The sequence below is a fragment of the Chenopodium album genome, chromosome 20 (genome assembly GCF_948465745.1).
Source record: "Chenopodium album chromosome 20, dcCheAlbu1.1, whole genome shotgun sequence".
Lineage (NCBI taxonomy): Eukaryota > Viridiplantae > Streptophyta > Magnoliopsida > Caryophyllales > Amaranthaceae > Chenopodium > Chenopodium album.
This window is the reverse complement of record NC_137853.1, coordinates 4,783,880-4,848,829: the sequence shown is the minus strand read 5'-3', so window position 1 is coordinate 4,848,829 and position 64,950 is coordinate 4,783,880. Positions and strand designations below refer to the sequence as shown.

Genomic DNA, 64,950 nt, shown 5'->3' with positions numbered 1-64,950 from the left:
GAGAACGAGTTTCGGCATCCAACCAATCCTTGAAGCAAATACACATTTCAAGTGTTTCGGGTTTTAGTCTTGTTCTTCTATCGTCTAAAACTCGTCCCGACGCACTAAAAGCTCTTTCGGAGGCAACGGAGGAGACTTGGATAGCAAAAATATCACGAGCCATTGCCGACAAAATTGGATGTTTCACGGCTTGTGATTTCCACCAATCGAGGATGTCGAGGCCAAACTTCTCTTCATCGTCCATGCCTTTCATGAAGTCGTAACTTAAGTACATTTGCAACTCCGAAACATCACTTTGTGTTCTCTTACTTGATGATGATTCCGTACCTGAAAACTTGGACATCATGTTAGCAGCTTGTGCAAATAAACCTTTGGCCCGTTTACTTACATTTTTGGATGTTTGAGAAGGGGCAAATCGAGACACGGTTCCATATTTACTTTCATAAACTCTATATAAAGAAAAAAACTCATCAGTCACCTTATTTTTAAAAGTTTCAACATCATCTTCAAAATTCATGTTACTATAATAAATATCAATTAATAAAAAGGTGCCATCATATTTTTGTCTAGGATCTAAAATAGAAGCAAAAATATAAATCATAGGAATATCGGTGTAATATTTACGCCATTTTTCCTCCATGGATGGAAGATATCCACGATAAACATGTTGTGATCGGTGTTCCGCAAAAAGTTGTGCAAGTAAACATGCATTGCTAAGAAAAGAATGAGAACAAGGATTATATACAGAAGAAAAACAATGTGTCATACCATATAGTAATTGTAAAAACTGCATATATTTTTCACAATTAACCCAATCATCTTCTAGTAAAGCACATTGTGAAAATTTCATATTATAAAAAAGTGTTAAATGAACCTTGTACTCGATTGCCCGACTCAACATTTCATAGGTGGAGTTCCACCTAGTTGGACAATCCGGTGCTATTTTTATGGTTTTTATCTGTTGTTGCCTGCAAAAACCTTTCCATTCTTGATATCTCATGTTAGAGCTATTAATAGACATAATAGCATTCCTTATTTTGTGATAAAATGGACCAATTGCTTGTGTTCCATCCTTCACACACAAGTTAAGAACATGACAAATGCATCTAACATGAAGTGCATCTCCATCTAATATAACATCGGTCAATTGGGATTTGACCAAATTCGCACTATATGTCATAGAAGTTGCATTATCGAAAGTCATAGACATGATTTTATCCCTAAGACTATATGCATCAATGGCTTCCATTAAATGATGTGAAATGTTAAGACCGGTATGAGGGTATTCAAGCATTTTGAAATGAATGATGCGTTTTTGTAACAACCACACATTATCTAACCAATGACAAGTAACACATAAATAGTGAAGTCCGTACCCACCATCCCATGCATCGGCGGTTAAAGAAACTCTACTAGGAAGATTAGCTAATTCATTTACTAATTTCAATTTGTACTCTAGATAAGTCTTCATGGCAGCAGATCGAACGGTTTTTCGGGAGATTTTTTTGTGTTTTGGTTGTAGTGCTCGGTTAATATAGTTGTTGAAGGCATCATTTTCGGCGAAAAGAAAAGGTTGTTCTGCATGTACAATCATTCTCCCAAGTTCATCCCTATCTCTCTCGTAATTGTAAATGAAGCCTTGTGGATGGAATTGAGAAATTTTGGGTTGGGTTGGATCACTAGATGGTCCACCACATTTTTTTGTATGTCTAGTAAGGTGTCCCGTCCCTCCCTTGGTATCGGCCGAGAAAATTTTACCACAAGTCCGACACTTGGCTTTTTGTCCATTTTTACTTAATTGATAATGTGCCCAAACTTCACTCTTTCTTTTGGTTTGAGCAAAATCCTCTTCGGTACACCACTCTAATATGTTAGGATTTTGGGTGTTGGGAAATTGGGTGGATGGTTCACTCGACCCGGAGGCTTGTGTTTGGCTACCTTGGGAAGGAGGAGGAAAAGGAAATTCATATTGTTGAAATTGGGTTTGTTGAAATTGGGTCCAAGGAGCCATATCATCCATTTGTTCTTGCCCCCCGTGTTTTGGGGATGAAAGAAAGGGGTGGAAGTGTTTGGAAAGGGCATGTTAGGGGAGGGAAAGGGCATATTAGGGGGGGCATAGACATTGAAGTGTTTGGGTTTGACGATTCCCTACGTTTTGACTTGGCTTTTCTAGAGGAGGAGGAAACGTTCGGGTTTGATGCCATGATTAATTAATAATAATAACAATAACAATAATAATAATAATACAACTAACAATAACAAAGTAACAATAACAATAATAATAACAATTAACAACAATAATAATAACAATAACAATAACAATAAGAATTAATTAGTAAGTAGTTTTTATATAAATTAAATTTTTAAAAATAATTATAATAATAGTAGATTACTTGGATCAATGAGATCCCAGGTAGGAGAGGTTAGGAGCGACGTTGTCCAGAGCCCAAATCCCGCCTTAGACAGATTTCAACAATCCAAATAACCCACAATTAAAATAGAAAGTAGTTTTTATATAATTAAGTAGTTCCAAGAATAATAATAATAATAATAATAATAATAATAATAATAATAATAATAATAATAATAATAATAATAACTAACAATAACAATAACAAATTAAAATAAAGTTGAGTTAGATCTTACAATGACACTTCAATGCTTTCCCAAATTTATAATTTCTCGAACTTATAATTTTCCGAATTTATAATTTCCCGAATGTAAATATAACAATTTTTTTTTTTTTAGTAGTAGACTAATAAAAGTAATAATAGTAAAAATGTAAAATTTATAAGAGAGTAGGAATTTTTTTTTTCTTTTCACAAAAGAGAGCAAGATTGTATGATTTGTAGGAATTTGAGAATTGAGAATTTAAGAGTAAGAAAATTAGAGAATAAGAGAGAAGAGATGAGTTGATGAATTGTGAAATTTTTGGAGGAAAATATGAGGTATTTATAGGGAATTTGGGTGGGAAATGGGGTGGAAAACTAGCCGTTTATAGCTGTTGGAAAACGGCCAAAAACGGCTAGTTTTCCAACGGTCATTTGGCACGGGCCGTGCCGGGCTCGTGCCGTGCTGTGCCGGGCCGTGCCTGGCCGTGCCACGTGCCGTGCCGGCGGGTCTTGCCAGCGTGCCGGCCCACGTGCCGGCCACCGTGCCGCCCGCCGTGCCACGTGTCGTGCCCGTGCCAAAATCCAGAAAATTGTTCACGGCATGGCCCACGGCCCACAGGTGGGCCGCCGTGCCGTGCCGTGCCGGAGTCGTGCCGGGCCCGTGCCGCCCGCGTGCCGGCACGGCCCGTGCCCATGTTTACTCCACACCCTATATAATTAAGGTTGTTCATTGGTTCAAGATCGGACTGGACTAGATCGGACCGAAGACCGAAAATTAAAATTTTAAGAACTGAAGACCAGACCAATTAAGTTTGGACTGAACCCGGACCGGACCGAAAGAATCGATCCAAAACCCAGACCAGACCGCTTTGGACCGATTTAAGTTTTTTTTTTTTAAGAATTCTAAATTTTAATTATTTTATGGAAAACTCAAAAAAAATAAAGAGAAAACTATATTTTATCGCCTTGATTTTGTATGTTTAGTACAAAAAAGCTCATAAAATTTGTTAAGCCCAGGAACAACCCACATGTGAGCATTCTCTTGTCCCACACTAAAACACTTAAGGGGAGTGTAGTGGTAATGGAATCCCACATTGAAAGAATTTAAGAGTTACCACCACAATATAAGGCTAAGGGGCTACTCTCTTCATTGCCATATGGTTTTGAGGTGGAACCTCCTTGGTCTTGTAAAATGGTGGACTTTCACGCATATTTTTAATCAAAAAATCGATCCGGTCCAAAACCCTACAAACCGAAGACTAGAAAATTGATTTCCAGACTCGAAGACCGGATTGAGGTGGTTCGGTCCATTTTTTCGGTCCGAATCGATTTATGAACACCCACCATCAATGAAGATTATTCAATGAAATATTCAATTATTCAAAGAGAACTATTTGGTTTTTTTTTTATTGAATAAGAGAATTAGGAAGAAGTATTGGACTTCGAACTCAAATTGAATTTGAAAATTAGATTATTTGAAGTATTCTTTTTTTTTTTTTTTTTTTTTTTTTTTTTTTGGTGAAAGAATTAGAAGTATTCTAAACTAACCATTGTACACATCACCCAAATTGAAACATTTGATCACATCTTTGAAATGAAGATAGACTCGATGAAATCAACTACACGAGGGTGTGAAGGCTTGACCATTTTTTTGAGCACTCATGAGCTATCCAAAAAAAAAACTTGGCTAAGAAAATTCAAGTAATTGTATTCCCTGTAAGGAGAAGAACGTTATTCTTGGTTTATATATGAAGTTTTGAGCTTAATACTCCCGCATATTCTTAGGTGCACACTCATGCACCTAGAAATAGGTGTACCAACAACACAATATGAACATTAACTTTTCAGAAAGTGAACATAGGTATAAAAAATATGAACATTAGCTTTTCAGAAAGTGAACATAGGCATAAAAATGTGTGATTGTCGATTTCTTATGTGGTGACTTTGTGATTAACTTCGATTGAATAGGTTATACTACCTCCGTTAACATTTAGTTGCAACTTTGGGGTATTATTTGAGAGACATAAATTATTCCAAAGTTGCAACTAAATGTTAACGGAGGTAGTATATGATTTTCTTAATTCTAACGAATTGAATTTTTTCTGATTTTCTGCATTTTTTTTTATTATTGAACATAAATCATGCAAAATATGAACATATATATAGGTTCCCTTAAATATGAACATTAGCTTTTTAGAAAGTGAACATAGGCATAAAAAATATGAACTTATGCATTTCAGAAAGTGAACATAACATTTTAAAATATGAACGTAAGCATTGGTTTTCTTAAAGTGAATATAAGCATTCAAAAGGTGAACATATACGCAAAAAAATATGAACACAAACATTTAAGAAAGACAACATATGCATAAACAAATTTAATTAATATTTCATGAACAACACTACATATTTACATTATGAACATTTGAAATTATATATGAACATATAAAATATTATTATGAATATAATGCATTTAATTATGAACATAAAAATTTAAAGATATAAAAAATAATATGATTATGAAATTTATGCATTATAAGTATTAAATGTTCATTTTTTTACGTGTTCATTTATTATTATTAAATGTTCATTTTTTTTTCATGTTCATATTTTTTTTACTAAATATTCATATTTGTTTCATAAATGTTCATTTTGTAGAGCGTAGTGTTGATTTTTTTTATGTTGTTGCACCTATCTAAGGTGCACAAGGGTGCACCTTAGACTAATTGTAATACTCCATATTTGAAGAACACTTTTGAGCTTTGGGCTAAAGGTGGGCATCCCCGTGCGCAATGTGCCACCATAATTTTGGTCAGCTTGGTTTGGAACATGTGAGCAACCATGACTCTGTGGTGTGCCTATCTTATACTGGGCCATTCCGAGATGAGAGTATGAGACCTAAAAACATCTCAACTCTCATGGTTCGTGACTATCAAATTGCCCAGTGACAAAAAAAAAGAATGAAATGTAGGGCTGTAGGCGATTTTGTTCTTGGTTGTTAACTTGAATGATGTACAAAGACAGTTCAAAGACTTGATAAGGCTGGCTCCCTACGAATCTTCTGAAGAAAGGTCATGCTCATTCATAATTGTATGGAAAAAAAGATCAAGAATTAGAACGTATCATAGATCTACCCGTAAGATACAAATTAGTTACGGTACTATATATGAAGCACAAAATATGTCAGCATTGTGACAACATTCATGGTCAAGTAATTCTACTATAGCTTGTGTACCATGAATTGGTCATCTCAATTGAATACTTAAGCCATATTAAGGCTTAAGCATGATATATTTCTAAACAGAACCGTTGGTCCAGATAAATCTGATTAACATCAAACATTTACAGTGCATTGCATGAACTGAAGTATGTCACCATTGGCTTAAATCAATATATGAAAACACAATATACAGCAATACAGCTTACAGCTAACAGCAAGCATAAAAGGAGTGAGTAGAAAACCAGGTCAAGGACAGCTTGTAAAAATTAGGTTAATGCACGCGACTTGAATCCATTGATTGACAATTCTCAATGGTGCTGATTGTAAGTAGAAAATGATCAAATTACATACACTTCTGACATATGAGGGCCAAAAGGAATAATCAGGAAGATAAATCAGAGCTGACCGAGTCATTACTTACTCTATCCAACCCCTCTACTAACCTTCTCTTAGAAGACTTTGTTCTGTAACACCATATCTCAAAAGCTTCAGTTAAGTCAGGATAGCCTAACTGCCCAGATTCCATCCAATCACCCAGTATATCGGCCTGGTCATTTGATGGCAATGCTACTATAACCGAAACGATAGCTCCTTGGATGCCCTGGCATAGGTCTTCATCCATCCTGTAAGGGAAGCCTGTTTCATCATTGCCCACAGAATCCAGAACAGGCTTCATTTTCTGAATATATGGAAGCCATGTCTTCAACAATTGCATCCTACATGCAGAAGGCAAAATCACAACGCCATAGCCCACTGCATCCAAAACCTTTGCAGTAATCTCGATGAGCTTAAACTTCAAACTCCACATGACAGATTCCAACTTTGGGTGTTCAGCCATGCTTAATATGCAGCTTGATAAATCAGCCCACTTTAAGACAAAATCTCCCATTAAGTTTATCTTTGGAAGCAAATTACATAACCATTCAAGACCACTTAGATTGTGCAATATATGATTTTCTATATTTTCAAAGGAAAGGTCAGAGTGTGAAAGGAGTGATGAAAATTCCTTTTGGAACAACATAAACATCTGAGAAAGACCCTTTCTTATCTCAGATCTTACTTCATCATCAGCCGTAACTAGTGGGGTATCTTCATCTTCCCCTAGCATATACTCTATCTGCTCTTGAGCAGAGATCCTAATTTCATCCCCAAATGGAGGGTAAGGGGGAGAGATGGACATGGCATATCGAACTGCAGCAAGAAATACATTTTTGGTAGAATTTGGATCTAGAGGCTTGAGCCGGGCCAAAATTGGCAAGGCTAAATCACCAAGTTTAGGCACAATTCTTAGTATCTCCTCCTCTTCCTTGTCTTCCCAAGGAACAGCTTCTAAGTAATCAACACAGGTCTTTGCAATTTCTTCACATTGTAGAGACACCGCTACCTGGAGAACACCAAGGGCTGAATTTACGCTTTTCCATGAGTCAACAAGTGAGCTGGCAGGAAGGTGAAGGTGGCTCAAGAGATGAACATAGTGATCATAGACAACAACTGAGCAATGAACTTCAATGCAAGAACCAAAGGTAGGGGACAAGAGCTGATCAGCAAAAAACTTGCTCTTTTCTTTCAGGATGGGAGGTTTAAAAAAGAATATTCTTTGGGTTCCTTGCTCGCTAGTTCTCAAGCAAACGGCTATGTCTTTAATATTATGATCATCTATGGGTTTACAGCTCTTTTCTACTGCAGCTTCATCCATATGTTGTGAGAAAAGTCAAAACGACTCATACTTGAGCAGCTGAAATGAAGTACGAGTGCCATTACATCAGAAAACCACATAAATAATGCAAATCAATGCCCAAAAGTAGCGTCAAATTTACAGCTATGATATTCAAGTCCAGTGCTATTTCGCTATACCAGAAATGGGTTCCAGGGTTTCATAAATGGAGATACATCAAAAGAAAAAAAGATATACTACGTGTTACGGAGTACATGTTTATCTTTCAAGTAATGTAAATTATGTAACCCAAAAATGTACTAGGGAGGAAATGCAAGCAATGCTCCATAAGTTATGAATCTTAAGATCATTATTAATCATTGGAACAATGAGAAACACAATTGACAATACAGATAACGCGATCAATCGATTATTAAACCTTTCAACAGCAATCATTACTTTAATCCCATATAAAAGTACACAATGGCAATAACATATCAGGTTTCTCCACCGTAATTGATTCATACTAACATAATAACTTTACCAATTAACATGAAATCAAGCACATACACAATATCAATCAATCAATTAACTATACAATTAATTCATAAGCATAGTAATCCAACAATTGAACTCATTACATCAACCTGATTGATTACTAAACAAGTTCAAAATTCAGAAAGTTTAATTAACAAAACAATCAAACAATCGAACGAATTGACAGGCAGAGTAAATAAATCGCGAATTCACCAAAATATGCACAAGTTTTTATTCAGCCAAACCCTAATTCCTAAACAACTCCAAAGTTCATTCCCAAATTTCACAAAAATTGCATTCATTTAACAAATTACAAAAGCTCTAAAAACAAATCTGGAAAAAAGGATGATAAAATGGAAGAGAGAGGAAAGTACTAACGTAGAAATGGCGCGGCGATTTTGCGGTTTAGCTGGTGGCTGTTGCGGTAGAGCGGTCTTTACTGTACTCGAGAGAGAAAGAGTATGTGTAAAGACGGGAGGGAGAGTTGTGACTGAGGCTTGACACTCCAGTTGAACTGAACTAAACAAAACTGAATTACGGAGTACTCGAATTAAATTTGTGTGACTGTATTTCCCATTTTATTATTTTTTTCGTAAGGAGAAGGGTGCTACTGGATTGGAAGTATTTGGAACCTCTCACAGGTCCTCTCGGCCTGAATTAGTGGGCTAGAGACTTTGGAAGTGGTGGGGAAGGGTAAGGGAATCCCCATCTCCAAATTGTCTCTAATGAGGGTGAGATGCAAACTTGATTAGTAGACCAAGCTATGCTTGGTTTACTATTTTTTACTAGCAATAGTAGTGTCTTATGCTATGCATAAGCGAATAATATTACTGATTGAACATATACATGTACAATTCGTAATAACTTTTACCTCTTTCAGTTGTTAGTAAAAAAAATATCAAGGAACACAGAACTCATTTTTGTAGCCAAATTATTATAGAGTTATTGCATATTTGTAGGGGATTTTTGTATTTTTCAATGAAGACTTTTGTTTTAATCAATTTATTGGCCGGTACAGGTTATTAGAGATTACTCCGTATAGTTCAATCCAGTGATCCACTTTTAGGTTGTTACAGTACTAGCCATTTAGCCAACATTTCCAGTTTACGAGTACCTGCTGGCTACAAAGCTAGTCAAGCATGATTGACTGATTGTTATCAAAGTTAACGAGGTCCAAACATTGTTGGTCTTCAAACATTTGATAAACATATTAGTATTCCCAAGTCTTCTTTAATCATTATCTAATGTTATAGCCTCATCAAATTAAATTATGATGTTTGATAGGCAATAAGAAATCTAGCTGATAAAAAAGATTTTCAAAATTAGTGTCCAATAGTAAAAAGCCTTCTTCTTTTTTCCAACCCACAACTAGCAACAGAAAGCATCTTCCTTCCGATAGGCTATTATTTCTTGATCCCATTTTTTAACCATCTTGAATTGAACATACGCTACTAATTAGATCGAACCATAATCTTGCAAAAAATTAATATAACAACTAATTTGAGACATAGTCTCAAGAATATAAGGATTGCGTAAACGTAGTACCAGTATCAAATTGTCATTATAATCCATACAATATTTATCGAGTGTGTGTTTTTGTTTTACCTTTTCCTTTTACTATTCCTATTTAGTGTTTTTACCCCCTATATCTCATATCTTTCTCAAGAATTAAAATATTCCCCCAATAAATTGGTTATTTGTACTAGTACAAAAAAATGGAAGATGGGTCAAAAATAAATGGACCGGGCTGTAATGTAAGTAAAGCTAGCTTAGACATTCTCTGGCATTGACAGGTCTGCTAAATGTGAAGGATGAAAAATTAAGTGTCGGGCTGTCTTTGGGCTTTGAGTGGGTGGGGTCCACCTCGTTTGGACCCATAACATTCCTTTGGAATTTGGGACACTACAGTGACCCCTTCTATCATTGGATCATTAGCGCCTCTTATTTTGTTGACCTAATTATACCAATCCATTATTAATCTCAATTAATTACTCCTTTTTTCTATGAGTTTTTTTTTTATGCAGTATAAAGAAAGCCGAAAGAAAAAGTGACGTAGATGAGATTTAATCTCAGATCTTCAATACCATCCCTTAAAAGTTTAACGGACTAAATTAGTTGATCATCCACTTTTTTTTAAATGTTATATTTGAAATCGATCGACCTTGGCTTCTCACTTTAGTAGGGATCAAACAAATTGGAACTACATCTTGGTTCAACATTTTATCCATAGATATCACTTAAATCGTGACTTACGAAGTAAAATACATTAGGTTGTAGCCTTAAATGTTATATTTGAAATCGATCGACCTTGGCTTCTCACCTTAGTAGGGATCAAACAAATTGGAACTACATCTTGGTTCAACATTTTATCCATAGATATCACTTAGGGCCTGTTCTCTTACGTTGAAATTCAGTTCAGTTCGATTCAGTTCAGTTCAGCTGAGTTCAGTTCAGTTCAGTTCAGCTCACCTCAGCTCAGCTCAGTTCAGCTCCTAATTTCCTTCTCTTATAAAATATTCAATTCAGTTCAGCTGAGTTCAGTCAATGAGAACAGACCCTTAAATCGTGACTTACGAAGTAAAATACATTAGGTTGTAGCCTTAGCTTGTAGGCTAACATGCGAGAAATGGTTTCAAATCTCTATGAAGTAGGCAGCAAGTCTTTGTACATACTAGTAGAATTAGATATTCAAATTGATTAAATACTTTGAACTATTCAGTTAATCATTTTGTTATCTTCCTAATCATAAAAAGCCATTTAACGACTTTTGTTTATCGTTGCATGTTATCGAATTGTTTGTGTCGATTTTTTTTAGTAAAATTACCTATTATTTTGTAAAACCTTAAAATTGGAGGAAAATAAATTTGGCCTTTGTATCCTATTATTGCCAACTTTAACTTGTTTTCAACTTAATTTTTCTACACAATGTTAGTTGGTGGTAGACTGGTAGGAGAATGAAGATGCTTAGTTTGTTTTTTAGCTTAAAGTAATTTATTTCATTTTTTCCTACTAAACTTAACTTATTTTTGCTAAAATATATTTTATTAAGTTTTGGAGCATAGAGGCGTGATTACAAATATGTATCAAATTGGTACTAAGTTCAAAATTTATACAAAATGATTACAACCTGTAATGGATGTTAAGTGTTGTAATTGTATCATATTTATTTTTAAACAATTGTAATAATTTTATATTTTAGCCTTACTCAGTAGTACTCGTAGCTTTTATCCAAGATTTCATAATCATAGTTTTTTCCCCTTAATTAAAGATTTAATTTTGTTTTTTGTCAACATTGGCCCAAACGATGTTAGTGGTGGCAACTGGCAAGGGGGTAAAGGATGGTTTTCTGATCAAAAAGGAATGACGTAAAGTGGACACTTGTTAATAAGTTTTCTTTAATTTTTTTATAAGTTGTTTATTTTATTTTTATTTGGTTCGAATTTCTGACTTACTGTAGAAGTTAGAAATAGTATAAATGTATAATTATTTTTAACAAATTACTAATCCTTTGGATTTCTTTAGCTAATCTGATCATTATTATTATTGTTGATTGAGTGACCAAGTATGGAGTAGTAAACTAGGTTAAGCTGCATGTTTATTTGATCATTGATCTAGGATTAGAAGGGATTTTAAGAAACAAGGATGGTTGATTGATGATGTAACTCTCTATATCCAATGGTCCAAAACCTAAAATTGGCCGGCCACACTGTGTGACCAATCATTATTGTATTAGGGGGTACTTCAATTCGTTAGTGTAATAGGGGTTACTTGATCAGTGTTTTAGGGGTTACTTCGTTATTGTATTAATGGTTACTTGATCAGTATTATAGGGGTTACTCGGTCAATATTATAGGGTTACTTTGTTTTTTTATAAGTAGTCACACAGTATGGCTAAACCCCCCCCCCCCCAAAAAAAAAAAAAATACATTCCTTTACTATAAATAATAACAAAAAGAAAAATATAAAAAATACAGCACATACATTGTACTCCGTACTTCGTAGTTAAAATTAACAATGACAGACTTGTTAACGGAAAAGATATATACACTTATACACTCATTATATATATACATGCACTACTTCATTAGGTTATTATGATCGAGTCTTTCATATACATATGGTCATCAATACAATGTTTCGTATGTGCACATGTGAATTGTATACTATACATTAACACATTATATTGAAATTGAAGATTTTTCATACAACATTTGTAGACCTACATAGGATATATGTTATTGGTATGTGCACATGTGAATTGTATACAATACATTAACACATTATATTGAAATTGAAGATTTTTCATACAACATTTGTAGACCTACATAGGATATATGTTATTGGAGAAGAATGGAAAACTAGACTTGATATAATTTGAGAGACTAATCTTCTAAAGCCAACAATTTTTAGTGCATAGTTTTATCTAGACATATCTTTCCAACTCTTGCTTTCCTTTTATAGGTATGTCTAAACTAACACATTTTCACATTCTCTCCAAAAATCATCCAACATATTACAAGTTAACTTCCAACATTGGAGAGAAATTTTTGCTGAATGGACTTTATACAAACTGTAAAGTATCTATCATTGACTTGATGAGAAACTATGCTTAACCAATGAGAAATTGACTTCTTTTCCAATCATGCAAATTTAATTAAAATAATTTTGACATGGAAAGATAAAACACAATAAAAGTAGAAGCATTCTAGGCAAACCATATCTTTGTAATGGGATTTAATTTGGCTTTTAACCAACAAAATAAAGTGAAAAAGGAAACTTTGCCTAGCTAGTTAATTTTATTTATTTATTTATTTTTTATTTTAGTATAATTTTAAAAAAAAAAAATTAATTTTGGTTTTTTTGTTAAGTGATGACATTGCTAAATCTTTGATGCCGTTGACCTCATTCTCAACGGCCATGATGAGGCGTGTGGTGTTATAGGGAGACAGAATTATAAGCTTTTTTGCAAGCTGAAAAAAAAATTAAGAATCTTTTTTTTCCTTTTTTCATCTCTTTTTCTTCCAAGAATAATGGGCCAACTTTTTTTTTTTTGAAGTGAAAAATATGGGCCAACTTTGGAACTACAGTATAAAAATGATGATTAAAAGTTATCTTTTTTTCACCCTATGATCATTTATATGTGTGTTCAATTTATTTTCTTCCTACCTATCAAAAACCAAAAAAAAAACCGAAATTAAAATGGGGTTCTTAGGTTTTAGATAGGCAGACATCAATAATTATTGTATACAGAAAAATTTATAACAAGCATAATCTAATAAAATTAAAAATGCCGGTTTTAAAGGACCTTCAATCATTTTTTGTATTAAAGTATGCTTCATTTTTCAACATCTTAATCATGGAAAATATAATAACATTCAATTAAGATGGGCCTTTTTGTGCATAAAATTATTGGAGAGTTTCAAATCTCAATTGGTCAAGTTGATAAGATTGATCATATATTGTTATATGCTGGAAGGCCAAATTTTTAAAAGGAGAGGGGGGTGAAAAAAAGGTTGTGTTTATAATGTTAAGATATGATTTGAGAGAGGGAGAGGTGCTTAAGTCAATATTCTCATACATGGAAAAGGAGATTATGTTTCTGGGGACCAATTTTTTTACATAAATGATGATTGTAATTTATTAATGAATTTTAATGATCAAAAGCACATACAAGTAATAAAACTTCCTCATACATGACACCTAGATACAATCTATCCAACATGATATCGACTTCTCTAGCTAGCTGATAAAAATTGCATGAGCCAAGGACAATTATATAAAAACAAATAAATGCGTTGAGACAAACATAAGTTTTGAAGGAGTATAATAAACTCATTCCTTCCAACCCCTGATAAAAATTAAACGTGATCCTATGAGTCCATTGCATGACAGCGCAAGCCCTTAAAACATGACTATTTGAGCAAGTGAGCTGACGATCATATCCATTGATTAAAGTAAACTATACGTCGAATGAACTTTCATGCGTGCATCATATACTATACATACATATATTTTCATATATCGTGCAATATTGCAAATGTAAAAATAGACTAATTACTAATAAAGATTAGATGTGAGATATACACACATTAACATGAGCATGTTCCTTAGCTTTAGCCAATGCATTTTCATCCGTATGAAGAACTATGCATGCTCTTTCTCCTTTTAGAGGAAGTGCCTCGGATGCCCTTGATTCCTATGCACACATTATTGATTATTATAGCGAAATATGCTCCCAGGTTTTCTTTAGTGGACTTGTAATTGTTTGTATTTTATATATCATTAATAATTCCCTTTAGTTTTACTTTTTACTATTATTGGACTAGCATGGACCAATAACCTGTTTGCTACATATTAATCTGGTAAGAATCCTGTACAAATTGGAATATTTCATACTGTACAAAACAAAATATATACAGCAGTATTTCTAATAAAGGGGAGTCAAATAAAAATATAATAATTAATAACATATACGAAGAATAAAGTACAATAATTCAATTTTGTCTATATGAAAACACTTTGACTGATTTAGGTACATTATAATAATTAAAGTTTAAGATGAAAATGAAGATGAAAATTATAAAATTTCTGGAAGGTGTTTTTTATGGAGTGGCGGTCTACATCTCCTAGCTAGCTTGAAAATTAAGAATTGACTTTGTTTTTGCCAATGTTTTTCAGTTGATTCAACTGTCTTCTTGTTCTAGCTAGCACATTTCTAAATTAATGTATGATAGATTTAAATTAGTTGCTTTCTTCTTATCTTCTAGAAGAAAGTATAGAGTCATTCAGTCATCCAATAATCTAGCCTCCCACAAAAAGTGATTACAAGACAATACCACTTTGCTTCTAATATGATCTATACTTTGTAGTCCGTACATCATACAGAGTAGCTAGTTAAGCTCATTTTAGTGATACTATTATTTTGCTTTTTGTTTCCGCCATTTATTGATAATTGATATGCATCCTGTACACTGTATGCTTTATTTATTTAGTAAAAAATAAAGTTATAGATTGATTTATATATATAATTACTAAGTACACTATGGTGGTTTTTACGGTCATAGCAAGAAACATTCTGTTCGTTAATGCTCTAAAATGACATGATTTTGAAAACCTAATTAAGAAATTATTAAAAAGCTAATTAAACATGGCTGTAAATTAAAGGGAGCAATATCTTACAAATTGTGAGTTGTTGAAGTTACAAATTTTAATATATCTAATAATGATGTTTACTCTCAAATTTGTCTTGAAGAAACAACTTTAGTGTACAAAATCAATGGACATCTAATCCATATGGGGCCAAACAAGCAAACAAAATTAATCAATTTAGTAAAAACAAAAAGAATCCTAGATCTCTTCTTATCCAAAATATATAAATCCTAAAACTTATAAATTATCACATTTTATTAATCATATCTCAAATATACGTCCATAAAAATTATATTTGCTTTTATATGGTGCAGATTACGATCCATAATGATTCCATGCCCATTCTTTCTTTATTATTTGATACGTAGTCATATAATACATACATCTCATCATCTCAATATACATTCATGTAAATAAATCAGATTTGTGTTTTTAATGGTGAACTTGACATTAATGATCCCTGCCAACATCTTTCTACTATTTTTTGATACGGAGTAAACCCCATCTTAATTACGAAAGAGCGAGCACAAATTTGACAGTATGCTTGACTGGTGAACAACCATAACTATGCGGAACATGTACTCCGATCCCTCAAACCTTATTTTCGTTCTAATATATATATTCCGTACATATTTGGTCTTAAATTAGGTGTTATAACAAGTTGACACATATTTTTTTTAGAGTGGAAAAGTAAAAGAAACAACAAGTATGAGTAGGCAAATTTAATTTAAACATTAAACATATATTTTAAAACATGAATCCAAAGATATAGAGAGCGAGAGAGCAAAATATAATAAATGAGATGAGTAATTTGACATCTTAACAAAAAAAATCCACATACCTTTGTATCATAATGTTTTTAACGTTGTAGTTTAATCATTTACAAACCTTACTTTGATCATTTTGTAATTCACAAGTAAAGAAAAATATAAACTTGTATCATACGATCACAGTGTCTTGTTAGATTTGCTTTAATATCTATTTGTCACCTTTCAACCATGAGGTTGGGGGTTCAATCCCCACTAGGGACACTTTGGGGTGTAGATCCCTTACCCTTCCCCATCACTCTCAAAGTGTTTGACCCGTAAATGCCAGACCAAAAAAAACCGTAAGGGTTGAGGTACGGTTAGGGTCTTTCTCCTTACCTTTAAAAAAAAAATATTACGAAGTAAAAAAATTATAAAATGAAGATAGCAGTAGTAAATTTGGACGAATGCATATACGAAGTAGTAGTCACTTAATTACGGCTCCCTAAGACAATGAGCCTTCATCGATGTTGTTTACGGTAGCAAACATGAGAAAAAGAACGAAGAAATAAAAGAACAAAAGTGTGATATATAAAGGACCATAGTAGCTAGACAAGTCCAAAACTGCGGTCAATAGTGGCCAATAAATGGCAGAGGCTTGGTCATATTAGGAATTACAGAATATTTATACTATAATTGAAGTGTACCTACATTACATAATAATTTAATACGTGTCCAAAAATCGAAAACATCGTACAAAAAATAATTTAGCAAAATAAAATAAAAAAAATTAGGAGAGGCCAAAAAGAGGATGAACAAGAATATAAGGAAGTGGTTATGAACCGTTGTAAACAAACAAGAAGTGATTAAAATTAGGTTTGGTCCCTCAATTGGATACCTCTATCACTATATTCTCCCTTTGCTTGCCCTTAAAACTTAAGAGGTCCCTAATTTTTAAGGTCATTTTCACCATTAATTTGCTTGTCCTTAAATCTAAATAGGTCCCTTATTTTTAAGTCATTTTCACCATTATGAAAGGTGGGAAAGGAACAAAACAAAATAGATAAGACCTACCCATGTATCATATAGTATGTATTTTTATGAATTTTATGTTTGATTTCTAGTACTAATCCATTAATGAAATAATGGGATGGATCATGTAATATTGAAGTTTTTATTCAATAAAGATCAAATTATGCTATAGCTAGGTATTGATGGGAAATACTACACATACGCATTGTAATCAAAGGACCCATTGCCTCTATTCATTTTTCATATCTATATCATGCTATATTGAAGAGTTTGTTTTGTATTTTTCCTCCCACATAAGACTTAAATAATAATCTTACAAAATCGATTTCCATCAAATATTAGAAATTCACTAGCTATTGATCTAATTGTTAACAACATCCATCAGACTCATATGTGCAAATCTTAAACGTGATAGGGATGACCTTTTCTTAGAATATATAGATCCACTTTATAATATAAGCTAAGAATGACTTTCTCATTAATTATAAGTCCATTTTAACTCAATCTTACGTTGAAGTTTATTTAAGACATAGACATTGAAATCAATTATACGGTTATGAATTAGCCTATTAACAACACCTTACCAATTCAATGCCTTGACGTGCATGCTCCTTTTGACAATGTTAGTGTGGTTGTGAGGAAGGGTTTTTAAGGAGCTCGAATGAACTCACTTTGCTCTAATGAACTCACTTTGATATCAATTACAAGTCTTGCTTGTCTGGCCACCATATCTTTGAGTTTGCTTCACAAGAAATTGAGATCGGAATAGGCGGTGTAGGCATTTTGTGGTCATATTTCGGGAGTACAAATATGCTTTTAAAGTTAAACATATGCACTTTTCTAAGAAATATAAAAATTGTTAACAATTTTACACAGCAACCAAGCAAAAGAAGATTATTTAAATATCATGTGATCATATTCATAACTACGCAAACATAGTAACAACAACATTATTATTATTTTTATTATTATAATTCCTAAGATTACAATAACCTATGAGATGGCCTTATTTATTCTGTTGATTCTTTTCTTGTAGATGCTCTCTTGTATCTTTGACCAAGACACTAATACATGACTTACCTTAATAGTGATCACTATCCTCTTGCTCGAACTAACAAATTTGGTTAATTGGCCTCTTGTAGAGATTAATTAATTAGTGGTAATGGTATGATTCAATTCAACACTTTCAAATAAATTACTAGTTAAAATGGAGATATTAAACATGATCAGGCACAATGGTGGATCTAGGGGAGTACACAGAGGTACATTTGTACCTCCATTCTAAAAATAAATAAATAAACTGATAATAAAAGAGCTCCTGTACCTAATAGGCGGGCTCTTAGGTACATTTGCCACAGGCCGTCAGGCCCACAACAATAGCCCGCCTTTTTGTAATAAACTTAAAGAGACCGTCTACTTAAAAAAAAAAAAAAAAAAAAAAAAAAAAAACAGATTAGTACTTTTGATCCACCATACCTATTGTTACAAATAATTAGTACTTTTGATCAAAGAGACCTATTGTTACAAATAACAGGTCTCTTAAATTAATTACTCAATCTATCCGCGAGCAAATTTAATTACTCAATCATAAGCCTTGTTGTCGGAAGATAGGGTGTATTGTACACACAAATACTAATATAATAGTGAAATGGTTTATTAGCTCAAAATTTAATTAGGAAAAAATTATTACGCTCCACTTATTACTTATTATTTTGTAATTTTTTTTTTATTAAACTTAATTTTCTACCCCCATTCTGATCACAAATCCTAGATCCGTCACTGATCAGACATTAATAATATCAATCAATCGATATATAATTTTGTCCTACATGTATAAAGTAATATCACATCATATCAATATATCGAAAAATTTATTAATAACAATCTGATCTTATGGGTTGAGCAGTTTGTAACAACCTATTACCTTAATAGCGGGTTATCTTCCTGTACATGGATGGTAGTACGTAGTTTGAGGAAGTTCAAGACAACCGACAAAAGAATGAGTAATAATAATTAGGATTAGGATGGGAGAATGGTAAGTTTATTACCCCTCTAATTACACTACTACCTTGTATGTAGGTTAACTGTAAATTCAAATGATGGTAGTCTACTACACTATACCATACTCTACTCTACTGGCTACTGTCTTACCAGCCAAAGTTACCACAAATCGAAAATTCCTTTGGTAAAATTCCCAAGACAATGGCGCCCCTCAATGGGCACCTTGACTGAGGCAACTTTAGGTGTATTCCTAAGAAACATCAAATTAATAATATGGTGGGTGTGATTTTCATGGTCCTTTTCATGGATCCCAATTTTCATTAACAAATCCTACACTGTCGTATTTGTGTTTTTCTTCTTCTTAGGATTATTATGACGTAAATGTGTGTCATTTGTCATATTCATTTCAACATTAAAACAAATTAACCAATTACTCCCTCCGGCCTAAACTAAATATATAGGTTATTCAAATCGACATATTCATACATATATAGAACTTGATTGAATTTATTTAAAGTAATATTTTCATATATTAGAATACGAAGTATGTCTTAAATATAATTGCTCTGTATGATAGCATGAATGGTCACAAATCAAATCTTTACAGATAAAATTAATAAAATAAGTTCTCTTGTATGTTTCAAAGTTGAAATTTTCAAGCTTATAAATTCAATGACATACAAAATTATAACTTGTAAAATCTTATGAAGTTTAATATCTAGGGGTCATATTCACTACTTTACCACCTCAACCTCAATAAAATGCATATGATATAGAAACATATTGTCTAAGATATGTTAACAACAATTAAACATAATATAATCAAGCTCAAGATGTACTAGTACTTCCCAATAACCATATATTTTCACTTAAGTATTGGGTAATTACCATTAGAAATAAAGATTAGTGAAGTCGAAATTAGTTGGGGATGTGAGTGGATCGAGAGAAGAGGCAAAAATGACAGAAGGTGATATCAGAAAATGATCCCTACAAACCCCACAATTGTAACAGTATACTTTATGTTTATGTTATTGAGGGGGTCCAATAGTAATTCCCATTTTATTCCCTATTTTAAATTATACTGTAAATAAGTAAATGAATTATACAGTCACTTCCCCGAGGCGTAGCTCTGGAATAAACCCAAACCCAAAACCCTTTTCTCTAATCACCACTAATAAGTAATAACCCTACTCCTTTGTACGAGTATTATCATCAAATGTTGTTTTACGAGTACATTATTTTATTTTCACCTTGATTCAATCTAATAACAGCTGGCTGCTGATTTTTTACAAGATAGTCGATACAAAACATTAACCTAGATTTTGATGCATGTTTATTTATTTACACTTTGTTTGGATAGGAAGAAATGGAAGGAAAAGAAAAGAAGAGAAATAGAAGGGGACAAAATATCTTGTTTGGGTAAAAGATTGGGGGAAGAAAAGGGGAGGAGAGGGAGGAATCCATTTTCCCACTCTCTATAATAAGCATAATCTCTTCATAATTATAGAGATTTGGAGGGAAAATGGAGCTCACCTCCCCCTCCCTTTCTTTTTCCTTCCCTTCTTCCATTTTCCTTCCCCTTCTTTTCCTTCCTTCTTTGCTATCCAAACAAAGCGTTAACTTCTTGTTTGTTGTGTTGCTAATTACGAATACACTCTTTATATATAGCCTATGAATAATATTATACCTAAATTTTGTAGGATCATATTCTATTTGCGTAATTGTATCTATAGATCACTGTATTAGAATACTCATTCTGCTTCCTTGTACTTGCCCGTCTTGCCATATCTTAATTTATGCACTATTCATTCTAAAATGCTTTGTGCTTGTGTACACAATAAATTTCTTATATTAAAAAACAATAATAGATTTTTAGATCTTATTCATAGGTTTTTTTATATTTATACTACCTCCGTTACAGGTTATGTGCAACGATTAGACATTTATTACTGGTTGTTTAGTATTAACGTAGCTTGAACCATAGTTACCATACCATGTTATACCTCGTGTCAAACCAATGTGTTTTTGGTTGGCTAGGTCTAGAATGCTACATATGTTTTTAAAGGACGGTCCAAGCAAGGCTTGAGGGCAAATGTTGATCGTATATACTTCCTCCGTTTTTTTTTTAATAATTGCAACACTTTTTTAAAATGGAAATTTCACTATAGTTGCAACACACCATAAAAGGAAGGTTTTTATGGTGAAAATTGTACTATTACCTTTAATTAAAACACATGGCCCACATGTTTATACTCCTAACAACATTTTAACCCCATTTTATGTGTATTATAACATGTGAGGTCCACTTTTCTTAAATATCATGATAAATTATGTGTTGCAACTATACAGAAACGGAGGAAATATATACTAGGCCATGCATGCCATTGCCATCTTAGAAAATGTATACTATGTGCCCCCTGTAAATAATTTTAATTAATTAGTTATTAAACTTAAATAAGTTAAATAACCCTATTTATTGTAAAATAATGTTCTGGGATAGTGATTAGTTATGAGCGAATAGTTAGAGATTCAAATTTTAGCCCCTTCATACCAATATTTTTAGCTAAGATTGATCCACCATTAGTTCTTCCATTTTCTTTTACCAGTAAAGTTTAAACTCAGGAATATGATGTAAGGAGCGATATCACCATTTCACCACCTAAACCTCATAAATAAAAAATACTCGTAATAAAAATAAAAGTATACAACGTAACTACTCGTAATAGTTAACCATATACTTGTATTATTTAAAAGATGTTTAAACTTATAATGAGGCTTCATTCATTGGTTAGGCGGTGGTCCCAGGTGTGGCAGTTCTATGAGCTCCATGAACGAAGCAGTTGGATGCTGAGCAACACCAAGTTAGAGTTTACCTTTTGGCATTTAATGCAATTTTATGACTACTCTTCTTCCAAAACTAAATACTCATACTGTACAATATTACTCCGTACTCCCTCCATCCCCTAAATTACATTCCTACTTCTCTCTATTATGTGAGAAATAAATGCTAGAAATAGAAATGTAATTTAGGGATGGAGCGAATATTATTGTTCTTTCAATACACCTTTGTAATATTTACAGAGTAGAATTATTATGGTAATAATGTTTTATACTGTCATTATTCCCTAATCCCTCGAATTTAGTTATTATTCACCCGTATCCTGTCACATTAATTTCTTGTATCAAAAATAAAAATAAAAATTACATATTAATGTATTTGCACCAGAAAAAAGGCCAAGGTCGGCTAACTTTGAATTGTGGATAGTGACTTAAGATCTCTGTGATCTTTGCTTTAGCATTTGGACTATGACTATAATGCCTACAAATATTATACTATTACAAAGTACGTACTATGTAGTCTGTACTTAATTGTAACCTGGCCTTAAACATGTATTACAGCCCTTAATTATTTATACAATCTTTCACCTAATGCTTAATCCTTAAATTGACTATCTACTAGATAATCCAGTGCAAAGAATTAAACACGAAAAGTCTTTAAATATTTAACAGACTTCTATGATAAATTAAAGAAAATTTAATCAAATGACTTAAGAGATGAATTGGTAGGTAAGCGAAGTTAAACATTCTGTAATTTTGAAAATTAACGTACTACTCCATAGTTATTTCTTGCAAAGATTATATTATTAACCACTATGTGCTAAATAATGGATAGAATTAAATGTTAGGTAATGGAATTGATCCTCACTATTGTATTTTTAATCTCTTAATTAATTAAAAATTTTATTACTTAACATCAAGATTATCAACATTTAAGGGCCTGTTCTTTTCAGCTTAATTTCAATTCAGCTCCAATCAGTTCAGTTCAGTTTAGCTCCTAATTTCCTTCTCTCATAAAATATTCATTTCAGCTCTATTTAGTTCAGTTCAGTAAATTAGAACAGACCCTTAGTATATAGTACGAGTATCATTTACGTAGTATTTTTTTGAGAAGGAAGGTATATTACTTCGATACCAGCTAATTATCCCTCCACATACATATAAATTTTAGTACATAAGTTGTATGACGAATTTAGCAGATAAAACTATTATAAATTTATGATGTCATCATATTCTCAAATCTCTATAGCTAGTAATACAAATATTTAACCAATAATTGTAGATCACAAATGATGTAACTAATTGAAAAGGATAACTAAAAGTAAAGTGTAACTAATATGGAATAGCATTAGCAAAAAATGGCTTATTATAAGAGTATTTTACAAACACATCTGTTACAGTTTTAGCTCTATTAGTTATTCTACGCATATTATTAGTTAATACATTTTTTATCTTGTACTCGTATTAGTTATTTAATCTAGTATGTAGATAACATAGATAACAGATGTGCTCAATGGTCTTACCACCAAGAGCGCCTCTTAACACTTTCATAGATGCTTGCAACCCAATAATTAATCTTCCATGCCTTATACTAACACGACCATGAAGTTAGACCTCATGCACTATTGAATCACTTATTATTTTACCGTCGCCTAATTCTCTTCATTCTTTCCTTTATCGTCCACTATTTTCATCAACATTTAACAAACAAACGGAATACTAAGTACATTAAAGTTAAAATGTTATGGTAATTAAACTTAATAGTTAATAGTTTAATACACATATTTCACAAAAATTTGAAAAAAAAATTACGACTAGTAACAATGAAATGGACAAGACCAAGAGCAAGATATGACACAAGCAATATTAATAAGAGAAGGATCTCCTCGATCCCTTTCATAGCATCTGATTTTTGTATTTAGGAGAGAGACAAAAACAATAGCTAAATTACAAAAAAGGAAAAATCATAATCCACTTTTGGTCCCTTTTTCTTCTCCCCTCCTTTACTCATTTCTCTCCTTTCTTCTTTTTTATAAAACCCCTTCTTTCTTCTTTTTTTGCATTTCAATCTTCAATTCTTTGCTCTTCTGCTTCACTTAGCTCAAACAACACTCTTTTTCTTATTTAACACTGTAAAATCAGCAATACCCAGTTTCTATTTTCATCTCTAATTTTGCAGGAAAATTATTTTATTTGTTTTTGTTGAGGAAAATTAGAAATTTAGCTTTTTCTGAGTTCAGAAAAGCTCTGAAATCAGAAATTACTACTTGGGTGTTTCTTCTGTTCCTAAATTTGTTGGGTGAAAAAAGTTTCCTTTTTTGGGTTTTTTCTGGCAAGTTTTGATCTTAAGTGGGTAAATTTATAGCAGTAAAATGATTGATTTATAGCAGGAGAAAGATTGAGATTTGAGAAGACGAAGAGAAAATCTTTGAAAAAGAAGATTTCTTTGATTTGTACTGGGAAGTTAAAAAAAAATAAAATGGGGTTGGAAATTGGTGAATCATATGTTAAGAAGACACTCAGAAATTTATGCTTGAGCCATGGTTGGTCTTATGGTGTTTTTTGGCGTTTTGATCCACAGAATCATATGTAAGTTCATTTTATTTTTTTTACTGTTTATAAATTATAATTGCTGAATTTCATATGACTTTCAAGTTTGATAATTAATCAAACTAATTTGATTTTCTAGTACTAATTACAATTTTGGGTTATTGTTGTGTTACCTAGAAACACATCCAAAAAAAGAGAAGGAAAATAAAAAGTTAATTATACTGCATCTTAGTACTCCTAAACTGAGGAAATTTCAGTTATTATAAAGTTCATTTTTGCTAATGAAGTGGGGTTGGTTACTTTGGACCATTTATTTAAAATGTAGATGTATACAACTTTTCCTTTGATTTCACTATTATAGTAAGACCAATTTATTAAAAAACTGACAACATGTTACTCAAATTTGTGATTTGAGTAATGTGCAAGTAGTCTAAATTAATTTGTAATAAAGATTAATGAGGGTTGTTGATTTGATCTGAATGACTGAAGCCAAATTTGGAAATTTTGTGTTTATCAGGTTGTTAACTGTGGAAGATGCTTATTATGAGAATCATGTTGCAAGTGTAATGGATAGTGTGCTTTTGCAAGTCCACATGTTTGGTGAAGGGTAAGCTGTGTATAGTTTTTCATAACTTGTGGCTTAAATTTCGAGTTTTCGGGTTTCATAGTCTATTTGATTTGTATAATGGCTGGTCTAATCTTGATAAAATTGTTTTTTCAGTGTAATTGGTGAAGCTGCATTCGATGGGAAACATAGATGGATGTTTGTAAATGGTTTAACAGATCATTGCAAACTAAATCTCCAGTTTTCAGCTGGAATTAAGGTACTTTCTTTTGGGTTCAATCTGTCCTGCATAATGTAAATCATTTGAGCATTCTGTAATTGATTAGCTATATTTATAGATTGTTTTCGTCGATTTTGCAGACAGTTGCTGTTATTCCAGTGGAGATGCGAGGCGCGGTACAATTCGGGTCTACAAAAGAGGTTAGTATTGGTGCTGCAGAACAGCAGAGGAACTTGCTTTGTGTCTTTTTTACATGGTTTATAATCTGTTGGTCTGTGGTGGTGTGGTTGTTAAATGTATGTACTGTTTTCTGTGGTAGATTTTTGAAACACCAGAGATCTTGGATCAAGCAAGGAAGTGTCTTCGAGATAGAGATTATTTTGCTGGGGTAGCAGGAAGTAATTCTTTGTTGTCTAATTCTGATGCCAATGGCCAGAATGGGCTATTATCTTCCGTAATTTCGTCCCAAAATTCCTTTTGTGATGATGTGTCTACGCCTTGGGCAAATAGCATCGAAGGTTGTTCTTTGTTCGATTCCTTACCATTTTCTGGAGAGGTGTTTGGAGAGCAATTTAAGCCTGCTCTTCTTCCAGCTTCTGCACTCGATACATGCCAAGCGGATGATCTTTCACAGTGGCTTGCTGATACATCAAAGCTGTGTGTAACTGGATTTGATCTAGAAGCTATGCTTGCTGATGATATGTCATCAGATCTGGGTGGAAGCAACCTATTTTCTAACATCCAAGGAAAACAACTAACTTCCACTTCGCAAAGTTCTTTGACTAACGCGTTAGATTTTGGCTGTGGAGAGTTGGGAGATGTTGTCAATGCTGTTGAAGATAAGGTTAATCCCTTGCCTATTGATGACGGTATGAGTTTCTCTGAATGCATCTCAGGGGTCGGAGGCAATTCGACTGCTGCACCAAGAAAAGGGTTGTTCACTGAGCTAGGTTTGGAGTATCTTTTGAAAGATGGTTCTAGCAGTAGTTCTACCCCTAGATCTTGCATAGAAGATCAATGGCCGTCATCCAAAAAGAGGAAAACTGAAGCCTATCAACCTGTCGATAACCAATTGCAGCAAACTTACCATTCTTGGGGAGTAAAAATGATGCAACCTACAAGTACTAGTGGCCATAAAATGCAGGATATTGGATCCTTAAAAGACTGCATGGAGAAAGCACAGGGAAGGTTGTGGATTGATGAAAGCTATAGCATGGATGCCAAGAGCTGCGTCAGTGCTGTTAATACACAAAGTAAGAGGAATGAAGAACCTCCAAAGGCCACCAAGAAAAGAGCGAGGCCAGGAGAAAGTACGCGTCCAAGGCCCAAAGACCGACAGTTGATTGCTGATCGAATCAAAGACTTGAGAGACCTTATCCCTAATGGTGCAAAGGTATATTACTTTCTGTTTGTGTCATCTCTTGTTGTTCCTTAGATACTCCCCTGAATATTGCTGAATGCTGATGATGATGTTGATATTGCAGCTGAGCATTGATTCTTTGCTGAACCGCACCATTAAACACATGCTTTTCTTGCAAAACTTGAACAAGCATGCAGGCAAACTCAAACAAGTCGATGAATCAAAGGTTTGTGATAATTTTGCTGAAAAGATTTACATTTTTGACAGATTGGTTATAAACATGCTCTGACAAATTACTGCTTATTTTGAATTTTCAGTTAATTGGCCATGATAACGGCCTAGTAGGAAGTTCAACCTCAGTTTCTTCGGGTGGTAATGGTAGGCGTAATGCTACTTGGGCATACGAAGTTGGAGGTTCAAACCTCCTTTGCCCAATTATAGTAGAAGATCTTAATGAACCTGGTCAAATGCTCATTGAGGTACGATCTTGAAGGCAATAATGCTGATTATTTCACCTTCATTTCATTGTATATAAAAGAACTCTTGGTTAAACAATTTTAATTCCATCATGTAGATGCTATGTGAAGAACGGGGATACTTCCTAGAGATAGCTGATGCAGTTCGGGGTTTTGGCTTAACCATACTCAAGGGAGTCATGGAAATGAGAAACGACAAAATATGGGCACACTTCATTGTTGAGGTACATCTTTTCATCTAAGTTAATCAATGTACAACTTCAAGTAATTAGTAACCAGTCAGTAATTTTCATTTATCTTATTAAGGGACTAATGTATATTTAAATGTGCAGGGAAACAAGCATGTAACGAGAATGGATGTGTTCGTGTCTCTTATGCAGCTTTTGCAAGGCACAAACACAAGTGAAGTTCTGAACACAACCTGTGAGGCAGCTAACATTGTCACCAATGCAGCTCCATTTTGGGGTGACTTCCAGCAGCATGTTGTGCCACTTCCAATTTAATCGTAACTAGGCTTAACAGAATTTGCTTGGATTTGGTTTATGTATAGAGATCTAGGAATATAGCCAAAGTTCACGCTAGCTCAAAGAAGAGCATCACAAAGTGTATTGCTTCTCCTCCCCTGCAAGTTACTGCTCGCTCTCACTACGAGTATCATGGCGAATCAAGCAAAGTAGAACTGAAAAAATAGCTGCAGCGAAAACGGCCAGATTTTCATCATCTGTGAACTCAGCTAGTTATTTTTCCTGTTCAATTTTGTTGGGTCTTGTGGGTAAATTGTTATTAGTGATTAACCTGTTTATATCCTTGGGCTTATTGCAGATGTAGCTTACTATATAGTGTGTTAGAAAACTGTTACTGGTATACTTAGGGCTGACCTTTGAGGCTCTTGCTTGTTTTGCCTCTCATTATTTTTGTAGTTAATTTGGCACTTGAATGGAAGATCAGTTTCTTTCTCTCATCTCTCGATTTCTCGTTCTTCGTTGCTTGTTAACATGCATGTTCTTTGCATAAGCTTTATTATGCTTCTGAACATGAAAAAGATAGCAAGTTCAGCAGTCCACAAGTCTTAGCTTAAACTTCCAGGATATTTGATTGCTTTCAACAGTATGAACGACAGAAATAAAGACTAAGCAGTGGAATCAATAGTTGAATTGTGTTAGCTTTTATGATTTCTATTTATCATTTGGTTGGGAGCGAGGTTGGTAAGGACTAAGCCACTAAGGAGTGTTCTCACTTCATTATTGCATTATTACATGTAGAAACTCAAATGTCAAATTAAGAATGGATTTGACTTAAACTAGTGTCACCTGAGCAATATAGCTTGGGTCGATATCTCGAGTTAATTCCATTTACATAATTACTATCTAGAAGGTTAGCATAACCTAGATCTGAATATTTCAATATAGCTAAGGAGTTTAATTTTTACGATATTTCAGATTTTTAGGGCTTGTTTGGCATTGTTTTTTGTTTCCAGTTTTTCTGAAAATAAAAAACCAAAAAAGGAAACAAGAAAAAGGTGTTTTCACTATTCTGTTGTCAGTTTTCATATTATGATGATTTTAATAAGTTTGACTAATTTTTTATTCATTATGTGACATATATGATTCTAAAAAACAAAAAACCAAAAAACAGAAAACCACAGTGATGTCAAACCACAATTATTTAACTTGATTATTATTTTTACTCATATTTTTTTGGGTTAGAACGGGTTGGATCGGATCATAATTTGACAGGCTACATCATAGATTGAAAGTAATAGTTTCACATAAGATAAAAATTTGAAGAGCTGAGTGTGGTTTTGACAATAGGAGTATATAATTGATGGCCAAGAAGCCGTACAGAAAATGGTTTCCATATCTGATGAAACCAAACAACTCTATGGCCTGTAGCATTGTGGATGTGCTTGGACAATGTATGGACACTATTATTTGTAGGGCATTTCCATTTATTAGCCACTACGCACATTATCATTGGTGCTTCTCAATTGTTGTACGTTACCTTAGCCTCAAAAATTGAATCACCAACCACTTAAAAAAAACAACAAAATTGTATTTGCTCTTGCTCATTTTAAAATTACTTTCTTAATTTTATACATAATTCTAAAACGCGCATTTGATCATTAAATATTTTTTTATTATGTTTTTGATCAACATTTATACTAATTGTTGAGAACAGTCTAGAAGAGCAGCCAGACACCTCAGCAAAGTGAGGATTTCTGTTATAACAAACTAATGCCAGCTCAGCAGTTTGTTATAACTGATTAGTTGATGTAATTAATGCATTTACCTTTCCTTGTATAAATGCTCAACTGTAATCATTTATTCCTCAATTATTCAATATACAAAATTAATCTCCCAAAAATATTTTCTCTCACTAGATTCTCTCTCTCTGATTTTCTCCTCAAGCTTCAATGGCGGAATTTGCTAGTTGCTACCATTGTTGATTGTTTGAGCTCGAATCTACAAATTCTTACATGGTATCAGAGCTGAAGTAAGCTTACTTCGTTTCTTCTGCGAGTTTGTTCTTCGTTCTTCAATTCGTACTTCGTCGATTACTCTTCGATTTATGGTCAGTTGCAATTCTTCTTCATTTCTTCGTTTTTGTCTTCGATTGTTGCTCAAATTGCATCGTTATTTCGGTTCTTCTTGGTGATTGCTGGTAATTGCTCTTGAATTTCAATTGTTCTTGCGAATTCTTCAATTGTCGTAGTTTCCCGTGCTTCGATTCAATTGATTCTGTGATTCATATTTCAATTGCATTCAATCGTTGTTATTCTTGAACTATGGGAAGTCCAGTCACTAGAACTCCTTTAGATCCATCGCAAGATCCTGTTTCTCCTTTCTATTTGCATCCTTCGGATAATCCAGGCATGAAACTTGTGTCTGACAAGTTTGATGGTGCTGGTTATGGTGATTGGAAAAGGTCCATGCTCATTAGCTTGTCTGCTAAGAATAAGTTAGGTTTTGTGGATGGTTCAATTGCAAAGCCTAGTGCAGATTCTGATTCCTTAAAAGCTTGGGAACGATGCAATAGTATGATAATCTCTTGGATCTTAGGTGTTTTGGATCATAATTTGGCTAGGAGTGTTCTATATTTTGGGACAGCTCGTGAAATTTGGGTGAACCTTGAGGAGAGATTTGATGCTTCCTCTGGCACTGTCCTTTATGCAATTGAGCAGGCTATCAATGATCTGGAACAAGGATCAGATGATGTTTCTACTTACTATACAAAAATCAAGAGGTTATGGGATCAGTTGGATGATGTGGATCCATTACCTGTTTGTCATTGTGCAACTTCTACTTGCACTTGAAATATTACTCAGAAAATGCTTAAGTCTCAACAGGACAAGAGATTGGTTAAGTTTCTTATGACACTTAATGATGGTTTTGAGGTAGTTCGTGGTACAATTCTGTTGATGCAGCCTCTGCCTATGATTTCTCATGCCTACAGACTTCTTATGCAAGAAGAGAAACACAAGAAGCTGTATAAGGAACATAGAGATACTACTATGTCAATTTCTGATGATGCTATGGCTTTAGCTGTGAATAGAGGAGGAAGACCACAGGAGAGATGGAATAACAGACCAACTCAGCATTTTTTCTCAAAACTACAATACATCTAACTTTCAGTCTCAAAGGTTCAATGTTGCTTCAGATGGTGTTCAGAGGACTGTGAACTACTATTGTGATCACTGTAAAATGCCAGGTCACAGTATGAAGAGATGTTACAAACTGCATGGATATCCTCAGCCATTCAAGAACAAAAGGGTGGCAGCTAATGTTCATAGTAATGATTTTGATGGATCTTCAGGTGAACAGGGTGGTCTGATCTTACCACCAGCACAAGCACAGCAGTTTTTAGACTTCTTGGCTAGTCAGAGAAACAATAGTGATGCTTCTGGATTTGGAGATGCTTCTGGCAACAAATCTGCTAATGTAGCAGGTAAAATTTTCCTGTTATCCTCTATTGTAAATAGATGGATAATAGACAGTGGTGCACTGACCACATTTGCCATGACAAGTCTATGTTTATAAGTTGGATTGAATTGAATGGCACTGATAATCACATTACTGTTCCAGATGGAAGAAGAGTTGCTGTCACACATAAAGGAAATGTTCAGTTAAACTCTGACATTACTTTAAGGAATGTTCTATATGTTCCTGATTTTAGGTTCAATTTGATTTCTGTTCCTAAAATCTGTGAAGACTTGAAGTGTAATGCAGTGTTCACTAATAACACATGTCTTATTCAGAGTTCTTTAATGAAGCCTCAAGTGCTTGGTAAGCTCAGAGGAGGGTTATACTATCTAGAAGACAGTTTGATTCAAGCCAATAACTGTCAGCAAAGCATGGCAGCTGTTTCTTTCTCTGAGGAGCAGGTCAATAATTCCAAGCTTTGGCATCTGAGAATGGGTCATTTACCTATATCTCAGCTTGGGTATGTTTCTTTCTTTTCTGATAAGATACAAAAACCTTGTTTAGGCAATGATTTCTATCAGATTTGTCCTGTTTCTAGACAACCTAGAATGTCTTTTTCTTCAAGCTCAATAAAAACTACTTGTGTTTTTAAGTTGATACACATAGATGTTTGGGGTCCTTATAAGGTTACTGCTCATACTGGTTGCAATATTTTTCTGACTGTGGTTGATGACTTTACTAGAATGACTTGGGTTTTCTTTATGAAACAAAAGTCTGAGGCTGTTTCTATTTTCTCTAATTTTGTGAGTTATGTTGAAAATCAATTTGCTGTATCTGTCAAGTCAGTAACGTCAGATAATGCTCTTGAATTGTGTGAAGGGGACATGAAGAGTTTCTTTCTTAGTAAAGGCATAATTCAGCAAAAGAGTTGTCCTGACACACCCCAACAAAATGGGGTTGTGGAAAGGAAACATAGACATCTTCTAGAGACTTCTAGGGCTCTTTATTTTCAGTCCAAGCTGCCTGTCAAATTTTGGGATGAGTGTGTTCTTTGTGCCACACATTTGATCAATAGAATGCCCTTGAAGGTTTTAAACAACAAAAGTCCTTTTGAGATATTATTTGGGAAGGCTCCTCAACTTGATTATTTGAGGGTATTTGGTTGTTTGTGCTTTGTTTCTACTCTCAAACAAGGAAGATCTAAGCTGGATCCTAAAGCCACTCCTCATGTCTTCATTGGTTACTTACCTGGACATAAAGGTTATAAGGTTTTGGATTTGGCTACTCATAAGATACATATTTCTAGAGATATTGTTTTTAAAGAACATCACTTCCCTTTTCATTTTTCTTCTTCTTCTTATACTCCTTCTCCATTTTTCTTGCCTACCATCACAAATTTTACACCCATCTATGATGATATACTTCCTGATATCTTCCTTTCTTCTGAGTTTGTTCCTGTCACACCTCCACATTCTTCTCCTCTTTCTTCTCCACCTACTTCACCACCTTCTACTCCACCTTCTACTTCTCTCAATAATTCTGCTCCACCTTCACCTCCTCCTCCTCATACACATTCAGTTACCGAATCTGAGCTCTTGAGATCTGATAGGCCAAGGAAAGCACCTTCCTGGCATTCAGATTACTACTGTCATACCACTTCTTCTGATCAGACTACTCTCCATTGGTGTAATCTGATCAGTTTTACTGATACTTCTCCTGCTCATCACTCTTTTGTGTGTTTCACTGAATCTATGGTTGAACCTGCTACTTACTCCGAGGCTGCTCAAGACCCTAGGTGGGTGGCTGCAATGAATAAGGAATTGAAGGCTTTGGTGGATAACAGGACATGCGTTATTGTTGACTTACCAGTTGGTAAAAAGGCTATAGGGTGTAAATGGGTTTTTAAAATTAAACTCAAAGCTGATGGGACAGTTGAAAGGTATAAGGCTAGGGTAGTTGATGTGTTCATTTTATATATATTTTTATCCCCGTCCCTTGGTCGTAATTAGTAGTGTTTTTGGCTTCTACGAGCCACTTTTATTACTAATTTGTGTTTTCCAGTGCTTTGGTAGTTTTGCTTGAGTTTTGTAGGAATTTGTGTACTTGGAGCATTTTCCCGGGTTTTTCGAGGAGCATCTACAAGTATTGGAAGACCGCGACCGCGTTCGATAGCCCAAGGCCGATTGGAGGGATCAAATCGGTGATTAAGGGCTCGGTTATGAAGATTTGAGGACTTGGGCCAAGTTCGGAGGCCCAAGAGTTGGAGGTTTCGAGGCCCAAAAGCCTCGCCCAAGACTACCTTCTCCGCCCGGAGGCGCGCCCGGCCGGGCGGGCCAGATCAACACGCGCCCGGTGCACGCGCCCGACCGGGCGCGGGAAATCATCAGAGGCAAAAAAAGGCGGGCCCGGTCGGGCGAGCCACTGCCCGGCCGGGCGCGAGAAAGTATTTGAGAGGAAAAAAGGCGGGCCCGGTCGGGCGAGCCCTTGCCCGACCGGGCGCGTGTAGAATTAGGGAGTTTTGATTTCCGATTTGTTTTGTTTAGCGGTGATTGTCTTGCTTAGTATTAATGTGTTATTATTAGGCAAGATTAGGGGTCTTCTTCACTATTCTTACTCTAGTTTTTATTCTCTTCCTTCTCTCTACTCAACTTTCTCTCTCTAGACTTTATTTTCTTTCTTGTTCCTCAACTCTATTGTAATTCCGCTGTCTTGGTACGATTTCTCTCTTAATTAATCTCAGTATTTTATTCATTCTATTTTTCTTTCATGTCTTGTTTAAATATTATGTTTTGCTTATTTTTAATTATGTCTGAGTAGTTTTCCTTCTAGGGTTTCTGGGGATCTGATAAATAATATGAAAGGGTAATTTTATGATTGTTGATTATTAATGCTTAATTAATTTCCTATTGATTGTTTTAATGCTATGCAATTAGATTTGGCCAGGTTTAATTGTATGAGTTTAGCAATATTGATTCGAGATTCGAGAGATGAGAATTGATGTTTAGGCTTAGTTTCAATAGGCAGATTAAATTATAAATGGTTAGGTCGAGATTCGAGAGATGAGATTTAATACCGGTAAATTAATTCTGTGATTGTAATACGTAGCGAAAGCCCTTTATGATCTGATTAATTAATGCATTGATGATTGATTATTGTGCTTTACCCTGGAATATTGTTTATTAGTGAACCTATGCCCTAGGCTTTATTATTATTGATTTCTTCCTTAATTATTCTCCTTACTCATAATCTTCGTAGTATAGTTTATAATCACAACAAAGATTGGTTACTTTAATAATTTAGGTTATAATAATTAATTAGGAGTAGAAAGACTTGTTTCCCTGTGGATTCGACCCTACTTCCCTATCTGCATAAGCTAGTGGACTTAGGTAATTACTTTAGGATATGTGATGTTGTTTGGTGGTTCTCCAATCAGTTGGAAATCAAAGAAACAGGCTACTGTATCCAAAAGCTCCTCTGAAGCTGAATACAGAGCTATGTCCTCTGCTGCAGGAGAGGTTGCTTGGTTAGTGAGAATATTGGAAGAATTGGGTGTTACTAGTCTCAGACCTGTCACATTACACTGTGATAACCAAAGCACTATTTACATTGCCAAGAATCCTGTTCAGCATGAACGTACTAAGCACATTGAAATTGATGTGCATTTTATAAGGGATAAAGTCTTGGAAGGGCTTGTGGAAATTGTGTATTTGCCAACAAAAGATCAGCTTGCTGATGTATTTACTAAGGTGTTGCCTTCAGCCCATTTTAATGATCTTTTGTCCAAACTGGGCATGGTTTCTTCCCTGCACAGTTTGCGGGGGGATGTTGAGAACAGTCTAGAAGAGCAGCCAGACACCTCAGCAAAGTGAGGATTTCTGTTATAACAAACTAATGCCACCTCAGCAGTTTGTTATAACTGATTAGTTGATGTAATAAATGCATTTACCTTTCCTTGTATAAATGCTCAACTGTAATGATTTATTCCTCAATTATTCAATATACAAAATTAATCTCCCAAAAATATTTTCTCTCACTAGATTCTCTCTCTCTGATTTTCTCCTCAAGCTTCAATGGCGGAATTTGCTAGTTGCTACCATTGTTGATTGTTTGAGCTCGGATCTACAAATTCTTACACTAATATATTAAAAGGCGTTACTAAGAACGTTTTCGTGCCACGTAAACCATGCCACGTCACCTACTCCATCTTTTATAAGAAGGATGATTATTTAACATCTAAGCCAGTTATCAACTATGTTATAAACATGAAAATAAATGTATATATTTGCAAATCACAAGGTCTAATTAATAAAAAAAAAAAAAGACATTATAAATATCAAATACATATAATCACAAGGAATAATTAAAGTAGCAATCCGGTGCAATGCTTGGGGTACACACTAGTTATATATATTGTTGGTTGACTTTGTTTAGACCAGAAATAAAACTTAAGTTGATAACTTAAACTATAACACTTCAAGCTATTCCCACTTTTATTTTTCTATAACTTGAGTTTAATTATATTAATTAATTTACATATCTTCACACAAACGTAATTAATTTTTTCTTTATTATTAAAATTAGGGAGATAAGGAGTAAATGGTATGTTTATAGAAGAGATTTGAAAGATATAAGCGTGCATAAACAATTATCAGAGCATTAAAAATTTAATATTGTTTGTATCTCGTTAATAATTAAGCTACTAGTACCAAATTACAATTAAAATGTAAAAATTCTTAGACATTATTTTTGAAAGACAACAATCCAACTTTGGGTAATACGGAGTAGTACTAATAATACTACAGTAGTAGAGTATTTACATATCTTTATTTCTAGTTACTGCATGCAAGCATTATGAAAATGTTGGGTAATAATTATAATGGTCGGACCAAAATTATAAAAGAAAATAAAAAATGGTAATGGCCGACTTAAAAGCAGCTTTGTAGTAATGGCCTGTGTTCTAGCCGACTGTGGTGACCTGTATAAATTGTGTGGGCATTGTTTTGTTTGTAGGTCAATGCGTTATCATTTTGCCTTCAAACTCAAGTTTCATTTTTATTGTATTTCATTCCTTCACCTTTTTCGCCCTTTTCTCAGTATACCTATCCAATTTAGAAACTAGACTTCATAATCCATAATATGCTCTAGCTCAATTATTTGATAGTTAGGGTACTTAGGGACTTAAGGTTGATCACAAAACGAGCCGAATGCCTATTCTATTCACTTTATTTTTACTTATTTCAGATCTCGTAAGTTCAGATTTAAGAAAAATAAGTTCTGATAAGGGTTACCTAAATTTAAATTATAATTTAAATAAGTTTTAATAAGGTCAGATTGATAAGTTTAGATAAGATAAGATAAATGAAAATGACCCAATTAGGTGAATAGATGTATAAGACACACCCTAAATCACATAACTCGTTGGGGTTTGATTATTTTTATCATATTTGAACAAACTTTTAAAACCCATTTTGAGTTTGACTTGATAAGATCATTTCGAGTCTGAGCCAAATTTGTGTATGGCTTGATATGTCATAATTTTTCAATCGTTTTTGACATGAGCATATCTATGCAACGCAAAATTACACTTAAGATCAATGCATTACGAGTATCACTTTTTAGTGTCACGTACAAAACAACGAGTTAGGGATTTTGACTTATAAGCAGAGTTTATGGAGTGGCAAGGTGTTTGCATAATTGGAGCAACCTTTACGTGGGTGCTAAATTTTGACATCTCGTTGTAAGGTCGGTTCTTTATGTCTAAATCAACTTCTGAGTAAAGGTTTGGGACTTTGGTTGTTAACTTGTTATCAGTAAAAATTTGCCAAGTCTACTAGTCTAGTACTAGATCATCTGACTTTTCACCTAGCTAAGGGTGGTTTTGATTTATTTACAAATTGTCACATCCCTTTTCATGATATACTAGATACTTTGGTGTTGATGTATGATGGACACTCAAGTTTTAGTTTTTAAAAAGTGAGTGAATACTTTTTTCTCCTCCCATGATTCTAGAGGTTTAGAGCAAGTTGACTAGATCATCTTGAATTCTTGATTTTTGGGATCTTATGTTGTAAAAAGCAAGTCAAATTTGATTACTACTTGTGTTAAGGTTATTTTCCTTTCAGAAAAAAAAGGTAATTAACTAACATCAGCAATGATTTTTTTTTTTTTTTTTTTTTTTTTTTTTTTTTTTTTTTTTTTTTGACATAGCCTCAGTGACATAATAACCGCAAATAATTTTTTTAAATGTACTTAGGGCCTGTTCTGATTTACTGAACTGAAATAAACTACTTATGAGAGAAGGAAATTAGGAACTAAATTGAACTGAAATTAAGCTAAAAAGAACATGTCCTTGAATCATATTCTAATTTAAAATGAACTGAACTGAACTGAGCTTAGTTGAATTGTTTATGAGAGATCAAAATTAGGAACTGAATTGAAATTAAGCTTAAGAGAACAAGCCCTTATTGACAAATTAACCGCTTAAAAATATCCTATCAAGTCATCAATATTTTTTTAAAAAAAAAAGCAATTTTTGATTAAATAAGTTACATTTTATTTTGATTAAATAAGTTAAATTGAACATAGGCCCTATTCTTTGAAATTTTGGACAAAGCAGAACAATGCAGAACAAAACAGGACTTCCAATACACTTAGAGCAGATTTCCGTGGAGCAAGGCGGGGTAGAGCAGAAGAACAGGGCCATAATCTTTGCAGCGATTCATTGGGCTATTCAATCCAGTCCGAAACGGTTCATTGGGCTATTCAGTCCAGTCCGAAACGGTAAAGCGCAATAAATAACTCTTGGCCCAAAACAATCGAGAGAGACATCAGACATATACGACCTCGCACTTTCCAGTTTAATCTGGGACTCCAAATAAACATCTTCTCAAAGTGTTGTTCATCTTCTTCCTCAATTTCTCTCCTAACTATACAATTAATACAAAGTGTTCTAATTTGTTGGTTGAATGAATAAAAATGGAGGAAACTATTGCAATCTCTGAAACTAACAATTCCTCTCAATCTTCGCAGCTTAACTCCGCCTCTTCTCGCGTTATCTGCCGTGTGTAAGTTTCTTCTCTCATCTTTTAATCAATCAACCTTTGTGAATTTATTGTTTTTGATCAGTCATTTGATGATTAATAAGTTCTAATTGAAAAACTGCTAATTTTATTTGTTAATTTGTTGAGTAATTGTTTGATTTTGAAATTTGGGAAATGTAGATGTCAAAAGCAATTTTCGCAATATACTTGTCCTCGTTGTAATACCAGGTACTGCTCCCTCCATTGTTACAAGGTATGCCTTTTCTTTTCAGCTCTTACCAACTTTTTTTCGCTTTCATTGGTTTGATTTTTGAGATTTACTGATATGTGAACTGTTGTGAACAAGTTAGGACTTGGGAAGTTAGGAGTAAGGGTGCTTATATGTTGTTATAAACTTATAATTAAATTATACTCTCTTCGTCCCGAAATAATGGTATTCGAATCGAATTGATGATAAAATGTATACTCCATTGCTCATATTAAGGGTGTTATTTGGTTGATAAAAACATAGGAAGTGGCTGCTTGTTCGGAAGTTGCACTTCCTACAAATGGGGAAAGTAAGTTGATTATTACAAAATGGTAATTAGGTTTCTAGGACTAAATAGGAATTATTGAAAGACTAAAACAAGTTTTGAGGTTGAGGCTTCTCTGGAGTTAGGTAAAGAAAAGAGTTAGGGTTGCAATGAAGAAGAAAACCGTAAATGCGCTCATTGATATGTACTGATATTGTGTGGAATGATTTCTCTGCTCTTGTATATAGGCTATAGGGATGGTTCCACAAGAGTATATTAAGTATTGGTACTCAGTAGTTCTCATGTAGACTATTTAACTTTAAAAAATTCTTTAGGACGGATTTGATATTTGTTTTTCCATAAATGCTAAGGATATTGCTACTCTTTTAACGAATGCTCTATGTAGAATCATTGATTCATTGGTGTTTCCAGTTATAATCTGTAAGCAATTTTGGTATTAAACTAATCATTTGTTATTCCAATTATTATCATCTGCTTCACTTGCCTGCTTGCACTAAGCCATAGCCATAGTTGTAATCATTTAAAGCCTAATGATCTAAGTGATGCTATCATTGTATTTGATGCATTATGTGGTTGTTTTGGCAGTCTCACAGCCTCCGATGCACTGAATCTTTTATGCGGGAGAATGTAGTGGATGAAATGAAACAGCTTCGACCTGATGATGAGAGCAAGAAAAAAATGCTGGAAATTCTCAAAAGATTTCATGCTGAAGATGAGGAGGATAGCATGGATGAAGATGGTATGTTTCATCAGGGTTCATCTGTTTGATTTGAAGTATTTAGTAAGATAGATACCAATACCCCAACTCCCCAAGAGGGCTGAGACAGTGCTTGTGCATCATCACTAGCTAAGAGCAATAAATTAATCCAAAAACTCTGCATTAAAGTGATACAACTTATAGTGTGAAATAAGTTGGCAAAAATCTAGTTTAAGAAACCACAATGGAATGTCTGAGCTCATGCTAATGAGTTCTTAGCTCAGTTTCATTGTGAGTTCTGAGCTTTGCTTCAAATAATCAAATATGTCATCTTATGCCATTTCCTTATATTGCAGACTCAATTCTCTCTGAGGAGACTATTCAAAAGGCTCTATCAGGTATGTTCCTTATAATTTCATCCTTCCAAGTGTCATTAGTTGCATGTTACTTGCTGTTTGTCGGTTCCCCCCTATAGGTTATAGCTGTGTGCCCTGCTTATCTTTTTTTATTATTTTCAATTAGTGTTGTCTTTTCCTGTTTCCTTGCTGCAATGTCTCATATACAACTATGACATTTTTCACTGCTGTTGTATTCTTATTTCCTTGTACAGTATCCAATTTGAAGACTTACTGTGAAAGGCCTGATTATGAGCTAGACATTTATATTGTTTAAGGAGAATTTTTACTTGTATGTAAGATGTTCTGAAGCAAAATTTCTGTTTTCAGGAGGTGAAATAAATTATGACGACTTAAGTGCTGAAGAAAAGAAACTTTTCCAACGAGCTATAGCAACTGGAGAATTGAGCAAGATGATCGAGCCATGGGAGCCATGGTGGTTGAAGCCTTCTGCTCGAACGATATCTCTGAGTCATGAAGGAACTCGGCTTATCCAGCCTTTAGCCAGCGAGGAAGCATCAGGATCACATTCTGTTGAAAACCTTGAGAGTGAAATTCCTCCTGGACCTGAGGCACCTTTGCCATCACTAAAGAATCTTACTTCTGCTGAGCCTTCTCCACTTCTCCCCTTTCATCTGGTTGACATCCTGTACAGCTATTGTTTCACCCTTCGCCTTTATAATGGGGATTGGTCGTCAGATTCTATTGGAGCTTCCATGGTGATCTTTAATGTGTCCGCTGTTTTAAGCCAGGGAGCACAACCAGAATCCTTATTAGAAGCTGTTTCATATTGCTTAGAAAAGACTTGTTCACCGGACTTTAGACACATGGGTGGCTTACAATTCGGGTTTGGTGTTCTTGATGATGTTGTATCCTTAATATCCTTAGGTAGGGCTGCTCTAGTCTGTGCACTATGTGACCTACAGAGGATGATTGCAGCAGGAGAGATGGAGTTGAAATCCGAGAAACCAAGAAAAGCAAAGAGTTCAGACATCAAGAGCAAGCTCAAGTCTGCTGGAAGGAAAATCTACTTTATATTGTGCTGGGTGAATGAGCAGCCGGAAGAAGTGTGGTCTTCTCTGTCAGTTCTTGTTCAGGCTGAAAAGGCTTCACAATTGGAATATCAAGGCAATGGAAAGAGAAGATCCTCAAAGACAGAGAAGACAAATGATGGTAGCAAACCTCTAATAAAAGAAGTTTAATTATTTAAGTGTTCATCTTGTGTTATCAAGAGTTACTTTTTTGATATGTATGGGATCAAGAGTTGTTTTTTGATAGGTATATCATCGATAGTTAATTAGGATAGTAAAGAGTAATGTATTACTCTAGCAGAGCAGAGCATGTACATAAGCTTTTCTTGTATGATGAGATTACTAATCCAATGTGTTTTTGGCCTGGATTTGGATAGCTTTTTTGCGGAATATATACAAGTAAGATCAGTATGCATGCAGAGATCTGTTTTGTTACTGCAAATATGATGGTAGAGGCGTTTAGGTGTATGCACTGCATACATTGAACATCAAGCCTAAACTCAAAGAAGCTATAAGTAAATTGATATTAAGTTCATTAGAGTTTATGTTTGTATTCAACGATTCATGTTCTTAAAAGTTAGACTTAGCTTAATGTTCAACGCAATGCACAATGAGCATTGTGCACATGCCTCCACCCTATCAAATTATTGTTTTGTTACAGTATTGAAATACTTATACTCCCTGAGTAAGGGATAAACAGAACACCCTGGAAACTGCCAATCTGTTTTGATGTACTTTATTTAGGGACAGAGGGAGTACTTCGTATCTATTGTCACATGTCAGCCAATAAATGGCCATTGCGGACAACAAAAAGCCTATAAATTAAGGATCGGACCAAAATACAATCGCATTGAGTAAAATAGCCATAGAATACTATAGACGAATGTGACAAACTGCTAAAAACTTTATTGAATTATGATCACCAAATAACATAAATGTAAATCAGAACAAACACATGAAAATAACGATTAATACCCTAAAACATCACAAAATCCTAATAATTACCGCGATACATAGATAAATTATCTCTCCCATCATGCATTAAACTAAGCAGAAAAAACCCTAATGACATCCTAATTTCCGTAGAGACCAACATCCACAAGCGTCAAGGCGAAAACATATTAATCAACCTTACGGCGAAAGGAGCAACCCTCGGTAAGCCTAGCCTTACCACCAGTAGGCTGACAAATAACAGTCTGACAATTAGGGCACATGATCACAGTTTGAGAGTGGCTGAATACAGTCGTAATAGCGAAGCAACCTTGGCACTTAACGTCCATGAAATACGAGTTTGGGGTCTGCACCAACCTTTTCAGCTTATGCTTCTTCTCCTCTAGCTCCGCTGGCGGGTTCAGCAAATCTATGTCGTTCTGCAACACCATGATTGTTGTTTTTTTTTTTTTTGCTAGTATGAAAAATATATGATCAATATGTAATGAATATGAGTAAGAATTTTGAGTTTCTGATCTTAAAAAGGAAAAGTAACAAGGGATTAGGTTCTATGAAAGAATCATGCGTTTATATAGATTTTAGGTTTGTGTGTTATGAAGTTCTAACCGTTTAAGGATTTAAGAAAGTAGGGTTTTCAAGATGAAAAATCGTTGATATTCTAGACTTCTAGTGAGTTGTTTTGCTTTCTTGGGTTTTCTAGTAGTGTCTCGTATTTTGATGGCCCAAAAGATAAATTTGTCACCTCTCTCGCCGAAAAGATTCTATTCTAATTATAATTCTAATTCCAATTCTAATTGTAATTCTATTCTAATATATATAAATAAAGTAGGTATTTTTGGAGAGCATTCTGAGCGCCACATAAGCAAAGGTATATTTTAAAACAATTTCTTTTTTGTGATTTAGGTAGTATAATCAAGTCATCAATTTAACTTAATTTTTATTTTTAATTACAGGGTGATTGCGTTCATGCCTCTATAACTTTGTACAATTTCGTCCAAAATTAATTGAAAGAAAAGTTTACGCCATTAAATACTTTTCAATCGTTACAAATAAGAAACAATATCGCACGTATTGTCAATGACAACAAAATAATGATTTACTTTTTCAAAACACTATTGTTCGGGGATTGAAGACGATGAAAAAATTCCAATGCATAGATTTGATTTTGTACAATTAAAATTTTTAGATCAATTTCACAACAATTTTTCACTTCTCGGTAAATATATATATTGATTTATTTTATAAGACTATAAAGATTAATTTTACGTAAATTTTATTTTACTAACATGTTTTATTTATCTATTTTGATCAGATGAAAGAGATATGGGTAATATATAACACAATAATATATTTAATTTTTATACATTACAAAAAAATGTGACAAAGTTTAATGTATGAACAAAGTAATTATTCATAAAATAAGGGAGTAACATATGTCTATATATAAGTAATGTAACATGTAATCATGTATATATGTTTGCCACCAATTCTGTGTTGATGTAGTGTTGATTGAGACTACACTTGGTAGAGATGACCCGTGTTTGATCCTCCGCAACAATGATTGGAAGGGGAGTGGAACCTAACCACTCAAAACTGATCCCGAATCCGAATTAGCCCAAAGGGTAAATCGGGTGGAACAAAAAAAATGTATATATACTTCCTCCGTTTTCTTTTACTTGCAACACAGCCTTGTGGCACGTGTTTTGAGGTCGGGTTCATGTAATGTAAACGGACAAATTTTTCATAATAATTTTTACAAATGATACTTAACCCTATTCTAATTTTCGTGTAAAAATTATATTGATAAAATCGCTCTTTTACCCTCACTAATCATCTCCTAAAACTGCGTGCTTAAAAGATGTGTTGTAAGTAAAAGAAAACGCAGGAAGTATATGTTTGCCACCGGTAGATGAGAATATGAGATTACTAACTTGGGAATTAGGAGGTAGGAAGCACCAAATTACCAACCCTTCACTCCTTCATTTCCCCAGAATTTAAATACGGGTGTGAAGTTGTAAGAGCAACTCCAATGTTGTAGCTAGGACTTGCTTGTAATTATTAAATAATCCCTAGTTACTATTGGAGCTAGAAAATGCAAATTGCTTGAAAAAAAAACTTGCTAAAATCAAACAAATTAGATGAAATTTATCAACGTAAATTAAGGAGGTGTGATCCATTTAAATAGTAAGTTATTGGCTAGCCATTGGAGCTAAAATGACAATTAGCTAAAAAGCTTATGTGACATGGCGAACTAATTTGATAATTAGCTTGCCATTGGAGTTGCTCTAAACAACCGAACACTACACACGTACTGTACCTCGACAAATATTTGGTGAGAATTAAACTAACCTCCTTCAAAGCGTTAAAACGCTGTGTTTCACTTCACAATAAGAGTAGCTCAGCTAAAATCAACTCGTAATGGCATTTTCGTTATTACACCCTTATTTTCCCAACATTTTTGGTACCCTCAAATCTTCAACCGTCGCTTTCCTCTTGTTCTCCATCAAAATAATAAAATGTCTGATCATCTTTTCTCTCTACCATAAACCTCTCTCACATTCCTAAAAAATATCCCAATTTCTCACAGAGGAGAGAGAAAATCAACCTTCTCCGGCACCGGCGAAATCCGAGGAGAGAGAAAATTAGGGTTTCACAAAAATGGTAGATGCGAGCGATAAATTGGCGTATTTTCAAGCAATTACAGGTTTAGAAGACATTGATTTATGCACTGAGATTCTCGCTGCTCATAATTGGGATCTTGAGCTTGCAATCGCTGCTTTTACTGGTAATCCCAATGTTCCCGAACCTTCTCATGATGTCGGAAGTAGTGGCCAACAACAACAATCACAATCTCAATCACAATCACAATCTTTGCCTAGTGCGTTTCCAACCGACGCCGTTTTAAGGTCCGATGTTGATAATAACCCTGGAAATGGAAACCCTAGTTTGGCATGGAGGGTAATCACTTTACCGATTTCGGTTGTTTCCGGTAGTTTAGGGTTGATTTCTGGTGCGGTTGGGTTAGGGTTATGGGCTGCTGGTGGGGTGTTATCGTATTCATTTGGGATGCTGGGGTTAGGGGGTCGGCGAGGTGGTGATTCGTCTGCTAGTCCGTTGGTTCAGGTACCGTCTTCGGCTTCCGAAGCGATGGAGTTTGTGGCAGCGTTGGAGAGGGAGTATGGGTCTGGTATGAGGGTGAATTTTGTTTCAGAAGGGTTTCTGGATGCGCTTCAGAGGTCTAGACATGCTTATAAGCTGTTGTTTGTGTACTTGCATTCACCGGATCATCCTGATACGCCTTTGTTTGTGGAGAGGACATTGGGGAGTGAGGTGTTTGCTGATTTTGTCAATGAGAATTTCGTGGCGTGGGGCGGTAGTATTCGAGCTTCCGAGGGATTTAAGATGAGTAATAGTTTGAAAGCTTCACGGTTTCCGTTTTGTGCTGTTGTTATGGCTGCTACTAATCAACGTATTGCTTTGCTTCAGCAGGTAGGACTGCTGTTTTTTGGCTAATGTTTAGTTCATTTGCTTGATTTAGTCGTTGATTATAGTTATAAAATTAATTACCTAGTAGTTTTGTGATCATTGCTTATTGATAGGTTGGAATGTTCAATTTGTAATTGGTGTTATAATGTTATTCTAGGTTGATATATCGCGGGAGGTTTAATTCAGGTTTTGGGGGAGATTATTAAGTGTGTTTTATGATTATTGATTGCCTTATAATTTAGGTGCTTAGTTAGGCCAACTTATTATCACTATAATTTGTAGTGATGATACCTGTAAAACAGCTGGTTATCCATGTGAAAATTGTGTGTGTGTAACTGGAGATATCTGCAAGTGCATGTTGCACTGTTTTGAACCTTTGATAGCTGAGGATTAGGGGCATTGCCTGTATTAGTAGGTAGAATGTACTTAGTATTAGGGGCATTGTCTGTGTAACTGGAGATATCTGCAACGACTGCAAGTTTCAGTGAATGCTTCAAAATTTCCTAGCAGTTTCCTAATTCAAATTAACATTCAGTTATGGCTGTATTTGTGAACCTTATATTGATTGTGGTTGTACATGTAGATCTTGGACTTGTCAATGAAACCCATTTTGGATAATAGGTGGAATAGGGATCAACTAGTACAATGCAAGCTCTTCAGCTGAACTAATTTCTGCATATTAACTCTGTGGTTTATTTTCTGCTAAGTATATTTCTGAAGGACCTTACAGTTTTGGACTTGGGCTCTTTTCGGTTGAAGGGATTTGGCTGGAAAAGAAGTAAAAAGGAAGGGTTTTTATTGACTTCCCATGTCCGGTTAGATAAATTACGCGAGAATTCATAGGAAAGAATGGAAGTGGGAGGAAAACCTCTTTTTACTAAATTTTCACTTTCCTTTCCTCCTGAAATTGGATGAATTTGATTGGTAAGAGAATAAAAAGTTTTAAAATCAAATTTCCTTTTTATTCCCTTCATTTTCTTTCATTAACCAAATATTGAAAAAAAAAATCGCTTTCTTTTCCCTTCTCTTCCACTTCCTTCCTTTCTCATCTTTTACTTTACTAGTATTAAACCAAATAAACCTTAGACTTAGGATTCTGAAATTAGGCTCACTGGCTCACTTAAATGAAAGCTTGTGTCATCAGAAACATGGTTTTTAATTGCGGATGCAATTTTGGTCATGTAAAAGTTTTGCGGGCAATGTGGGTGGCTTGCAGGTTAATATCTTTGTCACGTCAAGTGTAAAATCCTTACAATGTGGTCGCGATGCGTTGATGCAGCCCAAAAATAACGCCATGATTTGATTTGAAGTGGCCGAATAGGCTATTTCACCTAGGCCAAATGAGTTATTTCAACTAGGTGGCAATGTGTTAGAATCTACCTCCTTTCTTTTTACTTGTATTTTGCTTATGTATAGCTTTCTAGGCTTTTCTTTAAGTTTTCCTAGGCTTTAAGTAGAATTATTGTGTTATTGTCAATCTAGTGTTCACTAGATTTCCGTTGTAAATTCTATTTAAAACTCTTTAGAGAGCGAGTGATCAATGAACTCAAAAGGCTCCTACTTGCTTTGAATCTTGTTGTTGTTTAAGCTCTTAATACTAGTGCTTGCAGATCTCAAAGCCCCCCCCCCCCCCCCCTAGACCCTCCAAAAGAAGATACACTTGTCGTCGCTTGTGAGCACTTTGACTTGATCAGTCTTCACAAGCCCCGACCGACCCCGCTCTCACTCTTGCTCCCTAATAGACAAGAGTGAACTCAGAGACTCCTTCTTAATCGTGTTGCTTCTAACCTTGTAACACCTAGAGACTAGGCTTGCATCCTTGTTGCCTTTAGACGAGTGTGCACCACACGGCCCGAGCTAGAATATTTGGACCGTGACACAATGCCAAATCATGCCTTTTTTGGTAGAAATTATTCAAGGTAGGTCTATTACTAAGAATTTGGTTTGTTTTCTAGATCATATTTAAATTAAGTGGGATACTAGCTACTTAGCAACCTATTCTGATTTAGAAACTGCAGTCATAAGAGGTACTTTTTTTTTAGCAAGCTGTGCATTCCACAAGGTTTTTTTGCCAATTGTTGGCCTTTTGTCTTCCTTTAACGAAACAATGGACTAGTCTATTATTAGTCATTTTGTTGGGCATCATTTGAAAACTTGGTGGATTTTTTTTTAATATATGGAATTACTTATATTAAATAATTTTGAGAAGTGAAGGAGAGGCTGGAAAGGAGGAAGAGACAACTGTAGCTTTTAGGAAGCTAAACTTTGACAATTACATAACTCCATCATAAAAAGGTTTTTTTTATTTTATTTTATTTTTATTTTTAAAAAATGTATTAAGGAATATAGTAGCAATGAGGAACGAATGAAGGAGCTTTATTGATGGTGATTTGTCTTGTTGCTAACTCCTAAATGGGATAGGAGGCTATACAAACACCTTTTTGGGGTGAGAAAGAATTTTGGCAAAAAATCGAAATGAGACATGGTATAAATTGGGAAGTGAAGGTTGTTGTTGTTCTAAGTTGAGATACTATGTGAAGTTTAATTTGGGTTTAGGGAAAAAGTGAAATTGATTTTATTATTTTGACCTTAAGATGTTGGTGCTTAGTCACACTTTACTCCTTGGGATCTATAATTTGGTGATAGGTAGCCTGGTTTTTGTTGAATAAGTATCAAGATGCATTTCAAAAAAGAACACTAGAACAAAGTATAGTGTCAATCCCACAATTTTATCATTATCTTGTGATTTGAGATTGAAGAGAAATATTGTCCTTGCAACCTTCCCTCCAAGTGGAATTATTAGTGGGTCAAGGAATAAGAGGAATCTGCAAATTTTCAGAGAGAAGGGAGGGGGGGGGGGGGGGGGGGTGGGGTTAGCACATTTTTTGGTTTTCAAATGTCTTGATGTAGCTTTTCAGTGGCTTTTTAAATTTTTCTTGCTTATTTTAGTTTCTTACTCCTTTTCATCTCTTTACTAGCCTCCAATTCCCATTTTGCTTGGAGATAGCTTTAGATATGTAAACTTGCATAGCATAGCTTTAGACCATTGGTGTGGCAGGACCGCAGGATAGAAGTGTATTACTCTTTTTAGGTCGTCTCTATGTCTTTTTGTGCCATTGATGTTCATGCCATTATATTGGGCTGATGGATTGTTAGTGGAAGTTGCAATGCTGCAATTGGTTGGTCTGACCTTTAGGGTTCTCTGGTCCGTTGTTATGAAAATTATGAATGGAAAGCAATAGAATGGAAGTTGGAAAGTTTTTTGGTGGAAAAAAGAACATTGATGCGATTCTGATAATCATAACATAAACCTAGAAACAAAATCCTTTATAATCTTTCTCGACGTCTGAACTTTTTCACATTGACTGGGAATAGATGAACGTTAGATAATGACGGGTTGTCTAATTAAGCTCTGATATCTGATATGAAATTTTCTTCTGAACATGAGGCTTTAGGTTGTGGAATTTCTGAGGTTTATGTTTCACCTGAGAAGGTTTGCTAACACTAAGGGCTGGGTGTGAATGGTTGATCAGTGAAATGGCAGGATAGGGGAGTTCCATGGGTGCTGACTGAAATTAGGTAATAGAAATAATAAAAATAAAAGAATTGCCAATATTTTGATAGTGCAAAAGATGTAATCATTAACAAGAGTAAAATAAATTTGAGTTTCGAGTGTAAGCTGCAGATCTTTAAAGATTTTTAGGTGGGTGTCCAGAAGTAGTATCAGTATCCATCTAGACTGGGATGGCATAAGGTTGCAGACATTTGGCTCTCGATTATAAGATGCACATATTGTTGTTGCTGCATGGCCCGCTCTTTTTAGGATTTGTGAATTGCAGTATGTTGATGTCATGCTGTCGTTTGGGAATAATTGCTTAGTCACGAACCATGAATCTCTGTTTTAAACAGGCAGTAGACATACCTGTGAAAACAAGGTTGTTACTAACGCTTGTGGCCATCAGTTTATATAAAACTCATTTTCCTCAGTGGACTTCAGTGATTTAGTGGCTCAGAACGAGTTCCCAGAATGAGCTGGTCATTGATGTTTATATGTCTGTCCTACTGTGTTGCGAATTTTGGGTCTTTGGGTGTAGATGTTTTTGCTCATCTTGATAGCAGAATCTGGTTTGTAGTATTTTACTAGATTGAATGGACTAGTTATTTATATAGGAATCTGGGATCTGATGATGCAGTGTATTTTGAGGACAAAATTGTCTCATATTGTGATACCGTACTTTGTGAGTTTTAGAGGTTAATGATGAGATAACTTGACTGTGGGTTGGTACATTACATACGTATACCTGTGTTTCGTTAGTGTCAGCATTCATTCTAGGCAATTTTGAACTGGCTTTAACCATATTTTCTATGTGTGCTCTGCCGTAACTTAGTCAAAATGTGTTGTTTTATTGGTATTCAGTGTCTCAGTGATCTGATTCAGGGATCTTTTTTTTTTTTTTTTTTTTCTAAACTGTCCTACTAACATCCTCTGTTGCAGATTGAAGGCCCAAGATCCCCTGAAGATATGCTTTCCATACTACAGAGAGTTTTGGAAGAAAGTGGACCTGTACTTGTCTCAGCCAGGCTTGAAGCAGAGGAGAGGAGGAACAACTTGCGCTTGAGGGAAGAACAAGATGCTGCTTACAGAGCTGCTTTAGAAGCTGATCAGGTATCGTAGCATGTTCTGTCTCTGTTGTATTTATTTGCCTACTTGTTTCTTGTCAATTTGCCTTTGAGCCATCAACTTCTTCACTTTGTATTACTTGATCCTAATCTTTTTACTTGTTACAACTGGGCCTATGTGAGTGCTTGGAGATTACCAACTCATTGAGATTGTTTTTGGGAGGTTTACATTAAGGGGTGCTCAAATCTTGCTAAACATAGGTTAACTTTTGCATTTTGGAGGTGTCTTGTAAAGCTTTTGGAGATAGGTTAATAACTGTTCGTGGAAATTTTTTTCGAAGTTTTGGATGTTACTTAGAAAAAGGATTACCAGTCCTGTTGGTATGCAGTTGTTGCACTAAAGCAATTTTGAAATGGTTGAGTGCAAGGTTTGTCTATGAGAGGCAATTAGAACAAATCAAGAAACTACATCTCCTATGGTGATTTTGATCTACTGTTGTCCTTTGGAACACTGTTTACAAATAAGTATATTAATTTTGGTTGCTAAAATGTAGTTTAATTTAATGCTTCAATACAAATAGGAGGAACATGAACAATTCCAGCTGTCTGAGATGGTTGTGACTTGCTAGTAAAATTTAGTGCTGTAATATTCCCATAGATGTGTATAGTTGATAGCTAAAAATGGTTTTGTGATGATATATACATTGGCTGATGGCCTATGGTGGAGCCAGGAAAAAAATTTATAAAGGTTCCAAACAAATAGTAATATTTTGGGAAATATGCATGATTTGTTTTGAGGTTATAGGAGCATATCTGGATATGACAAAAAAAAAAAAAGCTCTATATTGTTTGGCCATTTGTTTCATTCCTCATCACTTAATTCAATAAGCAGCATATTGGAAAATGAAGCATGAACATTTACAGTACTTCGTCTGGAAAGGTGACGATTTTATTAAACATTATAAACTAGTTTATGTGACTATAATTTTGGATGGAGTGAATAATAAAGATAACTAACTAGAGAATTTAGTATTCAACCCCTGCAAGTTTGGGTATGTATTTTGTGGCATTGCTGTCTGATTGTTCTGCATATGCTCCTCTCAGGCTAGAGAACAGCAGAGGAGAGAAGAACAAGAGAGACTTGAGAGGGAAAGGGCTGAAGAGGAGCGAAAACTTCGCGAGGAAGAAGAGGCACGTGAAAGAGAAGCACGTGAAGCAGCTGAAAGAGAAGCTGCCTTGGCTCGTAGAAAGCAGGAAAAAGCTTTGTCTCTTGGTGCTGAACCTGAGAAAGGACCTGATGTTACTCAAGTACATTTCCACCTTTACCTGAAAATTATTTTTTGTCCCTATCAATTACTGTTACAGTTATGATTCATTCTGTTTCAGGATGACATGGCAGCCTTTGCCTTTTTATTATAGTATATTTGTACAGTGCTGCTCATGCTTTATGTTCAATTTTTATATTCCATTTCCTGTATTGACCAAGTTTTACATTTAAGTATGGAATCTTATACTTTTAGAGCTTGAATATAATTGTTTCATACTTGATCAGGTTTTGGTGCGATTTCCAACTGGAGAGCGTAAAGACAGGAGATTCCACAGCAATGCAACCATCCAGTCTTTATATGACTATGTTGATTCTTTAGATTGCTCAAACTTTGAAAGCTACAATCTAGTCTCCAATTTTCCTCGAACAGTATACAGTCCAGAAAAGCGTTCTTTGACCCTGAAAGAAGCAGGCTTGCATCCGCAGGCAAGTCTTTTCGTGGAACCAAACTTGTAGGGGAAAATTTATATGTGATCAACATTGTTTAGAACAATGATCGCGAGTAACACTTTAGTCTCTCTTGTTCAGCGCTGGTCTATCAAATATTCTGATGAGTATAATCCCCATGTATTTCTCTTTCCCCTTGTATTTTCTCTTCCAAATTCTCACCAATTTGGTTCAAGTAGGTGGATTCAGAATAAGGAATGTTAGCTTTTGTACTTATTCCAGCTGTCTCATGCTTCTGGAGTAGTCTTTAGAGAATGCAATATGAATTGTCGCCTTCACAAACAGAGAAAGCTATCGCCTCATTGTGAGGAAGGTGATCTCTGGTAATACGTTATAGTCCTTATAGAGGATGCGTAATGCTGCACTGTTGCCCACTGCAGCTAAATGTTATGTCATCCATATCCTTACAGTTTTAATTTCATGTTAGATGATTGGACGAGTATACTCCACATACGACTTTAGAGGACGAAGTTGTATACTTGTATGTTGTATCACTTGTATGTGGCAATCAAATTGATGGCTGGATTCGAGTCATTTGACTTTTGAGTTGATACCAAATGATGCATTGGATAACGAATGCACATGTGAGCCACATGCACTGGATTTGTGGCTAATAGTTTTAAACTCAATCCGGATGTTTGGACTTCTATCCATGTAATGTAACCAACACTAAAGCTACATAGCGTTGACAATTTGAGATTAATGCTTTTCGCAGAACGTGGAGTGATATGGAAAGTTGCTGAAACGTCGAGTACCACATGTACTCTATTTTCAGTATATTAAAATTTGAAAATTACTCCATTACTTATTTCTTCCTCTAATTTTTTTTTTTTAGTTGTAACACTTTTCTTTTTATGCTTATTAATGCATTATTTTGATTGCTAATATATTTGAATACCAATATATGTAAAATTATAATATAAATCGAGGCAAATCTAACATCTTACTTAATTATATTTTTTGTTTAAATATAAATCATGAAAGCTAGACAAAGGATAGTATATGAATAACGTAAAAGTCAATCTATTGCAAATGAAAAGAAAATAAAATAAAAGGAGAAAATATCATTTTTGAACTACTTGCGTGAGAATAATGGTCAAAATGTAAATCTAGTAGTTACACAGAAAATACTTCCGCTTTATTTATTTTTTTTTTTTTTACTCTCCATTTATTGAGTTCTCTTTCTAAGTTTAATCCATATCTAAAATACTTATAACTGATCACTATTTTATTATAGAATAATGCTATATCTAGCACTTATGACTACAAGTAAGCACGTAAATTTAAATGTTGATCGGTATGAACGGTATCGGCATAAAATTAGGATATACTCCCTCCGTTTTTAAATACTTGCTCCATTTCTCCATGCGCGGAGTTTAGGAGAAATTGGAGAAAGTAATAAAATATGGAGATAGTGGGGTTGGTGGAAGAATAAAAAATTGTAAAAAGCAAAAGTAATGGAGAGATGAGATGAGAGAGAATATGAAATTAATAAAATATGATATTTGTTGGGTCCTCTAGGTGAAAGAAATGAGTTAAATATTGTAAAAGTTTTCCATATAAGGAAATGGAGCAAGTATTTAAAAACGGCCGAAAAAGAAAAGTGGAGCAAATATTTAAAAACAGAGGGAGTATAGAATATAGAATCTAATATATATATATATAAAGGGGAGTTTTTTCCCGAGTTTTTAGAGAGCCACGTAGGATCTAATTTTCTCTGCGCGCCATGTAGGATTATAAATCTTAGGAGTAGCCAATTAAATAAGAGATTATTAATTTCTTTAGAATTAAATAATTCAAATGCCACGTAAGCAAAATTGGCGAATGAGATTTTTAAGTTTAAATTAATTAAATATTAAATATTATCTTTCAATATTAGGAATTTTATCTAAATATATAACAAATATTAGCTCATTAAAAAAAATCAAACAAACCGTGCATCGCACGGGCTTCATCTAGTAGAGAATATACTCCGTAGTCCGTATTCAAATAGAAAAATACCAAATCTATTTAGAAGTGTGTGGGTCCAATTGTCCAAAGAATGTTATGACTCAATTTAAATAAAAAGCCCTGAAGACAGACTACAGAGTACGTACCTGACTTCTGACGTCCTCCTGCTACTATAAAAATATAACGGAATTGCTTATTTTCCGGAATAACCTGACACAATTTCTCATCCCTTTTTACGCTCCTTATTTTTCCCAAATTCTAGGGTTTGTTTAATTGTTTTCCCACATTTCCTTCAAAAAAAAAAAAAAAAAAAAATTCAGATAATCTCCAATTCAATCGTTCTCCTCGAATTCTAGGGTTAGCAAATTCTGACAATTCATTTGAATTTTGATCGTGATATGGTGATTTTAGGTTTGGTATGACTGAGTTACGAATTACACCATTAATGGAGATCCGAGCTTTGAAATTACGAATCGATTCTTCGCATATGGATTTACTCGCTTGTCGACTCGGCTTCAAATCGTCGTTTGACTCGTATTTGATCGCTTGTGAAGCGTTTTCTGAACCTGCTACATTGCTTTCGATTCCAGTTGAAGAAGTTATTTGATCGTTTGTGTTTCTCTGCTTTCTCTCTCCTCTCAATCTTCTTCTTCTCCTCTTTCTGTAATGGAATCACCTAGAATTTCTTTGACATCGTCAATGGCGAACTCAATTTCTGATGAAGTTGACGACATTGTTGAGAGGGACCCCTCCGGCCAATACATTAGGGTATGATTCCTTCATTTTTTTCCTAAATTGCTAATTATTGGTTGATTATGGTGATAATCTCTGATTTGTAATTAATAAATTATAACCCTAATTGCTTTCCTTGATCTGAATTACGTCTTTTGCTTTAGATTTACTTGTTTGAATTAAATTTGCTAAATTAATTTAATTTTATGCCTTTTATGCTATAATTACTCTTATTGTTTGATTATTTCGATTGTAATCGCCTATTAGTGAATTTGCAGGTGATTTTTTTTTTTTTTTTTTGAAATTGTTTTGTTTTGTTTTGGATTATTACACTATTACTTTTTTTTTTTTTTTTAATCATTTTCTATTTATTGGTGATGATGTTTTTTTTCCTTGTTGTCTCTTGCTCTTCAGTCTTCTGAAATCCTGGGGAGGGGAGCATTCAAGACTGTGTATGATTCCTTGCTCAGTCTTCTGATTTTATGTTTTATTCTCGTTCGCTTTCGAATTTTTAATTAGTTGAAGTCATAGCTAATAGTGATCACTTTCGTTGCTTCGGGTGAGGGGTCGAAAATGTCTTTACTTTTTTCCTAATTTTTGTTTGTATGTTGTTATCTTTAATAGTTACAAGGCATTTGATGAGGTCAATGGAATGGAGGTTGCTTGGAATCAAGTGGACATTGATGATTTGCTGCAGATGCCACAACACTTGGAGATGTTGTATTCAGAGGTTCATCTGTTGAAGTCCTTGAAACATGTAAATATCATAAAGTTCTACCATTCTTGGGTTGATGATGGTAATAAGACTATCAACATAATTACTGAGCTATTCACCTCCGGAAACCTTAGACAGTGAGTGTTTTTCGGTTGATTCTTTGTTGTGTAGAAATTAACGGTCATTTTTATGCTGTTACTTTAACATCTTGTATTTTTTAGGTATCGTAAAAAACATAAGTCTGTCGATCTGAAAGCTATCAAAAACTGGGCAAGGCAGATCCTCCGGGGTTTACAGTATCTTCACAGTCAGAGTCCTTGCATCATACACAGAGATTTGAAATGTGACAATATCTTTGTCAATGGGAACACTGGGGAAGTTAAGATTGGCGATCTGGGTTTGGCTACTGTTATGCAGCAACATACTGCTCGAAGTTGTATTGGTACCGCCAAGTCCTGCTAAGCCTTTTGTTTCTTAAACAATTCATATAGTTGAAGGTGTGTAAACTGTGGGGTCTTTTTGGTGCAGGTACACCTGAATTTATGGCCCCTGAGTTATATGAGGAGGAATACAATGAACTTGTCGACATATATTCTTTTGGTTTGTGTATGCTGGAAATGGTGACTTGTGATTATCCTTATTCTGAATGCAAAACTACAGCTCAAATCTTCAAGAAGGTTATCTCGGTAGGTCATCAGTTACTTCATACCAGCTTGTAAGTGATGATAATTGCTGATAATTACCCACGCTGTAACCCCCTCTTTTTTTTCTTTTTTTTTTTTTTTCCTTCATGATTTTTTAGGGTGTTAAGCCAGCAAGCCTTAGCAGAGTAACTAATCTGGAGATTAAGCAGTTCATCGAGAAATGTCTGGTTCCAGCTTCCATGAGACCATCAGCCGAGGATTTGTTGAAGGACCAATTTCTTGTACCCAAAATTCCTGAAGGGCCAAGTCCTCATTCTGTGATGATGAACATGGTTAAACCGGCTTGTTTGTCCAGACCTCAAACAGCTCATTCTATGGATATAGACGGTGATGGCAAGAAGAGTGATTTTAGCTGGGAAGCTCCTCGTCGTTTGACTTTAATTTTAAATTTAAATGATGTGAAAACCCTAAATTTAATAGGAGAGGTGCTGGATAACAATTCAATCTCAATGACCCTCGTGTTTACCGGTACAAATGGTAATTCTAGCTTGGCCTTTTGTGAGAAGTCTAGTATCTCTTGATGGAAACTGAGTTTATGTTATTTGGATCAGGTCGTTTGAAGAATATTCATTTTATATTCAACCTTCAATATGATACCATCATCTCTATTGTGCATGAGATGGTTGAAGAGATTGAAGACTTATCTGGGGAAGATTTGTTTCCCGTAGTGCAATTGATGGAGCAGCTGATTGCAGAACTGGTGCCACACTCTAGGCCACCTTCTAATTTCTCACTGACTGATCTCACCAATTCGCTAGAGGAATTATCTGGCTCAAGCATTGCCCTGGACTCACTCAAGTATATATCAAAATCTGGAATGCTCAAGGTTCCTACAGAGGTAACTGGAAATGGAGAAGATCACGGTGCTGGAGAATCTCTTGTTTCGGGGATATCGGTTGATGAACAATATTCCATGACATGCTCTCATGATCCTGGTTTAAATGCTTGTGATTGCTGTAAACGCTCGAACAGGTATTGGTTGTATTTGTTGGACTTGTTGCTATGGCTATTGTGTTTGTGATTTGTTTTAACTTTTATTCTTAACACATTCATTGTGATCTGATGCAGTATTGCTTTTGATGCTTTGAGCCTATCAAGCATGGCTTCGTTAACACCGCTAGAGAAAGAGCTTTGCAACAGGGAACTGAAGCAAGAGCTTGATGCGATTGAATCCCAATACAATGAATGCATACGTGAACTCGCGAGGAAAAGGGAGGAGGCAATAGAATATGCCAAGAAGAGGTGGGCTTCTAAGAAGGATGTAGTTGCTTGACTGAAATTCTAGTTTAGGGTTCCTCTATTTCTATCTATTGATAGAAAGAAAGATCTTTGTCAAATACCAGACTGCTATTTTTTTATTATTTTTTTTCAAATTCTTTAAATCCAAGGCAGCTTACCACAAGCACTCTGCCTCCAATACGACTAGTTGGGGTTGTTTAAGAGATTGCATATATATAATTTTTTTTTTTTTTTTTTTTTTTTTTTTTTTTTTTTTTTTTTTTTTTTTTTTTTCTAGTAGTCTTGGAAGTTTTGATTGCAGACCTGATTTTTATTTTAAATATTTGTTCGTTTTAAAATTCTGCCAAGCACTTGAGCCAGTGAGGTGGATAGATTCAGAACACTAAATTTTCATCTCACAAATGTTAAATAATTGTATATAATGCTGTATTTATTTCTTAATAAAGCTGCTCAGCAAGTAAAAAAAGACCTCTGTTTCCTGAAACCTGTACTGAGGTCTTCTGGGCAGATCTGTATGTTTGGATACATATTTTCCAACATGGTGAAAAGGTTCAGGGGAATGTGTAATTTTCACATATATAAACTGCAGTTTCTCTAAGTCTTAGTTCCACGACTCAAGTCACAAGTTAACAGTTATGAGTAAAAAGGATAAATATTTGTTTTTAACAGCAAGGGAATTAGTGCATCAGGAAGCTGCCATCTTCTTAATGACTCTGTATCAAATTATGCACACAAACCAAGTTAAAAAATACAGTACTATTGGTTCAATGTTCACTATGATGATATTAGAGATGGACATGACTTGAGAAATTCACTTAATGGAGAGTGGGCATTTGCAGTAGACAAGTACAGCACCTGAGTCTGCAGTCTCAATGGATGATATAAAGGCCACAAATACAAAAAGAGGCATGTTCTAAAAATAATGCACATCATACATTATCAACGTTAATAGAATCATTGTAAGACACATTGAGGAATGAGAATTAACATTGAATTATTTTAAATCAATTGGTGAAGATGAACATGAAAATCTAGAAGAATCTACAGCAATTTTCTAGTCCCCTCCCCGCACAAAATTACACTGAAATGCGGAGAAGAAAGCAATGTAACTTCACAACAAATTGCCAATTAATCTTGACAATTTTACACTTTATAATTATGCAGTTGTCTCCTCTATTTTTCTGAACTGATAACTTCATAACCATCACGATAGTAGACATTGATTCCACAGACTTGCATCAACATGCTGGCAGACAAAGGTAATTTCACAACTACCAATTATCCTTGACGATTTTAGACTTTTCAAGTATGTATTTGCCTTCCTTGTACTTCTGCGATTCTTCATAAGCTCGTTCATACTTCCAACCAAGAACTTCGCGGCAATCAGAACAAGAGACATCTGCAACTGTGTGGAGACCTGTCATGAGATGCCTGTCTTCTTTTGGCCCCACATCAACGTTCATAGCATGGGAGAAGAGAAAAGCCCTACTGTTTCTTCCCTGAATTAGATAGAGCAGTCAGCACAATATACAGAGCTGCACCTTGTTATACATAGCGTTTGATGTAAAGAACTACAGAGGCATAGTGGAACATGAAACCCAAGAGGTGTATTCAGCAGAAGTTTGAACATATCGTTGAGCTACATAGTGAAACTAATATGATGCCAACAGTAACTCTAGAATTTATAAATTTTTATCGCAAATGCACATTATCTTACTATAAATGGGGTAGATAGTGAAATTGCAATCAGATGTGGTATTTCAACTCTCAACAATTTTCATTTTTTTTGTTGATAATCTGAGCAAGAACTTGAAATGTGTTTGCTAGGAAGGAAAACAATTTTCCCAATTTCCCTGTTTGGATGAATGAACAACTTTATTGGGTGAGAAAAGAATTCCAAAGGGGTGTTTAAGGGTTTATCTCGACAAGAATGCCACATTTTCCTCTCAGACTTGCCAACCTCCTTTTGTCCTCCTTCCTTTTGTCCTCCATGGAAGAAATTATTCACGGCAGAATACTTACCTCAAAACGAAACACAGCCTTAAAAAGATTTAATAAGGCCATAAAAATGCTCAACATTGATTCTAGTACTTCACAAATATGATGGCAAATACCAATACAACCTTACAAACAACTTTATGGACGACAAGGCAGAATAAAATCTCAAACTACACAATGATGATTAAGGAACATAACAATTAACAAATACAAATATTATGTTTTTTTTAGTTCATTTCTCTGATTGTAGTTGTACTATACCACACCCAAAATTTAATCAAACAAAGAAAGCAGCTAACTAGCTAAGAGCATATAATAATCTATCAACTTCTTCACCTGAAAAGCTTTAGAAATAATATCATCATGAAGTGCAACATTGTTACGACAATTGCTGCAACTGTAAACCCTCGGACCGATCAATTCCGCCATCAAACCTACAAGAGACCCTCAAATTTTCCCATAATTTGGATTATGCACAGAACTATGACAATGAGAATCATAAAAATATCCCAAACTATAAAGGATCATTCCTAAAACCTTAGGAAAATGCACATGAATTTACTTACTTTTCGAGATTTCGAGGGCGTTAAGGTCTAAAGATTGCTTTTGATTAAACTTTCTTTGATCAATGATTCAATGGCAACTATTGTAAACAGAGCAAGAAATGATCATACATCAGTATTAGTATAAAAAGGCCTAATTAATTAAAATGGGACAAAATTATACATTTCAGACATCTCCAATCAACAGAAATACTACTAATTAAAAATCGAATTTTCAATTATGATGAACAAATTCCAAGATTAAAAGCCCAATTTTTCAGCTGATCAATTTAATGTTGGGTATTATGATCGAGAATTAAATTAAGTTTGATGAAATTGGGATAGTAAGCAATGAAATTTGAAGGGAAAAAAGGACAAACCTTGACATAAGGAGTTGATCTATGCGAGAAATGAGGGAGAAAATTAGGGTTTAAGATATGTGAATTGTGTTGGGGAAAAACACCCAGGAGAAAAATAGGGAATGGGAAATCAGTGAATCATAAGAAGATCATAATTTGCCGACAGGCGCCTCTTCTAGCTCAATGATGCTATGGCCCAAACCATATACGATTACTTAATTTAAAAAAAAATAATAATAAAATTAAAAAAAAAATGGAAATTTGAAACGATTTTGACATTATCCATAAAATTATTTTATTTAGAGGAATGATTCAATTTTCATTGTATTATCGTTTTCAATCTCTATTATAGATGTCGTATGACTTTTTATTACTGAATTGATTCCTTAAAAAAAGACTGCAACTTGAAAATAGGTGGGTTTTGAAATGCCAGAACATTTTTTAAAGTTAAAAATCCAAAGCTGATAGGAAAAAGCTTGACAAACCCACCATTATTTTGTGTGTTTGGACATGGATAACCTTTTATATACACTCGGGTGTACATAAAGGTAGGTGCACCTGACTAGACCCAATTTTTTCATCACCTTTAATTTATATACATAGTTAGGAATATGCAATTCAAAGTGAAACAACTAAGAATCTATTAGTGTTTTGCATTTTTATATAACTAAACAAGGTCATATTTTCATACACGCCCATATGCTCTATTTGTAATCCTATGGCATAGAGTACTTTACTTGATAACAATGAAGCAAAAATACAGGTATTATATAGTACCTAGTCTTTTTTTTTTTTTTTTTTTTTTTTTTTAAGAAGATGTAGTACTTTTTTTTTTAGAAGATATAGTACTTTAGGCCTGTTCTCTTCAGCTTGATTTCAGTTCAATTCAATTCAATAAATCAGAATATGCTCTTAGTCTATTCTAGTGTTAAGGTCTTAAGGATTGTATCACACTAAATTATGTACTTATTGTATTATTAATATTATTATTGTGGAAGAGAGGAATTACACGTTATTTAGATTCTAGCCTTGAAATGTGTTAATTTGAGTAACATGCCATGTTTCTTACAAATACGAGGGACACATTTCGAGTAGCCAATCAATCTTGTATTCTTGTTTATCAAAATGATATACGGACTACTGTATATAGAAGCATTTGTGCTCAATCTCTAAGAGGTCACAATATGATCACTATTTTCATAGATATTTTCATTTGGTTATAAGTAACATTTTAAACCTAATAATTGAAAGAAGTATAAACTCATGAGTCAAAGATATATATTGAATTCGTTTGCAATCTTTTATCGATCATCACAAACCCGATTAAAAAAATTCAATGGATCGGAGTACATTAAAGATGCATTATATTTGTGTGATTTAAAAAAATTCAATGGATCGGAGTACATTGGCATACTACCTCACTTACATTTGATCACGTTTTGATGATGATTGAGGAACAACAAACGTTTCGCTTTCCATTTTGCCTTCTCTTGGGGTGTTGCGTACCACATTTCAAGATCGAAACGTTTCATGTACAGTGAAACGGAGTGGAGAACGTTTCCATGCTACTACATACTTTATAATAGTAGTAAATTAATTACTTGTACTTCGTATATGCTATAAAATGCTTATTATCTAGGCTGACAATTCAAATCATAGATCCAATTTGTCAACTGCTAGCAAATTTTTTGAACTAATTGTATTATTTTTCCACTGTTCAATAAGTAGTTAATTTATGTCAATTTTCTGATTTCAGAATTACATACTTCTGAGCTAAAGATGCATGGTGAAATTGAAAATTTAAATACACCCTTAAGTATGAATCCTCAATTTAACTTTTTTTATACATTAACCTTTTCATTTTATAATCTATTTATTTCTTTTTTCAGGTTTCTACAATCTCTTATTCACATATTTACATGTTTCAGACATTGACTTTATGCAGTTCAGAAAGATCAAGAAAATGCAGAAAGTCAAAGACTTGATCATCAAGTCAGATCAACAGCACCGGACATGCAGGAGGATTCGCCGGTGAAACAGGTAGCGATGACGGTCCCTACGACAGACGACCCTGACCTGCCAGTCCTGACATTCAGGACATGGATGCTTGGGATAATCTCCTGTGTGGTGCTGTCATTTCTGAACCAGTTCTTCTGGTACAGGACAGAACCTCTCAGCATCACTGGCATTGCTGCTCAGATTGCGGTTGTCCCACTCGGGCATTGGATGGCTTCTAAGCTCCCTAACCGCGTCTTCCTGCAAGGGACGCGGTTGGAGTTTACCCTGAACCCGGGACCTTTTAATGTGAAGGAACATGTACTTATTACCATCTTAGCTAATGCAGGGGCGGGAAATGTTTATGCAATTCATGTTGTTACCGCGGTTAAGGTCTTTTACAAGAAGCACATTACTTTCTTTGTGTCCTTGCTTGTTGTTCTTACTAGTCAGGTTTTGGGGTTTGGATGGGCTGGTGTTTTTCGACGTTACCTTGTGGAACCGGCTGAAATGTGGTGGCCGGCTAACCTTGTACAAGTTTCCCTCTTCAGGTAATCTTTTTGTTATTATAAACCTATTCACTTATTTGAAGAAATCGAACTTGGAAAGAGGCAAAAGATGATATAATGTTGCATAATACTACATTATCTATAACATTTTACCTAGGCATTGTATGATTTGTATAGATTTCTTGAGTGCTAGGAATTTGATGTTGTCCCTAAACAAATCTTACATGTGTACACGTACACGAGCACGTGCACACACACAAAATTAAAGAAAAACAAAGATTGAATTGATTGATTAACTAAAATTCATTAAAATGGACAGGGCTTTGCACGAGAAAGAAGAAAGGTCCAAAGGCGGTCTTACTCGTACTCAATTCTTCCTTATAGCCTTCACCTGCAGCTTTGCATACTACATCTTCCCAGGCTACCTCTTTCAAATGCTAACTTCCCTTTCTTGGATATGTTGGCTCTGGCCAAAATCCATACTAGCCCAACAGCTTGGTTCGGGGTTACACGGGCTAGGAATAGGTGCATTGGGTTTGGACTGGTCCACTATATCATCTTATCTTGGAAGCCCTCTAGCAAGCCCATGGTTTGCCACAGCTAATGTGGCTGTTGGATATGTACTTATTATGTATGTACTTGTTCCAATAACCTATTGGTTGAATGTTTACAAGGCTAAGACCTTTCCCATATTTTCGAACCATCTCTTCACATCATCAGGCTCCATTTACAATGTCTCAGCTATTGTTGACTCCAATTTCCATTTCAATCAGGAGGCTTATGGTAAACAAGGTCCTCTTTACCTTAGCACCTTCTTTGCCATGACTTACGGGGTTGGATTCGCTGCTCTAAGTGCCACCATTGTGCATGTAGCACTCTTTCATGGCAGGTAAATTTGAAACTATTGTTGGCATTTGTTGCTGATAGTGTTATTTGAATTACTAACGTAACAACTACTGCTATTTCTCATTAAATGAATTTTATTGAACTGAAAATTAATTTTTATCGACTAAAATTTTCCTAGACATCTAATTTATGCTAAAGAGAACATGATCTAAACAATTGATGTGATAATCACATTCATCCCATTTCCCTAAAATAATACATAGGGAAATATGGGAGCAAAGCAGGGCAAGTTTTAAAGAGAAGAAAATGGACATACATTTAAAGCTTATGAGAAGGTACAAGGAAGTTCCCGATTGGTGGTTTTGGACCATTCTGGTTGTAAACATCGCGGCAGCTATCTTTGCCTGCGAGTATTACAAAGAACAACTTCAGCTACCATGGTGGGGTGTTTTGCTAGCTTGTGCTATTGCCTTCATTTTCACACTTCCAATTGGAGTTATAACCGCCATTGCAAACCAAGTAAGCTAGAATGCATTTTACATAAATTATTTAGTGTGCAATATCATGCTTGTATACTTTCATGTATCATTCTATTATATATACATTGATCCTTTGATTTATAATTATATTGCTCTGTATTTGTAGTCACCACATTTGAATATCATCACTGAATACATAATGGGATACATCTACCCTGGATATCCTGTTGCAAATATGTGTTTCAAGGTATATGGAAACATTAGCATGAAGCAAGCTGTTACCTTCTTGCAAGATTTCAAACTTGGACATTACATGAAAATTCCACCTAGAACAATGTTTATAGCACAGGTATTTATATTTCATATCCTATAACTTGTCCTTTCTTACATGTACTTAACATGTTAGTCCTTAAATATTTAAGTCGTGTCACTAATAAATTGCTAGTTGTATTGTTGACATCGAGCAAAATTAAATCTTGTATGAAATGGTATGTTTTATATTAATTTTTTACTCTCTCTGTTTCATGAAGTTCTTCCTACTTATTAAATGTACGTAGTAATATTACTTGTAATAAATGTATGAATTATGCAGGTAGTAGGAACATTGGTCTCTAGTTTAGTGTACCTTTGCACAGCATGGTGGCTCATGGAAACCATTCCAGATATATGTGATAGAAATACCTCATCAAACAGCGTGTGGACTTGTCCCGGCGACACAGTGTTCTATGATGCTTCAGTCATATGGGGCTTAGTCGGACCACGAAAAATATTCGGAGATGAAGGCATATATGGAGCTATAAATTGGTTTTTCCTAGGAGGAGCAATAGGTCCAATTATAGTATGGTTGGCTACAAAGGCCTTTCCTAACCAAGAATGGATTAGGCTTATCAACATGCCTATCTTAATCGGCGCCACGGCTTCCCTGCCACCAGCAACTGCAGTGAATTACAGTACATGGATACTTGTAGGATTCTTGTCTGGATATGTAGCATTTAGGTATGCTCCTGAATGGTGGAAGCGCCACAATTATTTGCTTTCGGGCGCGCTTGATGCTGGCTTAGCCTTCATGGGTGTTGCATTGTATCTTTGCTTAGGGTCTGAAGATCATAGTCTTAATTGGTGGGGAAATGACCTTGATGGATGTCCTTATGCTTCTTGTCCTACAGAGAAAGGAGTTGTTGTTTTAGGCTGTCCTGTTGTAAGCTAAGATATTCTGTATAAATAATTTTTATTTGTACGCATTTTTTTGTTAAAACAACTATATATATATATATATATATATATATATATATATATATATATATATATATATATATATATATATATATATATCGCATTCTTTTTTAATTTTTATTTGTACGCATTTTTTTTAAAACAACAAAAAGGAGATGCTGTTAACTTTTTTGGTTAAATGAGTTAATATCGCAAGTTTTTTGTTAAAACAATTATATATACATCAAATGATTTAATATCGT

The 64,950-nt window shown here is 34.5% G+C and overlaps 6 protein-coding genes and 1 pseudogene across 8 annotated transcripts; 5 read left to right on the top strand and 2 right to left on the bottom strand.

The window, feature by feature from the left end:
• Positions 1 to 5,964: 5,964 nt before the first annotated feature.
• On the bottom strand, positions 5,965 to 8,518 carry LOC145598651 (BTB/POZ domain-containing protein At3g05675 pseudogene; annotated as a pseudogene). Its single transcript, XR_014103593.1, has 2 exons — positions 8,402 to 8,518; positions 5,965 to 7,567 (listed from the first exon to the last, which is right to left on the bottom strand). The product of XR_014103593.1 is annotated as a BTB/POZ domain-containing protein At3g05675 pseudogene (transcript).
• A 15,289-nt stretch (positions 8,519 to 23,807) lies between these two features.
• LOC145597665 (transcription factor bHLH157-like) lies at positions 23,808 to 27,921 on the top strand. The gene is made up of 9 exons (XM_081653885.1): positions 23,808 to 24,378; positions 24,857 to 24,946; positions 25,061 to 25,163; positions 25,265 to 25,324; positions 25,444 to 26,517; positions 26,609 to 26,710; positions 26,802 to 26,963; positions 27,059 to 27,184; positions 27,293 to 27,921. The coding sequence occupies exons 1-9, from the start codon at positions 24,269 to 24,271 to the stop codon at positions 27,461 to 27,463; spliced, it is 1,998 nt and encodes a 665-aa protein (XP_081510011.1). The 5' UTR covers positions 23,808 to 24,268; the 3' UTR covers positions 27,464 to 27,921.
• Positions 27,922 to 37,724: 9,803 nt separating this feature from the next.
• LOC145598759 (uncharacterized) lies at positions 37,725 to 40,937 on the top strand. Its single transcript, XM_081655150.1, has 5 exons — positions 37,725 to 37,944; positions 38,101 to 38,173; positions 39,039 to 39,192; positions 39,507 to 39,548; positions 39,876 to 40,937. Exons 1-5 carry the CDS (start codon positions 37,856 to 37,858, stop codon positions 40,745 to 40,747), a joined length of 1,230 nt encoding a protein of 409 aa, XP_081511276.1. The 5' UTR covers positions 37,725 to 37,855; the 3' UTR covers positions 40,748 to 40,937.
• A 3,129-nt stretch (positions 40,938 to 44,066) lies between these two features.
• LOC145598915 (plant UBX domain-containing protein 10-like) lies at positions 44,067 to 51,623 on the top strand. The gene is made up of 4 exons (XM_081655318.1): positions 44,067 to 45,016; positions 49,509 to 49,679; positions 50,738 to 50,941; positions 51,186 to 51,623. The coding sequence occupies exons 1-4, from the start codon at positions 44,186 to 44,188 to the stop codon at positions 51,414 to 51,416; spliced, it is 1,437 nt and encodes a 478-aa protein (XP_081511444.1). The 5' UTR covers positions 44,067 to 44,185; the 3' UTR covers positions 51,417 to 51,623.
• Positions 51,624 to 53,526: 1,903 nt separating this feature from the next.
• Positions 53,527 to 57,165, top strand: LOC145596477 (putative serine/threonine-protein kinase WNK10). 2 transcript variants are annotated; one of them, XM_081652644.1, is made up of 8 exons: positions 53,527 to 54,125; positions 54,504 to 54,541; positions 54,714 to 54,941; positions 55,026 to 55,246; positions 55,333 to 55,490; positions 55,607 to 55,985; positions 56,060 to 56,480; positions 56,577 to 57,165. In XM_081652644.1, the coding sequence occupies exons 1-8, from the start codon at positions 54,024 to 54,026 to the stop codon at positions 56,779 to 56,781; spliced, it is 1,752 nt and encodes a 583-aa protein (XP_081508770.1). In that variant the 5' UTR covers positions 53,527 to 54,023; the 3' UTR covers positions 56,782 to 57,165. The 2 variants fall into 2 exon arrangements, with proteins under 2 accessions (XP_081508770.1, XP_081508771.1); XM_081652645.1 differs by lacking the exon at positions 54,504 to 54,541.
• Positions 57,166 to 57,702: 537 nt separating this feature from the next.
• On the bottom strand, positions 57,703 to 59,822 carry LOC145598703 (protein yippee-like At4g27745). The gene is made up of 4 exons (XM_081655084.1): positions 59,668 to 59,822; positions 59,312 to 59,388; positions 59,082 to 59,179; positions 57,703 to 58,246 (listed from the first exon to the last, which is right to left on the bottom strand). Exons 3-4 carry the CDS (start codon positions 59,172 to 59,174, stop codon positions 58,019 to 58,021), a joined length of 321 nt encoding a protein of 106 aa, XP_081511210.1. The 5' UTR covers positions 59,175 to 59,179; positions 59,312 to 59,388; positions 59,668 to 59,822; the 3' UTR covers positions 57,703 to 58,018.
• Positions 59,823 to 61,659: 1,837 nt separating this feature from the next.
• On the top strand, positions 61,660 to 64,682 carry LOC145596476 (oligopeptide transporter 7-like). The gene is made up of 5 exons (XM_081652642.1): positions 61,660 to 62,192; positions 62,470 to 63,039; positions 63,260 to 63,515; positions 63,642 to 63,824; positions 64,068 to 64,682. Exons 1-5 carry the CDS (start codon positions 61,660 to 61,662, stop codon positions 64,680 to 64,682), a joined length of 2,157 nt encoding a protein of 718 aa, XP_081508768.1.
• The last annotated feature ends 268 nt before the right edge of the window (positions 64,683 to 64,950 follow it).

What these genes read in the sequence shown, in the direction of transcription:
- LOC145597665 (XM_081653885.1), top strand. Translation starts at nt 24,269, where the DNA reads ATGGGGTTGGAAATTGGTGAATCATATGTTAAGAAGACACTCAGAAAT. An exon ending in TTATCCCTAATGGTGCAAAG is followed by an intron (nt 26,518 to 26,608) that starts GTATATTACTTT and finishes TTGATATTGCAG; the next exon opens with CTGAGCATTGATTCTTTGCT. An exon ending in CTGGTCAAATGCTCATTGAG is followed by an intron (nt 26,964 to 27,058) that starts GTACGATCTTGA and finishes TCCATCATGTAG; the next exon opens with ATGCTATGTGAAGAACGGGG.
- LOC145598759 (XM_081655150.1), top strand. Translation starts at nt 37,856, where the DNA reads ATGGAGGAAACTATTGCAATCTCTGAAACTAACAATTCCTCTCAATCT. An exon ending in TCTCGCGTTATCTGCCGTGT is followed by an intron (nt 37,945 to 38,100) that starts GTAAGTTTCTTC and finishes TGGGAAATGTAG; the next exon opens with ATGTCAAAAGCAATTTTCGC. An exon ending in GCTCCCTCCATTGTTACAAG is followed by an intron (nt 38,174 to 39,038) that starts GTATGCCTTTTC and finishes TTGTTTTGGCAG; the next exon opens with TCTCACAGCCTCCGATGCAC.
- LOC145598915 (XM_081655318.1), top strand. Translation starts at nt 44,186, where the DNA reads ATGGTAGATGCGAGCGATAAATTGGCGTATTTTCAAGCAATTACAGGT. An exon ending in CTGCTTTAGAAGCTGATCAG is followed by an intron (nt 49,680 to 50,737) that starts GTATCGTAGCAT and finishes TGCTCCTCTCAG; the next exon opens with GCTAGAGAACAGCAGAGGAG. An exon ending in AAGGACCTGATGTTACTCAA is followed by an intron (nt 50,942 to 51,185) that starts GTACATTTCCAC and finishes ATACTTGATCAG; the next exon opens with GTTTTGGTGCGATTTCCAAC.
- LOC145596477 (XM_081652644.1), top strand. Translation starts at nt 54,024, where the DNA reads ATGGAATCACCTAGAATTTCTTTGACATCGTCAATGGCGAACTCAATT. An exon ending in CCTCCGGCCAATACATTAGG is followed by an intron (nt 54,126 to 54,503) that starts GTATGATTCCTT and finishes CTTGCTCTTCAG; the next exon opens with TCTTCTGAAATCCTGGGGAG. An exon ending in TGCTGTAAACGCTCGAACAG is followed by an intron (nt 56,481 to 56,576) that starts GTATTGGTTGTA and finishes GATCTGATGCAG; the next exon opens with TATTGCTTTTGATGCTTTGA.
- LOC145598703 (XM_081655084.1), bottom strand. Translation starts at nt 59,174, where the DNA reads ATGGCGGAATTGATCGGTCCGAGGGTTTACAGTTGCAGCAATTGTCGT. An exon ending in TTATTTCTAAAGCTTTTCAG is followed by an intron (nt 58,247 to 59,081) that starts GTGAAGAAGTTG and finishes TATCTAATTCAG; the next exon opens with GGAAGAAACAGTAGGGCTTT.
- LOC145596476 (XM_081652642.1), top strand. Translation starts at nt 61,660, where the DNA reads ATGCAGGAGGATTCGCCGGTGAAACAGGTAGCGATGACGGTCCCTACG. An exon ending in GTACAAGTTTCCCTCTTCAG is followed by an intron (nt 62,193 to 62,469) that starts GTAATCTTTTTG and finishes TAAAATGGACAG; the next exon opens with GGCTTTGCACGAGAAAGAAG. An exon ending in TAACCGCCATTGCAAACCAA is followed by an intron (nt 63,516 to 63,641) that starts GTAAGCTAGAAT and finishes CTGTATTTGTAG; the next exon opens with TCACCACATTTGAATATCAT.